The sequence below is a fragment of the Malus sylvestris genome, chromosome 15 (assembly GCF_916048215.2).
Source record: "Malus sylvestris chromosome 15, drMalSylv7.2, whole genome shotgun sequence".
NCBI lineage: Eukaryota > Viridiplantae > Streptophyta > Magnoliopsida > Rosales > Rosaceae > Malus > Malus sylvestris.
In genome coordinates, this window is record NC_062274.1 from 21,822,280 (window position 1) to 21,874,471 (window position 52,192).

The following is a 52,192-nucleotide window of genomic DNA, read 5'->3' on the forward strand; positions in this document are numbered from 1 at the left end:
AAGACAAAATAATAAAACAAAAGGAAAAATGATGGTGCATCAGGCACCATGTGGAAACCAAGGAAGAAAACAAATAAAATAAAAAAGCAAAAGTTTTTGGAATGATAACATGTGAATGAATAAGATGAAATAATAACACAAAAAGGGGACAGAAAGGTTGTTGTGACGACAACAAATTTCAAACACATCTGTAAGTAGAATTGTCAAACTCCACCAACCACAACATTACAAGCTCTTTACTGCAATTTATTTATGTGAATGGTGTTGGTTTAAAATCCTTTCACAAGTTCTATTTACTTTAAAGCAATTTATTTACCATGGACAGTTTTACCGCCTACTGCTTTAAGTTTTGATTTATGTGAATGGTGCTGAATTAAAGCTCTTGTCACAAGCTTTATTTACTTAAATGCAATTTATTTACTATGGCTGGAATTACCGCCTATTGCTTTAATTTATTTAGGGTAAATTACATATTAGCCCCTCAGGTTTGAGGTCTATTTGCAATCTTATACAACATCTTTAAAACATTTCACTTTCATACCTCAAGTACTATTGTGAACACGGAAAATTCCTGAAACGAAAGAGACAAGAACAACGTGCACAAAATAATATTTGTGTTTGATGATTTTGGGTTACAATCTCTCTCAAATTTGATCCTCTGATTCGATCTCCGTAAGGTGTTGATTTGTGGATGTTTCGTTGATCCAAGGGCCGTCGAGGCTTGATCTTGGATAAACTGTTGGAAGTTTCTTCAAGGGGCCGTGGGCTTGATCTTTGAAGGTGGATTTGAGCGGATCTTCAAGGAGCCGTTGGAGTTTGATCTTGAGGATGAGTGTTTCTTCAAGGGTCGTTAAGGCTTGATCTTGAATAACGGTGATGAACGGATCTTCAAGGGCTTTTGGGCTTGATCTTGAAGAACGGTTGGATGTGTGGATTTGTTGATGTTTGTTGATCCAAGGGCCGTCGGGGCTTGATCTTGAATTGGTGGATGGTTGATCCAAGGGCCGTCGGGGCTTGATCTTGGAAGAACGATGAACGAAGAACGAAGAACGAAGAGAGCTTTCTTGATTCTTCGAGATTTGCTTGAGAGCTTTAGAGTTTCAAAGCTTCAAGGATTTTGGATGTGTGAGGAGTAGAGAAATGTATTTGTGAATTCCTTCCTTTATTCTTTGATGGAGGAGCCTATTTATAGGCTTTGGGAACGAATCACCACCATCCATTTGTTTTGGTGGATGTTGTAGGTGAATTTTGGTGGATGTTGTAGGTGAAACTTGGTGGATGTTTGTAGGTGAAACTTGGTGGATGTTGTAGGTGAAACTTGGTGGATGTTGTAGGTGAACTTAGTGTATGATGTAGGTGAAGTGAATGAAGGTTGTAATTTTAATACAATGGTCAACATTTATTTCACCAAAATTTCAATGTTTACAAATGTAATCTTAATGCAATGGCTAACATTTATGCCACCGAAATTTCAATGTCTACAACTATTTTATTTCAATTTCATACAACCGTTACATTTTCCATCCATAGATCTGTTAAATGCTGACGTGGCTGCCACATATATGCCATGTGGCTGCCAAATGTCTACCACGTGGCAAATAAAATAATTTTTTAATTTTTTTTTTTAAAAACCTGAAATTGGAAGAAAAAAAAAAGACCGAACCCCTGCAACCTAGAAGAAGAAGAAGGAAGAAGAAGAAGAGAAGAAGAAAGAGGAGGAGGAGGAAGAAGAAGAAGAAGAAAAAAAAAAAAAAAAAAAAAAAAAAGGGACCGAACCCAGAAGAAGGAGGAAGAAGAAGAAGAGAAGAAGAAAGAGGAGGAGGAAGAAGAAGAAGAAGAAGAAAAAAAAAGAAAAAAGAAAGGGACCGAACCCAGAAGAGAAGAAGAAAGAGGAGGAGGAGGAAGAAGAAGAAAAAGAAGAAAAAGAAAAAAAAAAGGGACCGAACCCAGAAGAGAAGAAGAAAGAGGAGGTGGAGGAAGAAGAAGAAAAAGAAGAAGAAAAAAAAAAGAAGGGACCGAACTAGAAGGAGGAAGAAGAAGAAGAGAAGAAGAAAGAGGAGGAGGAGGAAGAAGAAGAAGAAAAAAAATAATAAATAAATAAATGATCGAACCCCTACAATCCAGAAGAAGAAGGAGGAAGAAGAAGAAGAGAAGAAGGAGGAGGAAGAAGAAGAAGAAGAAGAAGAAGAAGAAGAAGAAGAAAAAAAAAAAGGGACCGAACCCAGAAGAAGAAGAAGAAAGAGAGAAAAAAAAAAAAGTGGCAGACAGGTTTTTTTAAAAAAATTAAAAAATTATTTTATTTGCCACGTGGCGGACATTTGGCAGCCACATGGCATATATATGGCAGCCACGTCAGCATTTAACAGATCCATGGATGGAAAATGTAACGGTTGTATGAAATTGAAATAAAATAGTACTTGAAGTATGAAAGTGAAATGTTTTAAAGATGTTGTATAAGATTGCAATAGACCTTAAACCTGAGGAGCTTCTATGTAATTTACCCATTTATTTATTATACTTATTTTTGTTACGATAAGTACATACTAGACTTGAAGTTCCTTGATCAGATCAAAACCTACAGTTTCTTGATCCTCATCATATAAAATGATTGGACCCGAAATTCCATCACGCAAAAAGATTAGGTATGAAGTCCTTTGATCCTGAATATTAGGACATGAAATTCTTTGATGAGTACCGTAAGTTTGAAGTGCCGCAGTGCCTCAACATAATTGTAATAAAAGTCATAAGAGTCTCAATCTACAGACTATTAAATAAGGACCAGAAGTTTCTCATGCCCATACTCAAAATGGTTTAGCATAAGCATTTATTAAGCGAATGAAATTGATTAATCACGCTTTGCTCATGAAAATGAAATTGCTAGTTTTTTACATGGGGACATGTCATTTTACATGATGCATTATTAAGTTCGGTTGAGACCAGTTACCAACCATTAATAATTCTCAGTACAACTCGTGTTTGGGCACTAGCCAAACATTATATATTTACGAGTTTTTGGTTGTGTTATCTATGTGCCTGTAAGACTGCCACAACGTACTAAAATAAGGCATCAATACAAACTGGGAATTTATGTTGAATTTGATCCACCATCTATCATTCAACATTTGGAACCCTTGACTGGGGATATATTTACCGCATGATTTACGGACTATGATTTTAATAAGATAGTTTTCCCGCCATTAGGGGAGAAAATATCATCGTTCCAGAAGAACGATGAGAAAATATCATTCCAGAAGAATGATGAGAAAAGACCGTTCTAGAAGAACGAAGAGAATTTGTCTTATTTTGATTCACGAAGCAATCAACATGAAAATGAAGTAAGAATAATTGAATGATGCAACGATATATCAATCAAATGCCAAATGTATTTAATGATGCAACGAAAGTGATGAAATCACATATATTTGCCGCAAATGTGCCTATAAGAATTGATGTCCTTGTTGGACAAAAATAATGAGGCAGCAAATGATTTATCTGTTGCACGTCTGAAGCGTGGCAGACCCTCAAACTAAAAAAGATTCAGTGAAAGAAGAAGAATATGGCACTATTGAACTATTGCATTCTCGAAACATAAATGTTGCATGCCAGAAGCATGACAGTTACCGCATGGATACACGTCCCAAAAAGGACAATCCGCGGACATGGGAATATTGATGTCTCATGCATGAAGCATGATAGACGTATAGGTTCCAATGACTCAATTCCCAGAAGTGGAGATTAAAATCCAAGCTCTATAACGCTCAAGAAGAGGTTATGATCCGCATTCTCTAAATTACGACTATCCTGAAAGAGATAGTGTAATGCCCTTGAAGAGGCAATGGATATCCAAAGAAATGAAAAGCTTTTATGTATGCGCATGCACATGAGAATATGGGATCATATATTGATGATAACCAATGGTAATTTTAGTTTTTACAAGTAGCTACTAAATTCATCAATTAGCTGTGTTGATATTGAATCTCGTTCTTTTTCGTCAACAAAATTATTGGCCAAAATGAAGAAAGGTAATTTCATTACAATTTTGTAAGAACGTGGAAAAATGGACCTATATATATTTGAATATAATACAAATAGCCAAAAGATGTTGAACCAAGGAGGTTACATTAGGCATTTGTAATACAGTGAAATACACTCACATGATATGACACAAGGTTGTAAACGAGTTCATATGAATGGAGAATTATATATGAAGGGTTGTGAGTCGCCCACATCATATCTCCATAAGTAAATCCTTCAAGTATACATGGGAGCAAATTGCTCTGTATAAATTCCAAAGGAAAATGTGTCATGAAGTGTAGAAAATCCCTGAAAGATTCAAATTGCTTGAAGTAAACCCCCGAAGGGTAAAGCATAAATTATGTACTCAATACCAATGGATGGTAGAAATTGCCTTAGTGAGTACTATCATTATGATATTGTTGCAACATATTAAAATCTCTTGATATTATTAAATTAGAACTCCTGAAAAGTCAAGAAATATTATATAAGTGTTGAGAGGAATATTGTCTCGAGCTGTAGATCGAACAATATGCCAACACGAATCTTATCCATGATGTTTATGATATTAAAGAACCATATGGATTGAAGATTGTGAGTTAAATACTCAAATGATGTTGACACTAAGAATGATCATTTATCTTCGTGAAGGTAAGATAAATTGATATTTGGTCCAGAAGTACCACATTTTAGTGAAGTATATGCTTTATTGTATTTAGCACAATACATTGAATGAAATAAAGCTTATCTATTAATATCTTTGAGAAATTACAGATATGTACATACACATGAGTTAAAACAAACAAATAGGATGAAGCCTTTACAAAGGTTGCTCATGTGAAGCCTCAGTACTCGGAAGTACCCCAGAAAGGGGAGGCACTGGAGATTGATCATGTGGCACCCCAGTACTTGGCAAAACACCAGAAGGGGAAGACATCAGTTGCTTTCGGAATCTAACAACAAACCTCTGGTGATCACTTTGAATCCGACTTTCAGATTCTTGCAGTTGGTCGAGCTTTCTTTTCATGCTCGTAGAGTAATTATTTGCAAGCACGTGTAACACTCTATTCTCGTGCTTGAGCCCTTTGATCTCTTGTTTAAGACTTGCCACCTCAACTATCAATGATTCAACTTGGCGAGTTTGAGCAAGTAGGCGTTGGCCCATATTGGATACAGAGCCCGCACACTGAACACTGAGAGCCAATGAGTCTTGAACGGCCGACTCATCAGACCGTTTTGAAAGGATTTTGTTATCCTTTGGAGTAAGAAGATTCCTAGCTACCACAGTAACGGTTATGTTACTCTTCATCACAGAGTCCCCAACTGTAAGAGGACCATTAGAAGATAAGAAGGACGAATGCCATATGTTATTCTGACGCTGCTCATCTGTATTACTCCTAAGACTCAAATCTAAGCAAATGTTAGATGGGCAAGCCATGTTTAGAAATGATGAAGGAAAAAATGAGGTCAAATAAAATCTCAGAAATACAAGAAGGAGAAAATTTCTACAGACAACAACTTTCTTAGCATACTCTTGAACACAATGGATGTCTCTATAAAAGAAGAGGCAGCATAACCACTTGTTTAGAGATTGAAGAGGCATCGCTCTCCAAATTCCAAAAGCCAGATTTTCCTAAATAAAGTTCATTGGCATTTTTCAGACGCAATCTCAACTTTTTCAGATATCGCGTGCAACTTTATCAAATATCTCTGACAAAGTTAAAAACACGTAAATCTTACTGTTCTAATTACACCACAGTTGCTGACAAGAGTAAATGCACAACACCACTACCTGATATTGGGGAAATCCTTATATATGTCGACCTTCATCATCATGGCAAAGTACACATCCAAAACGCCTAACTTTCTCTCATTGATGAAAATGCATCTGCAACCATACCTCTCAACATACTCAGTTTCCTTTCTCTCCGAGAATACCTCTTCAAAACAAGTTATGCCAAAGCAAGAGTACCTTATATCATCAGGGATGAGAGTAAGAGTATCTCATATCATGTAATCTCTCTATCTTTTCATTTGTCCTTGTTCTTACCTGCCAAGACAAGGATAAAGAAAGTAATATGTAGGAACCTCCACTCAAACTCCCGGTAAGGAACCGACTGCCGGGAACCTTTCTTGATTGCTTACCTAGTATTGCTCTCGAGTAGCTATCTTCAACTATTGTTGGAGCTGGGTCTTTAGTCACCAAGAAGTTATGAACCGTCCAAATACAAGGGTTGCATTCCACTCTTGCATCAGTGGACAAATCCTAGAAGAGAAGATGCCACACATGCATAGGGGGAAAAGCAGGAAAAATACCACTTATGCAAGGGGAACAAGTAAGGCAAGTGAAAATGATATATTGAAGCATGTGGAGACAAGCGTAACAAACATGTGCTGATTCATCCCAGACAAAGCCGAAGATCACTTGCCATGTGAAGCTCATCATGGTCCAATTTCATTCAAGATGAAGCCTCGAAGTCCTTAAAGAAATCACAAGTCCGATTCAAGATCAAGTGTCCACCACCCTTGAATCAAATTCCACTCCAGATAAAAGGAGTAAATCAGACTTTTGATGCAAGTCTAGCAGAAAGCCCTCCAGCCCAGTTCAAGAAATAGCTTGTGGAAAGTTAACAACAAGTAAAACACCTTTTTTGGCAACTCTTCTTACTAAGAAACTAAAGTAGAATGATCAACGATTAGCCTAAATGATTTGAAATCAGGGGGAGATACTTATTAGAGGGAACATCCAAAAATAGATTAAGATTTTAATGAGTCAATCGAAGACTTGTGGCCATCCAAGGGGGAGTGTTGTAGAACAGTGGATGTCCACTCAAAGAATTAAATAATGGATCCTTCCACTGTATGCTGAAGCTTCCTTCATACGACTCATATTTTCTATATAAATACAAACCCTACACAAATTCAAATAAGTGAGAAGTTCACAGAAGAGGAAGAGAGAAAAGAGAGGAAGAGGAAGAGAGAAAAGAGAGGAAGGCGAGAGGAGATAATAGAGAGAGTTATCTTTGCACTCTTATTATTTCAGATTATAATGAAAGCACCACTACTGCCCCGAGGACGTACTCCAGTCACACTGACTGTAGAGGAACTTCGTAAATTTTGTGTCTTGTTTCTTTTATTCCACTGCACAAACTGTCAATTTTACAACATAATCTATATGGCCACATTGTTGTGATTAATCAATTTTATTATCAAAGTGTGGACATTACTATGCTCAATAAAGTTTCATTGGTAATAGCCTAGTGTGGATCTTATTATCAAAGGAAATAAGTTTTGGGATTTGGGGGAGAAAGAAATTTTGGAATTTAGTGAAGAAGAGGAAGAGAGGAAATGAGGAGAGAAGGGTGCGGATTTGGAATTTTAACCTGGAATCTCATGAATCCTTGCTCGACGAAGCTCTTCGTCTCCGTAAGTGCCTTCTTCGTGCCCTAATAAATTTCTACCATTATTGTCCCATCTAAGATTCTAGGGTGTTGAGCGACGAAGCCTAAAAGACATTTGTCGTCCCGTTTTTCCTAGATGACGAAACGTTTCGTTGTGCAATAAATTCATTTACCGCACAAAATTGGTGCCAAATTCTCATTTACTACGAATTTTTCTAGGTCTTGCGCAACGAACACAAACAGTCATTGAGCAACTATAGTTTGCACGACGAAACTCTTCGTCATGCAAAGGTTTTGTTTTGTTTTGTTTTTTTTTTTTTTTTTTTTTTTTTGTTTTTTTTTTTTTTTTTGTCATAGACATTTTGTGCAACAAAAAGTACTTTTGGTCGCACACATGTTTTTTGGTCGACAAAATTTTCTTCGTCGCCTAAAATTATGTCGGCCAAGTAATTTTTTTTTACTAGTGCAAACTATTTAAGTATACCAAGTTTGTGTTCGATGAATATTTCATAATTGTTGTTTACATGGTCAAACTCCAAAAATGTACAATATGCATGCATCATCAAACCACAAACCACAAAAGTAATTCCTTGTAACAGTAATTAAATAAGGATATATAGCTATATATCAATGATTCGTTTAGAGAGTTGAAATTTAAGATTCTTATTCCTAGCCTCAGTTTTGTAAGCCAAAACTTAAACAATCACAGATTCTAAGCTTTTTAGCAATGGACCTAAAATAAATATGCCACTTGCATACAAACAGGCGGCGGTCGATTGAACCAACTTGCTTGGTATATAACTAGCTAGGGAAGTGAATTCTTGGTAATCTGCCAATTGCATTTCTATCTCAAGAATATCCCAAACATTCCAAGCAGCCATAGATTTATTTGGTCCAAGAAAATGAGTCCATATCTTGTTTGGAAGAATATATAGCAAGTGGAATGGAAGAATCAAGATCATCACCAAATATATGTTTACTAGAGAAGAGAAAATTAAGATAATAAGCACAACAATACATGATGAAAAACAAAGAAAAATCATTTTTGCACTTTTTTTTCCCCTTTTTGCACACTTACGTTTTTCCGTTCATTAGTTTTTCTTTATTTGATTTGATTCAAATGCTATAAACAAGGGAATGCATGAAGAGAAAAAATGTGTGATCATTTCTGAAAGGAAATATCGGAAAGGACAGATCGTCTAAGATTCGAATGTGGTCCAAATGAATGCACATTGACATAAAATATTGAGTTGCTATCGGCATGCATTTGAGCTTAATTTTAACGTACCATGTATAGCAGCTGTTAACTACCATTTTGTACATGAACTTATCGAACAACATTGGAATCCAACAACCTAAAGGGGAAGATATGGACCCTTTATACTAACACAATCTCAAATATCCTGCCTTGCCCATTTTCAGACATGGGATGATGATGGAGAACATAAAGGTAAAAACACAGAGAGGCATGTCGCCCTAGCTTGCTGAGACCTTATCACATATATAGAGAAAACAGTTACTTAAAAGAGAAAATTAAGCCTAAACTACAAAGTAAAACATATTGTATATGGCATTCTTTCAATTTCCCAAATGTTAGTACGTCCGAACGTGTCCCTCCGGAGCTAGAAAAAGAGTAGAACCCAAGAACGAAGGACTTGAAATTTGATCAAACCTTATTTCTGAAGTTAAGTTCACCAGAAGGAAATCTTTACTTTGTCGATCGACCCTCTCAGATCATTCAAACTGGCAATGAAATCAAACATTTTTTTTTCTGCTGTGTGATTCTGTAAAGTTGACATTTTTTTTCTGCACAAGCTTCCATGTTTATAGGGACAATACCTAAAAGCATATTAGTCAGTAATTAACACTCAAATGTCAAATAAATTGATGTCCAAATGGCCATTCCTTATAACTAATTTGGAGGCAATGGTGGAATATATACATCGTACATACAGCTTTAATTTGGCACAACTAATCAATAATGCTTAGGCTACCAGCAACTTCATTAAGAAGAAGAGCCCATTTCCCTGTTAATGCTGAAATACTATATGGAATAAACAAAAATCCTCCTCTAACATATACCGACTTTTGGTTTGAGTCTTTAAAAAAATGTATAAACAAAAAAAGAAATTGAAAAAGAAACATCTATTTGCACGGAAGAAAAATTTACATATTCTATGTTGTATACCCATATCTTCCTCTCGTCACATGACGAAGATTTGATGAGAGAGAGACAGCGAGGAATATACAACAGATTGCATGGAAGTTCTCCTGTTTAGTTGTTTATGCCAGCCAAGCAAGTACTGATACATTATGTGTTTTCAATTGCTGCAAAGTTACCAGCACTGCATAATTAAGAAGAGTAACTGCAAAAAAAGTAGGTCCAACTTGGTGGGCAATCGATCAAGGAATATAGTTGTGGTAGAAGGAAAAAAAGTAAATAAATAAAGGGCCAGCCCTTTCGTACTGGATTCTCTTCTACCATTTGCATCTTCATCTTGTGGCTCTTGAGGGAACGAGTCACTTCAAATTGCGCCCTTTTGAAGATATATTCGGCCAACTGGCTTAACCCCACTACTCCATTTACCCCACCACTCCTTTTTGGTGCTTCTCCTCCTGCTTATAAGGAGCTTACTTATCTATTTCTCAAGCCATTCCTCGACCTCAGTCTTCCTTGACGGAGATAAACACCGCCCTTCCTTTCCTTTTTTAAGAAGTGTTTTTAGGTTTTGTTTTTTGAGAAGTGCTTATGATGGCATCCAACTCACTCACTTCCTCGAGAAGCTCTAGCTCCTCCTGGACTCCTAAGCAAAACAAACAGTTTGAAAAAGCCCTGGCTTTGTACGACAAGGACACCCCTGACCGCTGGCAGAAGGTTGCGAGAGCAGTCGGTGGGAAGTCTGCTGAGGAGGTGAAGAGGCACTATGAGATCCTCATTGAAGATGTCAAGCACATTGAGTCTGGCAGAGTTCCGTTTCCGGATTATAGAGGGGAATAATGTTAAGTCTTCTCTTGGGAGTTTGAATGACAAAGGTACTAATTCATAGTTCCCCTTCTACTTTTGTTCCTATTTTTCTTTAAAGCATTTTGCTTTACCAAATCATCTTCATTGGTAATTTGGTACGCAGTACTGAATTGAATTTAGATGATGTTATACTATATGAAGAGCGAATCACATAAGGAGAGAGAAAGAAAGAGCAAATACCATGACCTTTGAGATATTGTACCATGACTTTTGAATCTAATCAGAGAATGCTGGTAGTTTTCAGTTAGCATGAACAAGGTGGGCATCACCATTTTTGAGATGGGTTAGTTGTGTGTATATACTACTGCCTCCATATCATTTCATAGTCCCCCAAAAACTTCTTTTGTGGGGACAATAGAAAAATCGAGGAAAGTGAAACTGAGAAGTACTTGCGAAGTGCTAGTTCAGTGTGTGGACCATCAGTTTCTGCAACTTATATATTTATTTTAAGGATAATGTTAGTGAGATAAAATTTGCAAACTAAATGATGTGTCAACAATAGAAATGAGCATGTTTATCAATGCTTAAGTAATAAAACAATCATTAACTTCCATGTCCTTTAATTTCTAAAATTTTGTCTACAAATTTAGTCTTCTTAGCATTACCCTTATTTTATACACTCAACTAACTACTTATCATTATATAATGTAGATTTAATGCAAAAAGGAAATACGTGACCACACTGTATTCAACCTCTTATCCTGTCTCTAGGACAAAGAAATGCCAACATGTGATTTAATCCTACCCCTTTTTGGATAACATATGCCATTTCGTCCTATATGGACCTAATACTCACCACTTGAAACAAATGCAATGTGAGATACATTGGCCTCATGAGGATTCTCTACCGAACCCAACTCAATATTTTGCGATTTCCTTTGGATACGGGGTGTACGCTAACATTCTAACATGATACCAAAGCATTATTCATGTTAGGCCTAATAGTCTCACATGTGTTAAGATGAAGAGACCACATACGTGAAAAGGCATGTTGAGTGTATTCCACATTAGATATGAAAGTCTTGCATTTAAACAATACTCCATTCTTCACAGTTTTTGCAGACCGTTTAAGTTTTTCTCTGCATACTAAAACTTTCTGTTTCTCTATTCTTCCACCTGGCAGGCTCTTGAAGTTTATGATATCTATCGTTTCCATTAAGTTCAAGAAGCAAAGTTGTGAACATTAGCAGATGCAGATGTGTATGTATGTATGTATGCAAAGAAAGCAGTTGGGTTTCATGCAGTTAAATTAACCATTGATGTGGATTTCGATCAGTGTACGAAGTACCATCTATTGGGTCTATGAAATTCAATACTGCTACGTACAATTATATATGACGTTTGCAAAAAGCATATTCGTTTTATAATCTGGTTATCTATAAATGGGAAGACAGATGGGATAGTCTTATCCCTTTCCCAATCTCATCCCTTCCCCATTGTTTGTCCAGCTTGAATTCCCCATCCTTAGGTGAGAATCTACGCGGTTGTACGTCCCTTTGCTGCTATAGTTCGCAATAAATACTGTAAATGCAAATATTACACAACCAGTTACAAGACAGATACTCTCGTCCTTTAGGGAGAGAATGAGATCCGTGCTCCAAACAATATGTTTACACTGCATGGTACAAAAAACTTGAGCAATACGGCAATCAAACCATGCAAGCCGATGCGAGTTTGAAAAGGAACATGGGATATGACTATTGGCATAATTACATCATCACCATCAACATATAATGTTAATTAAAAGATAGTGATCTCTTTTAAAATATTGATGGAATAAAAAAAGTTAAAAGTTGTGAAGAATATGATGGCTGACCTGATCGATTCTGGACTAAAATATTCAATCAAGAAAGACGGCCACGAGGAGAATCTAAAAATTCTTATGAGGAGAATGCTAGGGTTGGTGGGCGCGCAGTTGAATCCATGGCCATTGATGTGTATGGACTTCGATGTGCAAACTCATATACATCTACGGTTGAGAATCTACCACACATCCACATGGGACTGACCTTAACGATCATCTTTTTTCTAATTTAATCTCTACTACTCATGATCTATGGTTGAAAATAAACCACATACTTGTAGAAGAGAGTATTCAGTATAAGAATTGTGCTCGATAGTTTGAGCGTATTGTATTAATATTTATATAGTGATTACAGATAGAGAGTTTGAGTGAAGAACAAACTCTTCAAAGCAAACCAAAGATAATTTATAGATAATACAATTAACAAATAATCATTTAACAGCCAAAGGATTGAACTGTTGAGAAGTTTTAGCTAAGCCTTCCTGTTAACTGATTCCATTGTGATCTTCAGGGAGTTTTGTGGCAGGAAGCTTGGATTTCAAACATAGTTTATCACACCCCAGTAAGCTGAGCGATCGTCGGTGAACAGGAAGCTTGGACAGAAGATAGTTGAACTAATAAGTGGACATGCCTTTTGTTAAAAAATCTCCAACTTGATCTTGGGTAGCTACGTAGCCCACTTGGGTTTCACGTCAAGTTACCTTATCTTGAATATAATGGTAGTCCACTTCAACACGGCGTGTCTGTGTATGGAAAACCGGGTTGGAAGCCATGGAGATCGCATAAATATTGTCACACCATACCTTTGGAGTAGTAAGCTGGAGATGGAGGTCATGGAATAACTTTCAAAACCATGAAATTGTGGCGGTAGTAATGGCAAGTTGATGATACTCGGACTCAGTGCTAGAACGAGAAACGCCTCTTTGTTTCTTGGAATTCCAGGACACAAGATTAGAACCAAGAAAATGCAATATCCTCCTATTGATATGCGATCATCGGGGTCTCCAGCATAATCAGAATCATCAAAGGCAGTAAAAGTGAGAGGGCAAAGTTTATACACAAGATCGTGATCAGGTGTGGATTTTAAATAACGTAGAATTCGCTTGACGACAATCCAGTGTGTAGTGGTAGGTTTGTGCATGAATTGGAAAACCTGGTTAACAGAGAATGCAATATCTTGACATGTGAATGTGAGATATTGAGGAGCACCTACCATGCTTCAGAATTCATTGATGTCAGACTATGGTTCGCCATCGTAAAGACTTACCTGTTTGCCACTGATTTCAGGTGTGGAAACGGGCTTGCAATCAATCATATTTGTCCATTTCAGTTCATGATGTATTTGGACTATGATAAATGAACCCCATTGTTGGAACGGTGAACCTCCATGCCCAAAAAATAATTCAAATGACCAAGATCCTTCATGAAGAAAGTTGTGCCCATGTCCTTGATCAAAGTGTTACTTGATGTTATTGCCTATGATAAGGATGTCGTCAACATAGATTAGTAAATAAATTCGAACTAACCATGACAGTAAACAAAGAGTGATGAATCTGCCTGAGAAGCCATAAAACCGAGATGTTCCAGGTGGTTGGAAAAACATTGAAACCATGCCCTTGGAGCTTGTTTGAGACCGTAGATAGAACGTTTCAATTGACAAACATGTGTTGGAAATTGAGGATCAACAAAGCATGTGGGTTGTTTCATATACATTTCATCAGACAATGAGCCATGAAGAAAGGCATTTTGAAGATCTAGTTGCCGTATGAGCTAAGAAAAATGAACTGCAAGTGCAATGATCATTCAAATGGTGGAATGAGTAACCATGGGACTAAACACTTCTCCATAATCAAGTCCAAGTTGTTGATGATATCCATTCGCAACAAGCTAAGCTTTAAATCTTTCAATAGACCTATCCGGTTTTCGTTTAAGTTTGAAAACCCATTTGTTGGGAAACACAATCATGGAAGGATTGTAGAGGACCAAAAACCAGGTGCCAGCCCACTGATGGGTGTTAAATTCATATGCCATTGCAATTCTTCATTCCTGAAATTTATGTGCCTAACTATAACAAGTAGGCTCAGATAAAACGTTAGTGGTGGATGTATGTGCATACTTAGGATTTGTCTTGTGAATACTATCTTTTGCACGGGTTACCATGGGATGCATGAGGGTGGATACTAAAGGCCGTAGGTTATGGTTGGGAAGGGTTAGAGGTGAACTAGTGGGTGGCGTGTAGGGTAGGAGATGTGAGGGAGGAGATAACGGTGCTGGAAAAAGAGGAATTTGAGTCAGAGATAGTGTTTGAGTGCAGATGGGAAATGGTGGATGGAAAGGGTTGATTGTGGGGTTGGATATGGACCAGTTTTGGTGGGGATGGTGAGGGGAAGAGTAATTCAGGAGTCCCAATTGCAATGGGAGTACTATCATGCAGGGATGAGGTGTGAAAAGTAGCACTGGACTATTCATTACATGGAAAACAAGTTTCATAAAAAATGACATGCTTAGACATGAAAACACGAAGAATAACCTAAAAATATGCATTTCTTGGAACGAAATTGTAATTTAGTAGGTGTGTATGGACGTAAATAGGGAAAGCAGGCACACCTAAAGACTTTGAAAAATTCATATGATGGTTCCCGTTGAAATAATTTTGTATATGGAGAAATTAAGTTTAAAACTTTGGTTGGCAGTCGGTTTATTAGAAAATTAGTTGTATGAAGAGCCTCAGCCCAATAATTTTGAGACAGACATGGATGCATGAGCAAGAAGAGTGAGTATGATTTCCACCAAATGACGGTGTTTTCGTTCTTCTATACTGTTTTGTTAAGGATGGTGTGCATATCGATGGTGAATTCCATGTTTTTCCAAGTAGGTTTTGAAAATTTTGTTGATGTATTCACGTCGCCATCCGTTTGAAAGGTTTGAATTTTCCTTTGAAATTTATTCTCCATTTCAGTTTGAAATTTAATAAAAGTAGGAAACACATCGGATTTTAATTTTAATGGATATAGCCAAGTATATATATCGCGAATAATCATCAATGAAAAGCACATAATTACGAAATCCGAAAATTGACAAAGTTGGGGATGTCCAATGTCCATACGTCTGAATGAATATGTTGTAAAGGAAAATGCGAAATTGAATTTGATTTAGGAAATGACAATTTCTTGCTTTTGCCTAGATGGCATGAATGACATACAAAATTCAAATTGTGCCTAGTAAGAGGTACTTTACTAGTAGAAACTAAATGCTTCAAAATAAGTGATGATGGATGACCAAGTCTGGAGTGCCAAACACGATCATCGACTCTAACTCCCATGCACTAAAAAAATCCATGGCTTTTATTTGAATTGAAACTTGCATATGGATATAGCCCAATGTTACTCCGCCCTGATAAAAGGATCATTCCCCGAGTGGATATCCTGAACACGAAAGAAATTTAGGTAAAGTACAAAGAAGTAGTCATTATCGTAAGAAAATTGATTGATAGAAAGGATATTTTGAGAAGCATTTGGACAATATAAGGTATTAGAGAGGGTATAAGATTTAGTGGGAGAGTGTATGTAGGATGTTCCTATGTGAGAGATTTGCAAACCTTGGCTACCATTAATGCCATTAACATTATCTATGCCTGTGTACTCTTGTGTATTGATGAGTTGACCAGGATCGTTAGTGATGTGAGCATTGGCTCTAGAATCCAGAAGCCAACTTGTTGGAGTAGTGGGTGCTTGACCTACATGGTGGGACTGAGCAGTAAGAGTTGTGAGGCGAGCACTAGGAACACGACCTTCGGAAGAAATGTTCATGTGATTGTAGCAGTCAATCGTAGAATGCCCATTTCGGCGGCATATTTGACACTTGAGTGGTGGACGGTCAGCAAAGGAGGGACCTGCATCGAAAACACCTACAACATTTCCATTAGGGCAATGAGGACCTACAGCGTTGCCATTAGGGTGAGGAATAAAACCACCACAATGAGGGGCACCAACACGTTCTGCGCCGTGTGCAAAACCAACAAGTGCATGAACCTTGTGGCCTCGGTTAGTAGCCATGGCAATCATGGCAAGAATAGGAGTATCTCCAAACAAAGTGAAAGTGAGATGTCGAGTTTCAGCACTAAGGAGCAGTGCTTCCAAAGCTGCATAAGAAATAGGGGTTTCTCGAGCTTGTATGGATGCCACGATATTTTCATACAATAGTCTGACATTGTTCATGATCGTAGAAATCAAATCAGCATCAGACATAGGAGAGCCAGATAACGCTAATTGATTAGCCAAAGTATTAATTTTATCAAAAAATCAGCAATGCTAAGATCATCACAACAAAGATTGAGAAATTCACCACGGAGTTGAATAACTCGATTGTGAGAAGAAGGTGCATACCGTTCCTGCAAAGCTTTCCAAGCCTCGGCAACACTAACACACTTGACAACAACATGCATGAAGGGAGGAGAGAGGGAACTGATGAGCCACAAGAGCATCATCTGGTCTTGCTGAATCCAGAGCTCAAAAAGAGGATTGGTGTTGTCAATAAGATGACCTTCATCATCTAGCAGAAAAGCAAGCAGACACTTGGACATTTCGTCAACAAAAGGCATTAGACTTCGACTTCGAAGCAATGGAACAAACTGTGCTCGCCGCAAAGAGTGGTTGTGATGATCCAGTTTCAAAGGAAGGAGGGCAGAAACATTGGTGAAGGGAGTGGTAGCGGAATAGGCCATTGTGTTTGAGGAAGAAATGGTGTCGTTAGACTAGGAAGAAGGTTGATACCATATAAGAATTGTGCTTGTGCTTGATAGTTTGAGTGTATTGTATTAATGTTTATATAGTGATTACAGATAGAGAGTTTGAGTGAAGAACAAACTCTTCAAAACAAGCCAAAGATAATTTATAGATAATACAATTAACAAATAATCTATTTGAATTTAAAATCATTCAACAACCAAAGGATTGGACTGTTGAGAAGTTTTAGCTAAGCCAAAGGATTGTGCCACTAAACCAAATACGTGGTCTGGATGCCTACACAAAAGCTTTTTCGTGTCCAAAATCATAACATCTATCTTTTTTGGAACATAACCACCAACACAACCAAATTTTTCATAACAAGGTAAGAGAGGGATCACGAACATGAGATAAATAATAGATGTTCTCAACCAACTAAATCACATGTCACAACTTATGGATTATTTTTCTTACACTCATTTCATGTTAATGAATCGTATTTGGTAGACCTCAATTTAACTGAATTAACTAAAGCGGTGTGCATTATAAATTTTATTAAAGTTCGCAAGTCCCTTTCTATAATTTAGATGAATTTATTGTAATTTATATTTTTTATTATTATTTAAATTTACCCTCATATGCCTTAATTGAGAAAAATTGGGCCTAGAAGTCTCAACTTTGTTTTCCACATCATATTTCCCCAAATTGGGCCCTCTCTGGAAATCATTTTGGACCAAATCCAGCCCACAATGTATAATGGAGCAAACCATGGGACCCACATATACGTTCCAGTTGGTTAATCGGTTTACTTTCCACGCCAAACCTCCAGGAAGCGAGGAGCGAGCCTCCCTCTCAATGTTCCCGTTTAAAGTTAAACCCTAGAATTTTCAGGGTTTAAGCTCCCACAGAAAATCTGAGAATTTTCAGTTTTTACACGCCCATGATTTCTCGACCTTGAAAGAAAATCCGACCAAATCTCCAAACTTTAACCATGGTTGCTGCCTCGAAGCTGTCTTCGTGCATAGCAATGGCGGTCGCGGCGGCCTCCATGCCCGCGCTCTCCAACCGCACCTACGCCGATTCTCCCTTCCGATTCAATCCGTTCTCGTATTCTTCTCCTTCTCCTCCTCCTCCGCCTTCCGCCGCTCCGGCGGACGAGATCCCCAATGCGAAATCGGAACCGCAAGCTGAAGAGCCCAGAGGGTCGGGGTTCGATCCCGAGGCTCTCGAACGAGGTGCCAAAGCTCTCCGCGAAATCAATTCCTCTAAGTTATCCAAGCAGGTCGCTTTTCTGCTCCTGAATTTGATATTTTTTTTTGTTGGTGTTTTTTTTTTCCGTAGAGAAAGGTTGGAAAATTGTAGAAAAAATCAATTTTCTTTTCTTTTTAGTTTTAAGGATCTATTGCATCTTAAGGTTGGAAATGAGGGACTAAATCCGAATGCTGTAGTCTCGATTTTGCCTTTCCTTTTGTTCCGATACTTTCGTTTTGAATGTTTTTATTATTCGTTTGAATAGAAATTTAATAGGACATTGAGTTTATTTCTATGTGCTTCAATGATTACCATGCCCGTGATTTTATTCCCTGCCCCTGTTTAAGCTTAAGTACCGACCTTTGTTATTGTGGGAACCGAAGCTGCTTGAAGCATATTAATTGAAATGTGTTTTGTCTTTTATTATGCTGAGGTTTCAATCCAACTGAATCAATGGTGTTAATTTGGTCAACTGGTCTTGTTTTCCAGGTTTTTAGTCTGATGAGGAGCCAAGAAAAAAGTCGTCTCACCGAGTTGGATGCAGAGAAGGCTCATTTTGAAGCAATACAAGCTCAAAATGATCTTGTAAGTTACAGACGTACAATCCATGTTAAAACTGCAGTTGACTGTAAAATGTGGTTTTCGGCAGTCTATTCGTCAAACATTTCAAACAGCTCATCTCAATCGTTTGGCTACAATTTATCTTTTCCATGTACCGCATATATATTTTTTTTATAACTGCCTTGTCACAATATTTTCTTCTAATAAGGTTCAGGTGGTATTCTCACTGTATAGATTTTCACTGAAAAGGCTTTGCGTATATGAGGAATTTTCTTTGAATGTGCAATAACTTCGTTTGATTTTGGTTCATGGTCCTTTTTCTTTTTTGTGACATGGGTTAGGTCTTTTATGTCATTAGTGAAACAGATAATGTTCTAGGTTTGTGCCATTTGGGTTTAGCAAATTGCAAATTTGTTTTCTTCTCTTTTATCTGCCTCAGTGCATTTAAACTTATACTTTGAAATCTTTTGATGACAGGAAAGGAGTAAGAACATGGCTGAGGAACAATTAAATATACTGCAACAAGAAGCACAGGCAAAGGCTCAAATGCTTCGTATGGAAGATGAACACGCTAGGAATAGAATGAAGGTGCAAGCAGTCGAATAAATTATGTCTTCTTTTTTCTAAAAATTATGCGCCTGTTTGATATTCTTCTAGGATCCAATTTCTTGTTTTTAAAAACAAAAATTTGGATCCATGAAGGGTACCAAACAACCTCTATGCTATATAGGAAAAAGAGCTTGTATGTTCCTCAAGTTTTACTTGCACTCTAAATACTGGATTGGTGAAACCTTGGTCAAGTCTAGTGTTTTAAAAAATGCGCCTTGAGGTGCTCCCAGGCGGCTTTGGATGCTGGGCGGTGATAACACCTCTGCCCAGCGGGAATAGGCTTAAACTCGCCTCGACAAGTTCAAGGCATGCCTAGGCGGCTAAGGCACGCCTGAGGTGTTTGAATGGGCGTTCCAGGATCCATCAGTGATCCGAAATCCTTGCTTGAAATTTTCTGGGGACCCCTCGAAGTTGAAGGCTGGGCCTCTGAGGCTCTGCCCTCTGGCTTATAATCGTCACAGTGGCGGCGGCGTCTTCGCGAAGAAGACAATCGCAAAGAAGAATTTTTTTTAAAGACTTGTCCTAGAATGACGTCATTTTGGCCAAGTCTTTAATTTTTTTAAATGACTTGGCGCAAAAACGATGTTGTTTTGGCCAAGTCTTTTTTTTTTAATAACCCACAGCATACCCCAATTATTTTGGTCCCGTAAGGCGTCGCCTCATGCCTTAAGGCTTTCGCCTAGGTGGGTCCTATCCATGAAACGCCTCGCCTTCGCCTTCTCCTTTTAAAACATTGGTCAAGTCTAACATTTTATTGTCTTCTTGAGTGCAGATGGATCATGAAAAGCAGAGGCAGAATAATGCTGAAATGCTTAGGATGCAAGAGGAGTCAAATATCCGAAAAGAGAAAGCAAGACTGGCTACTGAGGCACAGAACCAAGAGCAGCAGCGCCAAACTGAAAGAGAGAAACATGAATTAGAACTAAAAAACATAAAAGCGGAGGCCATTGCAAAGGCTAAAGGTCGGGCCCATGAAGAAAAACTGAATGCGGAACTTAACAGGAATATGCTTATAGATCAGATGGATGGTGAAAAAGAAAAATGGCTTGCTGCAATCAATACAACTTTTGGTCACATTGAAGGTATGCAAAACTGAGTAGAATTATTGATAATCATAGTACATACATGAATAAGCAACTTTTGCATAAGACAGATTCTCCTGGTTTCTTTTCTGTCCAATCAGATTCCTGTTATTAATTTTGTTTTTTGTGTACTGTCCCAGAATGGTGCAATTGTCACTTGTCAAAGTGATTCCCAATATCCCAATTATTATCCTCTAATAAAAGTGCTGTAAGGAGAAGTTTTAAATTAAAAAAATAAGTAAACCAAGTAGAGTTGACATCCAGTTAATGACCACCTTTGCTGGGTTACTACCCCTGGTCATGTAGGGTTAGGGTTACTGGATTAAGGGTATTTTAAAATGTGGGTGGTTAAGGGGTGAGTAAAATGTTGTCTTTTAATTTCTCTGGTGCATGGCAATAGTGCCAATTTTAGCTTTAGGTCAATGGAACAGAATATTTGTTTGATCTCCTTATTCTGATTTTTGTGAAATGCCGATGATGATATAATTGTTTCTCATCTGCGAACTGCAGGGGGCATTAGAACTTTGCTGACTGATAGGAATAAGTTGGTTATGACCGTTGGAGGTGCTACAGCAGTGGCTGCAGGGGTTTATTCAACTAGGTTTGTATGCTCTTCCTTTCGTTTCATTTCACCTATTTCAAGTTTTTTAAACAAGTATTCAGGTTGCAATTCCCTATGCATGCGATATTAATTTATTGCCCTATATATTCTTCTTGTGAAATTTTAACTTTATTAGGATGAAAATGAGTTTAATATTGTAGGAACAGAGTGTATAAGTCAATACGCTACTTTTATAACCTCCCCACTTAAACTGAGAAGGGAAAAAAGTGGATAGCCTGGAAAGTGCTACCCTTTTACTTGGTGTACTGAAGACCTAGTCTACACAGAGAAGGAGCCCTTTTTCATGCCATGAAACTCATTTAACCTTGTTAAAGACTAGATTTGATCCCACACCTCTTGTGGTACGCTTCTAACTAAACGGGTGGTACCTTCCGGACTTGTTACTGTATTTCTACTTCTGTAGTCTGCGGCTGAAGCTTTGCGTGGGGAAATCGACAATATCGTTTTTCCTTTAGACCCTTTTGAATGATTTGACTATAAGCAGAGTATTCATTACATAGGTTGATAGATAATAAGTTTTAATCTCTCTTAATTATGATGTCAAGTTTGTCATAATGCCTTTTTCTTTATTGATCTGATGGGCTTTTAATGGAATTATGGTATTGAGTTCTTCTTCCAATTTTAGTGATGATTGTATTGTTTAGTAGTGATGTGCCAACTAATTGCCTTTTAACTTTCTTTTTACAGAGAAGGTTCTAGAGTTATATGGGGATATGTCAACCGGCTGCTAGGGCAGCCATCTCTGATTCGAGAATCATCCATTGCAAGATTTCCAGGTTCAGAGATGATTTCTCTAGCAAAGAATAAAGTTTTAAATTACAGTACTGGATCTTCGCAAGGCAAGAATGGTCTTGCAAATATCATTCTCCATCCTTCGTTGCGGAGCAGAATAGAGCACCTTGCTCGAGCTACAGCAAACACTAAGGCTCACCAAGCCCCCTTTCGCAACATGATGTTTTATGGCCCCCCTGGCACTGGTAAAACCATGGTTGCAAGAGAAATAGCTCGAAAATCGGTATCACACTGATTCATAGCCGTAATAATTTGTTACCATTGATGCTCATTTATCTGTCTTACTCAACCTTTTATATGGTCTACCACCTAGCTGGTACTGCACCTGTGTCTTAGTGACTAGTTGTCGTGACCTTTGGTTTTTTGATGGGGAGATCTTTATAGGTCAAATGAATGGAACTTGTTTGAACAATTTGGAGATTCAGTTTGTTATCTGTTAAAATGGGATGTTTATTCTCATCAATTTTTGTTTTTGTTTTAGAAGTTGAATTACCTTGATACTAGGATCCAAGGTCCGATTACAAATTACCGTATGTTTGCACCCATATATGTGTTTGTGTGTGTGTGTGTGTGTGTGTGAGTTATTCTGGGAAAAAAACTGTAAATTCTCAATATGAGTTTTTGATCCCTTTGAATACAGGGTTTGGATTATGCTATGATGACTGGAGGAGATGTTGCACCCTTGGGTGCACAGGCTGTTACTAAGATTCATCAGATATTTGATTGGGCTAAAAAATCAAACAAAGGTCTACTGCTTTTTATTGACGAGGCAGATGCTTTCCTATGCGAGTAAGTTCAGTTTTTTCCTTCAGTGGTTTATGGTTATATTTGTGTTGTACTTATTATTGTTATCAGAGCATCTGTTCATCTAAAACTTTTCTTTGACAAAATTTGGGAGTTAACGTCCATTAGTTTATATTTTTGGAGTCTACAACCGAGATGTTCATCGTCTCCACTCATATATATATAAGCTCAGCCTCTTGTGAATTGTTTGATCCCTTGGCAGGCGAAACAGTACACACATGAGTGAAGCTCAACGTAGTGCTTTAAATGCATTGCTCTTCCGAACTGGAGACCAGTCAAGAGACATAGTTCTAGTACTTGCCACAAACAGGCCAGGAGATCTTGACGGCGCTATCACTGACCGGATGGATGAAGTGATTGAGTTCCCAATTCCTGGGGAGGAGGAACGATTCAAACTTTTGAAGCTCTATTTGAACAAATATCTTGGTGATGAAGGCGAAGGCTCCAAGTCAGGCATTTTCCTGAAGAAGAAACCACAAAAGATTGTGATAAAGGATGTGTCTGATGATCTGATTCGAGAGGCTGCACGTAAGACAGAAGGGTTCTCTGGCCGTGAGATAGCAAAACTCATGGCCAGCGTCCAAGCAGCTGTGTATGGACGCGAAGACTGTGTACTGGATTCGCAATTGTTGGAGGAAATTGTAGATTACAAAGTTACAGAACACCACCAAAGAATGAAACTAGCCGCTGAAGGTGGTCATCCGGCTTAGCTATAGATATGGAATTTTTTACCCCGGCTCAGTTGATAGAGAAGTAGGAATCCGGCATCTATTAAAATCCCATGCGGTAGAGATTTTTGACATGTGAACTTATTTTTTTGCATTCGCTGTATTGAAATATGTCATTTTAGTCACTAGTCTTTTAATTAGTTGAAGCATGTTTCCCAACAGAGTTAAACAGTACTCACTCTCTCATTTTCCTTCAAATCGATATAATTCATCCCCCAATAAGAAAAAGATAAATAACATTATGTTTAGACGAGGAAATTTTAAAATTTTAAGAAATTTTAAAATGATGGAATTTAAAATTATGAAAATTATTATAGGCCTAATTTATTGAACAATATAAAGGAGAGAGGGGGCCGGCAGCACAAAGAGTGAGGTGCTGCAACAACAAATTATTTGTTTAAATTTTTGATTTTTTTTGGTTTGGCTAATCTAAAAGAATAACAAAATTTAAATTCAAAATTTAATGTGTATCTAGAGTCATTAATATATATGTGAGAGACAGTGGCGGAGCCAGAATTTTGTAATAATGGGGTCATGATAAATAAACTTTTCAAAAGAAAAAAAACTTAATGAATTAACCTACTTATAAGTATAAATACATGTGTCACTTAATACTACTGTCTAGTGCTATTCATTTTCACTTCTAAGTGAGAATTCTTAGGTTCTAATCTCATGAATAATGAGTTGACAACCAATTCATTCCCCCACCCTTTCGTATAAATATTTCGTTGTATTAAAAAGATTACAAAATATATGTAACCGGTTGCCTTGAGTCTTAGAATAATGTCATAAGGCTCACATTGTATGTCTTATGTTACAAATGCTCAATTATTAGATCAATTTAATCCACTGAAAAGAAAACTAATACTCCATCATTCATACTGGTATGACAATGTAATCAAATTCAAGACTTAATAGAAGATAGTTGCTGAAACAATTAATGAGAGACGTAACTAAGTGAATTCTGTAATATTCTAATTGGCAAGCGAAAGATGAACATATGTAGTGCACAAACTAGTCAAACAAAGACCAACCCACATGAATAGGAAGTAAACTTTGTATCTCCAATCCAATGGATGAAGCCAAATTCCAAATGGATGATATGCAAAATATCTAGCACTGCTCCACCTACACCATCAAATTTGGTCTTCTTTGAACAAATTATATGGTCAAGACAACAAAATACAAGGAAGAGCATTGGGTTATTGGGGTTGTGAGCATACATTGCCCCTAGTGTAGCTCCGCTATTGGTGAGAGGTGACAATTAGGATATGTACTAGTGGAGGTGGTGCCAACGGTGACAGCGATGGTGATAATATGTGGTGGTGGTGGCGGCAGTAGTATGTCAACAACGATTATGATGGTAAATGGTGGTGGAGGCAATGGTGATGTTGGTGGAGGTGGCAACAACGATGGTGATGATGGCGGTTAGAGGTGGCAGCGGTAGCGGTGCTGATGGTGATGATAAGTGGTAATGGCGGCGATGGTGATGATGGTGGGTGATAGTGGCAATGACAGTGTCAGGGCCGGTGATGATGAGATAAGATGGTGGTGGCAGCGACATCGATGATAATGATATTTGGTGGTGGTGGCGTTAGTATGACAACAACGTTTATGATGGTAAGTGGTGGTGGTGGCAACAATGATGTTAGTGGAGGTGGCGGCAATGACGTTGATGATGGTGGTGGTGATGATAGGTGGTAATGGCAGCAATGGTGGGTGGTGGTTGCAGTGACAATGTCGAGGCTGGTAATGATGGTATGTGGTGGTGGTGGTGGTGGCAAGGTGATGGCTAGTAGCGGCTACATTATGGTGGTGGGTGGTGGCGAAGGTGATGATTGTATGTGGTGACGGTCTCGGCGATGATGATGGTGAGTGGCGGTGACGACGTCAATGATGATTGTGGGTGGTGGTGATGGTGGCAGTGATGATGGGAAGTGATAGTTATGGCTGGTGGTGGTGGGAGTGACAATGATAACTATTTACATGGAAGTTAAACTAAGAAATTGGAGTTCCCAAATTCTAAGTTTTTTGTCCATGTGGAAATTATAAAATTTTATGAATTCAAACAAGGGCATTGATGCATTTTCATTTATAAATTCTAACTTTTGTCCAAATTTCAAGTTTATTCCTCTTGTCCAGATAAAAGAATGGGTATACTGTCATACTAAAAGGTTCGAGGCCTGCGTTTGATATGGAATTTTCCATGTCTTTTCGTAGGGGAAGTGAAATGCAAAATTTATTTTCCATGTTTGGTAACATTAGGAGAGTAAGTAGGAAAACATTAGGAGAGTAAGTAGGAAATATAACCATTTTGTAGGATAAATGGGCATTTTCAATTTTCATTGGGAACATGTTTTTCATAAAAGATACCAATTAATGTTTTCATTGTAACTTAACATTCATACTTTATTACCACTCAGTACTACTATGGTTTGATGATATTCTTTTTCACTTGAAAGTGAGAGGTTTTGGGTTCGAATCTCGTAAATGGCGAATTCGATACCAAATTAGGTTTCATATTGTGTGGTTTAGCCAAACTCTCTATCTCCTTAGTGTAAAAATATCGATGTACTAAAAAAAACATTCATACTTTATTTATCTATTTTTTTTTGTCAAATATCATTCATACTTTATTGGCAATGCTATTTGCATAAGAAAAAGTGACGGAAAAAAATTAGTGTTCAGTCTTTAGTTGTCACATCCCGGCCCGGGCCCCACCACATCCCGGGCTCGACTCCACCGTAGCACGATATTGTCCGCTTTGGCCCCCGACCATGCCCTTATGGTTGGTACCGTTTGGTACGTGGGACGGGACGGAACAAAGTGAGACAAGGCGTTTCGTCCCACGTTTGGTGCGCCTAAAACGGGTGGAACGTGTTGTTCCACGGGATGAATTTTGGGTGAATTTTCGTTCCACATCCGTGGAACACAAAATTATAACCTCTTCGTCTCTTTCTTTTTCCTCCTTGTTTCCATCCGAGGGCATCTTTTCTCCCTCTCCGTTCCGTCCCATCCTGTCCCGTCTCGTTCCGTCCCATTCTGTCCCATTCCGTTCCGTCCCGTCTCGTCTGTATACCAAACTATACCGTTTTGTTTTTGGGAACTCACACAAGAACTTCCCAATGGGTCACCCATCATGGGATTGTTCTCGCGCGAACTCGCTTAACTTCGGAATTCTGATGGAATCTGAAGCCAGTGAGCTCCCAAAAAGGCCTCATGCTAGGTAGAGATGGAAGTATACATATAAGGCTTACATGATTCACTCCCCTAGACGATGTGGGATGTTACATTAGTTCCTAATGTTCATTGACTGAGACTTTAATTTTTTTTATTTTAACAAATGTTATCTACACAAAAAGTTAGGGGGTAGACTTAGCCTTACAATGAACTAGTAATAATGTGGTTCAATTTCGCCTTTGGTGAGAATCGATCCTAAGTCATCTCACTTAATTATAAGTGACGACCGAGACCTTATTAGTTTTTAGATTTTGATTGAAGTCCTTAACATTAATATTGTCAGTTATATAATTTTTTTAAATAAAAATTAGTAATTGATTTAAGGTTTTAATACTCACACTTTTATTAAACTCCTAATTAATTTACAAATCAAAACATTTTCAAAATAAAAAATTAAAATTAAAATGAGCTTGTACTCATTAATTTTTTTTTTATAAAAAGATTTCAAATTTTTAATCTTAACTGTACCAATTCATATAATTTTTCATTTTTTTTATTCTTAAATGTTTCCATTCTTAAATATACCACTTTAATATATAAAATGTACCATTTTAAAAAAAAATACAAAATGCACCCTGTTGATGCACAAAATCAGTGAGGACTTTGGTACAACAGAAAGTGTTAAGTTTGTGACATTCGCTAGATTGCTCCGGTCACTAGTGTGGATAAGTATGTAAATGGATAGAGATATGGAAGCAAACACAAGATGTACGTGGTTCACCCAGATTGGCTACGTCCACGGAGTAAAGAAGTTCTCATTAATTGTGAAGGGTTTATACAAGTACATAGGTTCAAGCTCTCCTTTAGTGAGTACTAGTGAATGATTTAGTACAAATGACATTAGGAAATATTGTGAGAGAATGATCTCTATTTATAGAAGAGAGTTTCTAGTTTCATTCTGACATTGACACGTGTCGTGTTGTGATTGGCTTCTGATGTTGACACGTGTCGCGCTATGATTGGCATCTGATGTTGACACGTGTCGTGCTATGATTGGCCTCTTGATTGTAGGGAAACTCTTTTGGGTCCTTGACGGTATAACGTTGACCGGTGCTCAGTAGTTTCGGGATTGGTCAAATATGGTACAAACACACCCATTTTTTTTTATATATAAAATCCATTCAATTTTTTTTTAATCCATATCTAGTCTTATATGGGTACACTCTTTTTCATTGATTTGAGAATGTATCCATGTCAAATTTAATAGAAGAAATTTGCCAATATTATTAAGCTTAATATCTATTATATTTTCTTGTGTGTGGTTTTGAAGAATGTACCCATGTTTATATATATGACAATATATTGGAGAGTATAATTTGTCTTTTAATATTATTCAATCAATCATGAGTTTTATTTCAAATATCATTAATATAAAAACTACAGTTTCAATTTTTAATTTAAAAAATATAATAACCTACATAGAAATATACTATTTAAATTACCTATTAATAGAACTATCTTTCTCAACTAGAATAGGGTAAAAAGATTATTTAGTTTTCTATCACAAAAAGAAAATGATGGCCAATAATGTAATTTTACGAAACCAAATTTTGTTGTTTTTTATTGAAGTCTCATATACGTGTGATTTTACCATATATCTAATATCTAAAAATAAAAAATGTTTTCACACACAAAGTGTGTAGGCATATGCTAGTTACATTAATGTTGGGTACTTCGATAAAAAACTGAAAATCAACAAGGTTTCGATCAAAGAACATTGATAGTCAGGAGTCGCACCAAAGTCTCCCAAAAGTGAAACACTAGTTGACACTCTAATATACAAGTGGGTCACATATATAATGGTAGGGTCTATTTATGCCATTTAAATAGTATGTGTTCACTACCGCTATGACATCATGTGTTCAATGATACAACATCATAGATTCGTGTTCACTGTCGCTATGACATCAAGTGTTCAATGATAAAACATCATGGATATTTTATCATTAACCACGGAACGTCATGGTAACTTACCTTGTATTCATACCATGCAAATTACTCTCCTCAAAAACACCTATATGTTCTGACAATGTGACAGTTTCTTATTGAGTGATTACACAAACTTTACCACATGGCGCCCCCAAGAAGACATTTTTTCAAGTATACACAAGTCGATACTTCGCGTGTATACAAGTCAATACGAGTGAAGACGGGATATACTTTTCCATGTCCTCCATTTGTATTCCATTTTCCAAACCAATTGAAGTAAGACTCGTGGACAACGAGTCGTCAATTCTCTTATCTATATAAAAAAAACAAAGGTCATTCACAAATGTGACACAGTCTCATATTTTCTTGTCACAAATACTGAAAATCCAGTCACTTTTGACCCTTAAGCCCTTGGTCTTTTGTAGTCACACCTGCTTTTGCGGCCATCCTCTTCTCAGACTGCAAATTAAGACAATGCGAGAAGGATGCGGCGACGCGCGGCGTATGGTAAAACCAATAGGTGAGGGAAGGCAGCAAATTCCATACGTTCGCGCCCTTTTCTATCGGTATGAATACCTGCCAGTATGACCCGATTATATCGTATTCAGACAGACATTTCATCATACATTTCGTGGTGCCAAAAATAAAACTGTGTTTTCGAGACAGAGAGGGAAACAGAAACTGAAAGATGAGGAAGAAAGCGGCGTTGCTGCTGGTGCTATGGCTGGCTATGTCGATGGGGTCTTGGGGCCAAGATAAACTGAAAGGGTAAATTTCATATCTTTCTTTAGAAAACTTCTTCCTTTTTTGAATCACCTGCTCCTTTAATTTCTTGAAAAATTAATCCAACATGCATTTTCATTTATGTGAAATATTGTTCAGTAACGAAGAATACCAATCTACAGAGTTTGGTACATTGTCAAATTTTTGACCCTGAGAAACAGAAACCTGGCTCTCATACCATATTGAGAAATAAACTTTTCAGTGATTTGGAATAAAGTTACAACCTATATATATACAAGTATTACAACCAATGAGAGTAGCACTACTACATTCTAACTAACAAAACAAACTATCCAATATCTAAGTAGGATCTTTTACATCTGCATTTACATTTGTACCCACAATAGATGTGGTATGAATCGGTTGCTTTTGTACTATAACTTTTACCTATTTGAAGTGAAGCTTAGACTTTTAGATATATTGAATCAAAACTAGCCCGCATTTTCGATGTGAACGATGTACTAAGTATTGTAGATTGGTACGTAAGGAACCACTTTTGTTTGTTCATAGGAAATCTTCTATGAAAACAACGAATACCAATATATAGAATCCGGTGCAATGTTGATGTTAATTATGTGAATTCTGTGTTTGTGTGGTAGCATCAACGAAATATCGACAATGTACTAGTATTGTAGTTTGGTACACGTTGCGTATTTATTTGTGTATTTTTGTGCCCTCTATGTGTTTGATTTCTTTCATTGTTTATACTTACTTCGTAGTGTTACACATCCTACGACACTAATAGTCTAATAGTTGAAGATCTGCTATTTTTAACCACTTAACTTTGCTTTCCAATTCACTATATCTTAGAATTTATAGCTTATGAAAATATTGGTTGTTTTATTTTGTTCTTTTATATGTTGTGTTCGTGTAGATATGTGTGTTTGCAAATGCGAATAATTGTATGATTATTTACGTCGTGCGAGGTTCTCTTTAGGGGACTTGGACTCAAAGGTGGGGGTGCAGCCTCTAAGCCTACGGAAAGAGCAAAAAAAGTAGCCTTGGTTCAAAAGTTTGTGGACGGGGCTTTATACTCTCGCAAAACATCAAATAACCAAAGCTGAAGAGTTGATGAAAGGAGCTATGGAGTACCTTTATAATGATAACACAATAAAAGATAAAGCACCCAAACTTGAAGAGTTCATGAAAGAAGCTATCAAGTTTCTTGAACAAGATATGATTGAAAAATCTGTAGAGATGATCAAAGGAGCTACGCTGTATCTTGAAAGCGATGACGAAGCCAAAGATGAAAAGAGCGGGAAAAGAGTGAAGTATCTTGAAAACGATAAAGTAGCAGCAGGAGTAAATAAAGTACGCCTGGTTGATGACTTTCTAAAAGAAGCTTTGCAATATCTTGATGCAGAACAAGAAGTCAAAGCTAAAGAGATCATTCAAGGAATTCGATTGTATGTTTCTCAATGTGACGAAATAGAAGATAAAGCAGCCTCAGTTGAGGAGATGATCCAAGCAGCTTACATTTATTGAACAAGACAATTTAGACGAAGCTGAAGATGTGATCTATGGAGCAATGACGTATCTTGACAACGACGATGATGTGAAACAATTATCAAAAGCGGGTCATGCCAAAGAAGTGAAGTAAGTATCTTGAACAAGTTAAAGCAGAAAGAGGAATAGAAAAAGCACTTTTTGTTGATGAGGTTTTGAAAGGAGCTCTGAGTTATATTGACAAGAAACAGGTAGAGCAAGCTAAAGAGATTGTTCAAGCAACCGTAATGTACGTTGCTCAAGATGACACAATGAAAGACAAAGCGGCCACATCTATGGAGATAATGGATGGAGCTTTGACGTTTCTTCAACAAGACCAAATGGACAAAGCTAAAGAGATGATCCAAGGTGCTATGGCATATCTTGAAGGCGATGAAGATGTCAAAGAAGCAGATTAGCTACTCATAGGCATGGATGTCAAAGAGCAAGATAAGTTAGTCAAAGACGTGAAAGATAAGGCTAAAACGAAAACGAAAAGAGTGAAGTATCTTGAAAATAATAAAGTAGCAGCAGGAGTAAATAAGGGGCGCTTGGTTGATGACTTTCTGGAAGAAGCTTTGACGTATCTTGATTCAGATCAAGCAGCCAAAGCTAAAGAGATCATTCAAGGAATTCGACTGTATGTTTCTCAGTGTGACGAAATAAAAGATAAGGCAGCCGCAGTTGAGGAGATGATCCAAGGAGCTTTGGCATTTATTGAACAAGACAGTTTAGACGAAGCTGAAGAGGTGATCCATGGAGCAATGACATATCTTGACAACGATGATGATGTGAAACAATTATCGAAAGCGGATCATGCCAAAGGAGTAAAGTATCTTGAACAAGATAAAGCAGAAAGAGGTATAGAAAAAGCACTTTTTGTTCATGAGGTTTTGAAAGCTCTGAGTTATATTGACAAGAAACAAGTAGAGCAAGCTAAAGAGATTGTTCAAGCAGTCGTAATGTACGTTGTTCAAGATGACACAATGAAAGACAAAGCGACCACATCTATGGACATGATGGATGGAGCTTTGACGTTTCTTCAACAAGACCAAATGGACAAAGCTAAAGAGATGATCCAAGGTGCTATGACATATCTTAAAGGCGATGAATATGTCAAAGAAGCAGATAAGCTACTCAGAGGCATGGATGTCAAAGAACAAGATAAGCTAGTCAAAGGCGTGAAAGAGAAGGCAGAAGCGAAAGCGAAGAGTCAAATTTCTTGAAAATGAGATATAAGAGCAGTAGTTAGATTTACCTACTTTAGCATTTTGCCATGTTTTTGTCTTTCTTGGATATTAAGTTTTGTGCGATTCATAACGTGAATAAAGTGTTCTAGTTAATTTGTTTTGGGCTAATAACATTTTATTCCATCCATAATTAGTATATATTTCAAGTTTTTGAAGTCATTTTATTTAGGGAAATACCAAAAAATAGGACAATTTTTCAATCTTGGGATAGAAATAGGACATTTCGAATATGCACACGCCAAACACAACAATCAGACAGAAATATGATTTTTCTTACATCTTGAAATGACTTAATTGCCCTTTATATAAATACGTTATTTCCTCCAATTTTCTAATTTCTCTCTCTCTACACTCTCTCTCTCCCTCCTCTCTCTTCTTTCACTTTCTCCCTCACTCACTCTCTCTCCCCTTCTTACTGTGCACACATGGTGCATTGTCATCCCGACCAACACCTTCCAAATCGAAGCCACCACCAATTTCATCTCGTCTTCATGAGTCCAAAACACCTAGCCTTGTCATGAATCTCATCCTGATCATTGGGATCAAAACTCAAGCAGACCGCGAGTTTTCTGGTCATTTTCCAACAACACGGCAAACAACCGAGGCTCTAGACCACCACCACTGGACTCGCATCGAGGTGGGAACAAAGCCCAGCCATTAAATTCTGGTGTTTTGTTGGATAATTTTTTCAAGATTTGCTCACTGTAGGTACACAACATGAACATGATATGCTCACATATTTGAGCCAACCCAAAAATCCAGAGCTAACAACTCTCTTTTCGAAATCAGAAAAATGACGTCATCACCTGTGACGTCACCACCATATACATTATAGGCACACCACATGCACATCATATGTACAGTACATGCACATAATATGTACATAGCTGGAGATTGAGCAACGAGCTACTTTTCACATTAATAAGAAATTTTAACGGCAACCTATTGGTATAGTGGATACAATTAAAACATAACTGTTACGTATATAAGGTTACATTAGCAGTTTGAAAAGTCTTGTTACGTATATCAATCACCGCTTAACCGTGCACGTGGAAAACATGATACTTGTTGTCGTTATTTCATGGACACGCATGATCCTTAACGTCCTCTAAGTTTTTTCTTAATTTTGTTTTTCGTCGAGGCCAACTAGGTTGTGGTCATACTTGCTAAATTCTGGGGCATAACATACGTGCATCATAACTAGTGAACATTCTCGCTTCTCATATTAAGATGTAGCCATGCACACCATATGCACACCACATGCATATTATGAAAAAAATTTCACAAATTTTTGCAATTGGACACTTGAACCAGAAATTGTTCCATCCCAGTTTTGTAGCACGTCAAAACTTGAAATTTATTCCACAATCCATAGGCCCCAACATGAAACACAAACCCTAAGTTAACTTCTAAGTATTAATTCATCTAATTTCGAAGAGAGTGAAGTCCAAAGATTGAGAAGAATGAGCTGGGTTTTGGCTTGACCTTATACATCTGATTTCAAACAAAGGGATGCGAGAGAGAGGTGAGAAGAAAGTTGTTGTACCATATTGTTTGTTTTGGTCGGAAAATTCTATTTTTTTCCTGCGACTGAAGTTTCGACAGGCATAGTAAGGTAGGGTGTTTAGTTCCAAGTTCCTTCATCAATGATTTATGGAATAAATGAGTTGTTTATAAGATGAATTAATACTTAGAAGTTAAATTAGGGATTGTGTTTCATGTTGGGGCCTATGGATTGTGGCATAAATTTCAAGTTTTGACATGCTACAAAACTGGGATGGAATAATTTATGGTTTAGGTGTGTAAACATTTTTTCATAATGTGCATGTGGTGTGTATATGGTGTGTATGGCTATATCTTACTATGAAAAGTGGGAATGTTCACTAGTTATGATGCACGTATGTTGTGCCTTGGAATTTAACGAGTATGACCACAACCTAGTTGGCTTGGGCAAAATAAATAAAGCTTAAAGGACGTTAAGGATCCTGTGTGTCCATGAAATAATGACAACAAGTATCGTGTTTTCCACGTGCACGGTTAAGTGGTGATTGATATACGTAACAAGACTTTTCAAACTGCCACTATAACCTTATATACGTAACAATTATGTTTTAATTGTATCCCCTATACTAATAGGTTGTTGTTAAAGTTTTTTATTAATGCGAAAAGCAGTTCGTTGCTTGATCTCCAGTTTTGTGCATATCATGTGCATGTAATGTACATATGATGTGCATGTGATGTGCCTATAGTGTATATGGTGGTGACGTCACAGGAGATGACGTCATTTTTTTCTGATTTCGAAAAAAGAGCTGTGAGCTTTGGGTTTTTGGGTTGGCTCAGATCTTTGAGCATATCATGTGCATGTCGTGTACATACATTGAGCAAATCCTGAAAAATTCATCCAACAAAACACTAGCATTTAATGACTGGGCTTTGTTCCCACCCTCGATGCAAGTTCAGTGGTGGTGGTCTCGAGCCCTGGTTGTTTGCCATGTTGCTGGAAAAGTCGTGGCCTGCTTGAGATTTGATCCCAACAGTCGAGGATGAGATTCATGACAAGGCTATGTGTTTTGGACTTGTGAGGACGAGATGAAATTAATGGTGGCTTCAATTTGGACGATGTTGGTCGGGATGATAGTGCATCGTGTGTGCACAGTGAGAAGGGAAGAGAGAGAATGCGTGAGGGAGAAAGTGAGAGAAGAGAGAGAGGAAGGGAGAGGGAGAGTAGAGAGAGAAACATGTATGGCCGTTTTGTCATATTTTTGTCCCAAAATTAGGAAATTGTCCCATTTTGGAGTATTTCCTTTTTATTTATGTCTTTTGTCTATTTGATCGTTTAATCATCCTTTAAACGAATGCCTTAATGGACTTGGAGAGACCAGTATTCAAGTTGCGTATAAACCATATATACTTGCACAATTATGACTAAATTATGTATCTAGTTGTCGTTCTGAGATATGTAACATCGACTAAGGAGAAGTCAAAACTTGATTAAGACTATTTTTAGTCTATGTGGTGCCATTGTCTTTCAAGTTAACCCAACAATGAGTCCTACATCCCATGAGTGTTGAGTCACCGAATTAACGACAGACTAGAAGTTCAAACAGTTAAAAGGCATAAATTAGAAGAGAATGCTTTTGTTTTTGGTTTGAGTTATGATATATTCTTCTCAATAAGAGGAACTCATAAGTGTACAACCCTAACATAAAAGGAAAGAAAACTAATTACAAGTGATTACATGGGATTACATATCAATTAGGGATCCTACCTAAAATACAAAAGTCAACACTCCCCCTCAATTTGGTGCATATATGTCGCTCATGCCCAACTTGTGTAAGAAACTTGAAAACTTGTGACTCGAAACAGCTTTTGTGAGGATATCTGCCAACTGATCTTCTGTTATTATCGCCGGTACTGCAATTATTTTCTCTTCCAATTTTTCTTTGATGAAGAACCGATCAACTTCAACATGCTTTGTTCTATCATGTTGTACCGGATTATGTGCAATGTCACGAACAACTTTATTATCACAAAATAATTTCATAGGCTGATCATGTTGTATACCCAAATCGCTTAACAGAAGCTTAAGCCACAAAATTTCACAAATCCCCAAAGCCATACCTCTGTATTCTGCTTCTGCACTGGAACGGGCAACCACATTCTGTTTCTTACTTCTCCATGTAACCAAGTTACCCCCAACAAACGTAAAGTAACCTGATGTTGAGCGTCTATCATCAATGGAACCTACCCAGTCTGCATCAGTATAACCTTCAACACTAAAGTGATTATTCTTCTTAAACAAAATTCCTTTGCCCGGACTTCCCTTCAAATATCGTAATATTCTCATCACAGCATTCATATGTTGTTCTCCAGGATCATGCATGTATTGACTCACTACACTCAAGGCATAAGCAAGGTCCGGTCTTGTGTGTGCCAAATACATCAAATGGCCTACTAACCTTTGGTATCTTCCTTTGTCATCTGGTACTTGATTAGGATCAACACTAAGCTTCAATCCTTCTTCTAATGGTGTAGCTACTGGCTGACAAGCTGACATGCCAGTTTCGTGCAACAAATCAATAATATACTTCCTCTGAGACAAGAAAATTCCATAACTGCTTCTCGACACCTCAATCCCTAAAAAATATTTCAGGGATCCAAGGTCTTTCATTTCAAATTCTGTAGACAGGTATCTTTGCAAGGCCGCACGTTCTTCCGGATCATTACCTGTTACCACCATATCGTCTACATACACAATAAGTGCAGTAAGCTTCCTATTCTGTCTTTTCAGGAACAAAGTATGATCAGAGTTACTTTGTCTGTAACCAAATGCTCTCATAGATTTTGTGAATCTTCCGAACCATGCTCGAGGGGACTGCTTCAAGCCATACAAGGATTTCTTCAACCTGCACACTTTTCTTTTGTATTTATCTGGAGCATTACATCCCGGTGGAAGATCCATATAAATCTCTTCTGTCAAGTCTCCATGCAAGAAGGCGTTCTTCACATCGAACTGTTGTAAGGGCCAATTAAGATTTGCAGCCAAGGACAACAAAACACGAACTGTGTTGATCTTGGCTACAGGTGTAAATGTATCTGTGTAGTCGATTCCATATTTTTGAGTGTATCCTTTTGCTACCAGTCTTGCCTTGAAACGATCCACCATCCCATCTGCTTTGTATTTCACAGTATAGACCCATTTGCATCCCACAGGTTTCTTGCCAGCTGGCAAATCTGTGATCTCCCAGGTAGCATTCTTCTTCAAATACTTCAACTCTTCACTCATTGCTACTTGCCAATGTGGATCAGTTAAAGCCTCATGCACACTGTTAGGAATAGATAAGTAGATAATTGATGCACAAACGACTTATTTGATTCTGACAGGTGACTGGTAGACACATAATTACTTAACGGGTATAACACATTAGACTCAGGGTTGAGCTTACTCACCGGATACCTAGTTTTGCATTTAGGGTCGGCTTTATAAGTAAGTTTAGGAATACCTCGGTTGACGCGATCAGGTAGACAATGTGGTGGTGGTGCATCCGAGATCGAAGACGATTGATTATGGTTATTGAGACTCAAGATCAACTGTAAGGTAGCTGGCGACACAGGGCTGTCCGATGGTGAGGAAACTGGCAGTGAGCTATCAGGCAGTGAGTTATCTCGCGATGTCGACTCGTCCCTTTCAAGATTTTCAACATTGTTTCCATGTGAATGATCACCACTTGTCTCCAAGACATTACCACTTAATTCCAATTCATTCACATCATTATTTTCATGGGAATGATCACCACTTATTTCCAAGACATCACCACTTAAATCCAAATCATTCACTCTATCTATATCTGGAATAGTATAATCAAGAGTTTGAACTTCTTTCTGATTCTCCCCCTGAAGTGAAGACTCAGGATTGGCAAAGTACATATCATTCTCATGAAACGCAACATCCATAGTGACAAACAACTTATTCGTCAGTGGGTGATAACAACGGTATCCTTTCTGCCTTGATGCATAGCCCACAAACACACATCATAAGGCTCAAGGTTCAAGCTTACTTTGCAGTTGTTTATGAAGATGAACGAAGGCCATATAACCAAACACATGAGGTGGAAGATTAGGGACTGCAGAAGCATCAACATGTGAAGAAAGTGCCTGAAGGGGTGTCTGAAAAACAACCGATCGGGATGGAACACGATTAATAAGATACGCAGCTGAGGTGAGAGCTTCTCCCCAATAGGATAACGGGAGACGAGCCTCGAGTAAAGAAGCACGAACAACCTCCAGAAGCTGACAGTTCTTGCGTTCGACAACCCCATTTTGTTGTGGAGTATATGGACATGTAATTTGATGAACAATCCCATGATGATCAACAAAGGCACGAGGTTCAGAGTTTACATATTCGCCACCATTATCACTCCTGAGAACCTGTATTTGTGACTTATATTGTACTTGTACCATTTTGTAAAACTGTTGAAACAAAGAAGTAACTTCACCTTTGGATTTCATCAAACAAACCCAAGTCATACGTGTGCAGTCATCAATAAAAGTAACGAACCAATGAGCACCACCAAATGTAGTAGTTTTAGATGGACCGCAAACATCAGAATGAATTATCATAAATGGAACAAAACTTTTATTCAAATTGGATGGAAACGAAGCACGATGACTTTTAGCTAGTTCACAAACACCACATTTAAAGCTAGAAACATCATGCTTAACAAATAGGCTAGGAAACAACCTCCGTAGATAGCCGAAAGAAGCATGTCCAAGTCGACGATGCCACAACCAAACCTCCAAAGCTTTATTCCTATCCCCCGGATTTTCGTCCACTGTAAGAGCGTGAGTCAACATTCGAGAACTGTTTGATGTCAGCTCCAAGTAGTATAGCTTCCCTTTCCTAATACCATAACCAATCATCTTGCGAGTCCGAATGTCCTTAAAAACACAAAAAGAAGGCCAAAAAATCACAAGACAATGCAGGACGACAGTTATTTGAGCAACAGATAATAAATTATAGTCAAGAGAAGGCACAACAAGTACGGTATCAAGTCTAAGGGTATCTGAAAGGGAGACGGTTCCTTCCCCGATAACAGGGGCAGGATTACCATTGGCGACACTGACGACAGTTTTGGTGGATGGTTTTAGGGTTTCTACCTGTCTAGAATCACAAGTCATATGTTCAGTAGCACCAGAATCAATTATCCATGTATTATTCGTAGCAGAGGTAGAAACCTTTAAAGCCTTACCATTGTTACCTGTATTAGCAGAATCACAAGTCTAGACTGCCATTCCCAAGCAACTTCAATCAATACGTCACTCGGTGATTGATAAAGACCAAATTTCCAAGCAAACCAAGCCCAAGAAGTGTCAATTTGCACGAGCCACCAAGAAAGAAGCCCAACAACCACAAAGAACCAATTAGTGGTAATAAACCGAAAAAAAAACAATCAATAATGTCGTGCCCGTGTGGGCCAAAAAATCAAAAAATTTGTTTTCCTTTTCCCTTTTTTTTCTTTCTTCCGGTTTTTTCTTTCTTTTTTTTTTATTTTTTATTTATTTTTAAACCTTTTCTTTCCCCTTTTCCTATTCTGACAAACAATTGCAGAACTTTTTGTAGAACTTTCGCACAGAACCACTTCAACGCAAAGAAAAACTGCAGAAGCTCATTGAACGACTAAACGAAAAACAACAATTGGCGAGTGCGGATATGTAGCAGAGCGTGGCTGGCTATCGGGTCTGGGACTTTGAAGAAGCAGTCGTGGTAGGCAGACAGTGTGAGTTGCAAACGGCGGGTACGGTTCAGGTGCGGCGCGGCACGGTGGTACGATGGCAAGAGTGCAGATGTGACTGTTGCAGCAGCAACCTGTAAGTTTTTTGTGGACTATTCGATCTTGGGCAGCCGGATGGCCCAACTGATTCTGGTAGGTGGATGCAGAGATCGGTGAGGTAGACTCGGGTCCAGCAACGACGGCGTCGCTCGCTGGTCGGACGGCGCTGCACCACTGGTTGCTCGGCTGATTTTTTTTTTTTTTTTTTTTCTAACCTAGGCTCTGGTGCCAAGAAGAGAATGCTTTTGTTTTTTGTTTGAGTTATGATATATTCTTCTCAATAAGAGGAACTTATAGGTGTACAACCCTAACATAAAAGGAAAGAAAACTAATTACAAGTGATTACATGGGATTACATATCAATTAGGGATCCTACCTAAAATACAAAAGTCAACAAAATTGATATGGTTTCTAAAGATTATTGTACAATTTGGAAAAATTAAAATCAAATAATCCATTTTCAAATCAATTATTTCATATGCAAACATGGGTTAAAAATTTGAATTTTGACAAGTTGTTTTTCCATCAATCAAAAGTTCATCCCCACTAATGAGTTCAATTTCTCAAAAACCGTTGATTTTTTTTATATTGTATATATGCGCCCCGACTTGTATTTTCATTCTGATATGGTTGTAAATGCAAAACTAAAATCAAAATCCGACTTATTAAATTGTCCCTAGATAATAAACTTGTGTTAATTCAATCTAGAAAAGGTTGTCTTAAAAAAACGTTACTTGACACTTTAAAAGTCAAATCGCGTCTCACTTGACCATGTTAGAGGTTTCAACCTTTCCTTATTGTATATCAGCTCAGGTCATCTGCCTTACAATTTCATGTGAATCTTGTGGTAGTACTTTGGAGTCTGGAGGCCACTATTTGAAAAAGCGGTATGGACAGCTGCGTAGGTGAGACTTTAGGCCTGGTTTGGTATTGCTGTGCTTTGAAAAAAAGCTGCTGTGAGAATAAGCGGCTGTGCTGTGAGAATAAGCGGCTGTGAAAAAAATCAGCAGAGTGTTTGGTAAACTTTTTTGTAAAAGTGCTTTTGAAAAAAAAAAGCAGTCTGATAATGAGTCTTTTCATTAAAGGAGCACTGTAGCTCTGTGTGCTTTGAAAAAAAACCATTTTTCCAAAGCTACAAATAGCAGCTTCAGCTTTTTCCTTTGATTTCAGCTTATTCTCACAGCAGCTTCCAAAATAAGCCCTTTTTTTCAGTTTACCAAACACCTAAAACCCTCACAGTTTTTTTTCATGGGTGCTTTTTTTTTAAGCACCTCACTCCCAAACCACCCATTAAGCTCTAGGCAAAGGCCGGACGCTTTGATTAGGGTCTGGGCGTTTAGAAAATCGATAAAGTCTTTAGGCTGTCCTAGGCAGCTTTAGGCGGCTTTAGGAGGTTTTTTTTTTTATTATTTCATTTTACCTGTTTTTAGCTTAAAGGATTGGAAATTTTGTAAAATTACTTTGGACTTTCAGTCGTACTACTTTATTATTTATATATCCTTCTATGTTGCATTTATATTTCCAATTACAATTTTATAATATATAAATATATTTTATATATTTAAGTAATTGTATAAGTAATCACTTATTTATGTTTTATTATTATGTTATAAGTTTAATATAAAAAAAACTGCCTAGGTTCCTGCCCTAATTTTTTTTGAACAAAAATATTATATGCATTAAGTGGGGGAGTAAGATAAGCTTCACAATGAGCTGACAATAATATGGTTTAAATTCATCTTTGACGAGAGTTGAATCTAGAATATCTCACTTACAAGTGAAGATAAATATCACTAGACCGTAGTACTAATGCTTTTTAGAGCATTCAATTTTATTTTTGGGTGAATGAGTAATTAAATCTTTCAAAATGTGGGAATCACATACTCTAAACTTACAAGTAATCTTTTTTCAGCCGTTAAAGAAAATCATGGAGAATTTATCACTAATAGTCAAAATATAATAATTCATAAATGTCAATTTTTGTTAAATATTTCAAATATGACCTAAAATTGATGTCAATTGACCAAAGTACCCTCAAAGTTATAAACCAGCACCACATCAGATGTGGTTTTATTTTCCCGTTCTTTCTTGCTTTCTTGTTCCGTTTATTTTTTAGGGTTTTGATTTTTCCATATCTCATTCCGAGAAAGCAGAAAGAAAGAAAAGAGATTTGATACAACAAATTGTCTAATTCAAATATTAATTGTCGAAAACTTACACCCGAGATTATGATGAAAATTTCACAAAACTAATTTCTGTATAGCCATGTGTGATAATCAATTGGTATTTTTTACTGCAACTTCTGCATTTTTTTTCTAAATAGTATTATTCCAGTATTCGTTTGGATGGAAATTGACAATACGAACTCATGACATTCGGCAGATGTGATCCGAATTTAGAGTGCACGCATATTTGGATCAGTTTAATGGTTTTTCCATGACTCCCCAGCAATTAATAATTAATAATGTATTAATTTATTCTTCAACTTTCATACTTAAGAATATTTGCAATGGGCAGTTAAGATATATTCATGGTGCTCGGCTTGTTCGACAATAAATTTTTCAATGTGATCGGTACACGGGATGGTATATCACGTGTCACTGTACAAATTGTGAGATATGTGTGCTAAAAAGTTAATAATTCCAGTTTGCAATGATTCTCGTTTGCAGCTTTTTGTCTCTTGCCTCCTTGACGCGATGCATAAGATTCAAAAAGGTGTTGGCTTGTAGTTGTAATTAGATATTATTTTCTAGGGCAATTGGGTCTATTTAAGTGTCTTTTTAACCGTCATTCAGTACTACGGTCTGGTGGTATTCCTCTTCGCTTAAAAGTGATAAATCTTAGGTTCGAATCTTGTAGATAACGAATTCGATACCAAATTAGGCCGTCTATTGTGTGACTTAACCGAACTTTCAAATATCATTGTACTAAAAAAAAGTATCTTTTTGGCCACATTTGAAATTTTTTTATAAAAATTGACATTTATAAATACATGCGTTACATTTTGACCATAAACAGTAGAGCACATCACTTGTTAACTTGAAATCGTAATATCAATGTCATCTCTAACTACTCAAAACTTTTGAGACCTATCCAACTCAAACTAATGATTTTTAGGTCTCAGTTTGAGACCCCACAAATTTATATTGTTTAGAAGTTAGTTGGTAAACTGGATTGAAAAGTTCTGTAATTTTACTGTTTAGAAGGTACTAAACTAGGAAGGGGCTCTTTGCATTTTTATTTGAGTCCTTAATTAATTTTACTGTTTATAAGGTACTAAACTAGGAAGGGGCTCTTTGCATTTTTATATGAGTCCTTAATTAATTGTACTGTTTATAAGGTACTATATTAGGAAGGGCTCTTTGCATTTTTATCTCAGTCCTTAATTTGTATTTGGATGACTATGAATAAAGATAAAGGCCGCTAGTACTATGCCAAGACCCGCAAAGACTAACGATCGACAAAAATGATAATACGGACAAAATGAAATGTCACTAGCATGAGTAGAGTCTACAAAATCTGGAATCGTAGACCACCAGTAATAAGCATAACTATTTGTCCAAATGAAGCTAAAACATCTGCAACCTGAATTGCTTCTCTATAAATATGTGTACACAATCACATTTGATGAAGTAGCCAGAGACAATTCTTCCAATCCACCATAAAAACCCACGAGACAGCATTAAGAGTCTTATAAGGATAGTGAATAAAAAAATGGAGTCTGCTTCAACTGATAAATGTTTCAAATCTCTAACCCCAAGTTATAAGCACAACCTCAATGGAAGCAAGAATTTATGAAACCACTGAACTTGCAAATTTTGCATTTGATTCAAAGTACCAAGTGCCCCACCTCCAATAAGCAAAAAATTCCCCCAAACTTAGCACGTTCGTTGGCACAAGACACAATCAATGTTAACCTTGAGCCACCAACCATTGACAACTTCTAGACGACTGGAATAAAGGATGGAGCCACAATAGAAAACGGCAAGATATCCAATAAAAAGGGTTGAGACTGAGCCATTGGCATAAAGGATGACCTCCAATAGAAAGGGTTGAAACCCAGCCACATCGAGGATTTTTTATAAGGGAAAAAGGAACCAATCCTCTAAGCGAGAAGTGAGCACACATGAAGATAGCCACTAGAGTGGAAGAGAAGTGACTAATTTTTCATAAATGATAACCTCCAATAGAAAGAGTGACTACTTATATAGTTATACTTAATACACACACACACACTTGTATTTGGAACTATAAATGCAAAATAGAAGGATTTAACACACACACACACACACACTTGTATTTGGAACTATAAATGCAAAATAGAAGGATTTAACACACACACACACACACACACACTTGTATTTGGAACTATAAATGCAAAATAGAAGGATTTATAAATTAGAAAGTAGTACAATTGATGGAAGAGAAGTGACTATTTTTTCATAAATGATAACCTCCAATAGAAAGAGTGACTACTTATATAGTTATACTTAATACACACACACACACACTTGTATTTGGAACCATAAATGCAAAATAGAAGGATTTATAAATTAGAAAGTAGTACAATTGATTGAATACATTAAATAAAATATGTATCCAGAGTTATTTTACAAGAAAATTATCTTTGAATTCTTAATCTTAAAAAAAAATTAAAAAGGAATTGTCTAGCCACTTAACGACTTCGCTGATTTTCTAAACCTGTAAACCCTAATCGTGGCAACTAGCCTGCGCCTAGGCCATTTTTTCGAATAGTGCTCCAGCCTGACTTAGGGTTGAACATCATACATCATGTTTTCAAATTCACAAATCTTGCATTTTAGGCCTTCAACCTACTGATAAGCTGGGTCTCAACCTAACCCTAACCACCAATACAAGCCATCCTAGGATTCTATCTCTATTGAAATTGTAGTAATCAATTAGGTACTACAGTTTAGTGACATTTCTATTTACTTGTAAATGATAGAATTCAATTTTATAATTGTGCTGAGTTTGATACTCAATAACTAGTTGGTTGTTTTGCTTAACCAAATTCCTGTCTCTGTAATAAAATAGGGGTTTTTGAACTTTAATCCTCGAAAAAGATTAAAATTCAATAAAAACCTTGTGTTAGATTGGATATTGATTTTAGTCCTCTAATGTGTACTTAATTAAAATTTATGTTATATTTTTGTTTACTATTTAATAAATATCACTTTAAAATTAAAATTTATTATTATACACATTTTAATTCATTAATTTTATTTTACTGCCTCTAATTATTGTACCAAAACGTCGGTATTATAATATATTTTACTAAATTAGTGTACCGAAATGTCCATACCTAAATATATTGTAGTGAATTAGTGGCACATAAGAAAATATGCAAAAATATAAGTGTACCAAAAATATTTGTACCTAAATATATGTTACTAAACTAGTGTACCGAAATGTCGGTGCCTAAATATATTATAATACACAGTGTACCAAAATGACCGTACCTAAACATATTATACTAACCTAGTGTACCGAAATGTTCGTACTTAAATATATTGTAATGAATTAGTGGCACATAAGAAAATATGCAAAAACATAAGTGTACTTAAAATCTCTACAAAAATATTTTCTTACAAAAAGATACTTACCATAATGAGAATTAAAATTTATAATATTTTCATACAATTTGTTGTAGCCTATTTTATCTGACAAGGGGAAGGGAGCCGGTGGCAAGGAGAAGAGAGAAGAGAGATTTGAGAGAGATGATTTGTAGAATTGTAGGGGAATGTGTGTGTTATCCTTCCTACATAGTGCCTTTATTTATAGTAGTAAAGGAGAGAAGAAATTCCTTCATCCCCAAGGAATACAAGTTGTAATAGGAAATGATAACTAAAATAAAATCTAATCTAGGATTTACACAATCATACTTAAACTAGGAAAGTTTACTACACTCCCCTTTGAGTGTGTAAATACTCAAGGTAGATTTAGCATAATGCAGAAGTTGAGGAAGTCGACTCGTCGGCATTGATTCTTAAGGAATAACGCTTATTCTCAAAAAGGTAGGAACTTGCATAAGTAAGTGAGTCTCACTACAAAACCCTAAGTTTATGGCAAAAACCCCGATGAGGGACAAAATCCATAGTCTAAGGAAAAATGTGTGAGAAATGCAAAGTCAAAAGAAACGTCTATAAGACGTCTTCAGGGATATAACCAGCCCAAGATGGGTGCCTCGTTAAAATCTAGTTAGGTAGCAAAACCCCAATTGGAAAAATGCTCATAATCGTAGGGAAAAAGAATACATTAAGATCAAGCAAGTATCTTCAGGATACTCCCCCTGAGTTTGACACAATTCCAAAGAGAAATACAATTGTTACAACTCAGAAAGTTTACACATACCAATTCCATGAACAAGCTTCTGATACGTCTTCTTTGGCAGTGATTTGGTGAAGAGATCGGCCAGATTGTCTTGTGAACGGATTTGCATGACTTCAATCTTCTAATGCTCTTGTTGTTGATGTGAAAATAACTTCGACGCAATGTGCTTGGTGTTGTCTCCTTTGATGTAACCCTGCTTGAGTTGTTCGATGCATGCTACGTTGTCTTCAAAGATCGTCTTCGGGATATCAACGGTAGGGTAAAGATTGCATGAGCTTCGAATATGGCCCACAACTGCTCTTAACCAAAAGCATTCTCGAGTTGCTTCATGTAAGGGGAGAATTTCAGCATGGCTAGACGAAGTGGCAACTAAGGGCTGTTTAGTTGACCTCCAAGAAATTGTGATGCCTCCAACGGTAAAGACATAACTCGTTTGAGAACGCACCTTGTGCGGATCAGATAAGTATCATGCATCCGCATAACCAACGAGGCGAGGATTGACTCGAGACTAGAGGTGCAACATCACTCGAGGATCTATCGGGATAGAACAAGCCTAAATTCGTAGTACCCTTAAGGTAACGAAAGATTTCTTTCACGCCAATCCAATGTTTGCGTGAAGGTGCATTACTGTATCTTACCAAAAGATTAACAACGAAGGAGATGTCAGGTCTAGTGCATTGACCTAAGTACAATAAACCGCATATCGCACTTAGATAAGGAACTTCAGGCTCCAAAATCTCTCCATCATCCTCTTTCGGAAGGAAGGGATCTCGTTTTGCATCTAACAATTAAACGACCATAGGAGTACTTGAAGGTTTCGCTTTATCTTCATTAAAGTGGCGCAACACCTTTTGGGTGTAGTTCAATTAATGTACTAGAATTCCATCTGAACAGTGCTCTATCTCGAGACCAAGACAGTATCGAGTCTTACCTAGACCTTTCATCTCAAATTCCGACTTCAGGTGCACGACAGTTCTCACGAGCTCTTTAGGAGTTATGATGAGATTCATGCCATCGACATATACTACAACAATCGTAAATCCAGAATGTGACTTCTTAATGAACACATAAGGGCATAGTTCGTTGTTTACATATATCTGACTAGTCAAATACTCACTCAGACGGTTATACCACATTCTTCCGGATTATTTCAAACCGTAGAGTAAAAGCCTTAGCAGAAATTTAGAGCGTGTTCCAAGGTTTGAAAATATTTGAACCAATCAATGTAATTCCTTCAGGAACTTTCATATAAATTTCTGTATCAAGATCCCCATAGAGATACGCAGTTACTACGTCCATCAGCTACATACTTAGTTTTTCAGAAACTACCAAACTGATAAGGTAGCGAAAAGTAATCACATCTATAACGGGTGAATAAGTTTCGTCATAGTCAATCTCGAGACGTTGTGAGAAGCCTTGTGTAACAAGACAAGCTTTGTAACACATAATTTCGTTCTTCTCATTACGCTTCCGAATGAAAACCCACTTGCAGCCAACGGGCTTCACATGTGGAGGAGTAGGAGCTACAGGTCCAAACACCTTACGTTTCGCAAGCGAATCAAACTCGACTTGGATTGCTTGTTTCTAATTTGACCATTCAGTTCTACATGAACATTCATCAATGGAACACGGTTCAATGTCATCGCTCAACATGATCTCAGTAGCTACTGTAAATGTTAATACATCGTCGACAATCATATCATTTCTATGCCACACATCATCTAAGCTAGTATAATATACCGAAATTTCACGATTCTCGGCAGAAGGATTCGTCTCTTCAAAGACGCTTCCATAATCTAGAATTTCCTCATGAGTTGGATAGAATGAGAAAACGATAGTCGGATTCATGGTAGGCTCTTCGGGACCTTGTGTCGTGGGTTTCCTTTTCCGTGGGTGTGAATCCTTTGAATCAAGAGGTCTGCCACGCTTTTGTGTATGGGCAGATGATTGGTTAGCCGCTAATGTACATGGATTACCAAGATTGGCGCCCCGGGCCTTCAAGAGGGAAGTATGTCATACATTTGGTACATCCATCTTTGCAGGCGTATTTGCAACTGGTATATGTGATTTTGTCACTCGCGCTAGATCGGTAAAAGCATCTAGCATGCTCTGAGTTATACTTTGGAGATGTAATATACGATGCACTTCAGTTTCAGACTGAGCGGTGTAGGGATCTAAATGAGACAAAGTGGGGGTCGTCCACGATAATTCACGTCGTTCTTTAGGAACGTTGACGTTCTTATCTCCCCCTAATGACGAGAAGACTGTCTCATAGAAGTGACAATGAGCGGTAAACAGATCGTCTGTCAATGGTCCTAAGTAACGAATAATCGAAGGAGAATCATATCTGACATAGATTCCCATCCTTTGTTAAAGCCCCATTTTTTTACATAAGGGTGGCGAAATCGGCACATAGATCGCACAACCAAAAACACGCAGATGCCATATGTCGGGTTCATATCCGGTAACCAATTGAAGGGCACTAAATGGTTATGTTGCAACAAGCCTCAAGCAGACTAACTTTGCTGCATGCAATATTGCATGGCCCCAAGTAGCGATCGGGAGCTTGGTACGTATGACCAACGATTGAGCAATCATTTGTAAGTGCTTAATGAAAGCCTTTACCAGGCTGTTCTGGGTGTGAACATAGGGTATGTGATGTTCAACCTCAACTGATATGCAATAGTCATCAAAAGTTTTAGATGTGAATTCTCCAGATTATCCAATCGAATAGATTTGATCAGATAATCAAGGTGGTGAGTCATGAGCTTGATAACCTGAGCCAACAGTTTAGAGAATGCAGCATTCCTTGTGGACAACAAGCACACGTGTGACCAACATGTGGAAGCGTCAACCAAAACCATAAAGTATATAAATGGTCCGGAGGGAGGGGTGAATCGGTCCACAAATGTCCCATGAATCCATTGTAAAAAATAGGAGGATTCGAACGAATCTTGTCATAAGAAGGCTTAGTGATAAGGTTTCCCATAAAACATGTTTGACATGCAATTCCTTAGATCGAACCTAAACTTTGGGTTAGTGGATGCCCGTGTGATGATTTGAGGATACAGTGCATCACTATTCGTCTAAGATGTCCCAAATGATCATGCCAAAATGTAATTTCATGTGTGGTCCTAATAGTAGGGCCGGCCACATAGTGGCACTTTGATGCAAGGCGTAGCGGATAGAAACGAAATAAAATGACAGATAGGAATGATAGGTATGATCCACTATCTCCTTATGCGAGGAAAGGCCTAAAAACCCTATAAACTTTGGTTATAGTACCAACCTACAATGTAGACACTAGAAAGAATAAAGCAACATACTCTTAAACAAGAGAAAGGCACATAAAAATGAGTTTACAATTCATATATCAATATGATAATTCAAACAACTTCTCCCTTTTCTTTACAAATACATGAATTTATGGATGCTTAAACACCCTCTTAATAATTACTGATACATGCATCATAATTCATGCATCATTACTAGAGTTATTGAACTCATTAATATTAACCCCACTTAACCTACCCCACTAACTTATATTTATTACATTAAATAAAGATTGATTAATATTGTAACATATGAGATACTAAATAACCAAAATAATTGTTTTTAATCTAGCCCACTGAATATAATTATTACATAAAATTCATGACTTCAGAACCCTTGTAATCCCTGTATATCAGCTGAATTTCAAAAGCCAAATGTATTGAATTTTTTGATGATCATATTTCATGCCCTGTATCATTCTCATAAGGTTGGAGGATAAGCTTCATCTTCTCTAGAATACGCTTCACCATTTTCTACGTGGGTTTTAGCATGGTAATTGTTATCTCTAATGTCCTTAAAACTTAACAACGTTCTTCTAGAACGTGGAGAATAGAGTGCCTCAACAATGGTCAAGATTGTACCATTAGACAACATTATACGTGCCTTACCGTATCCTTCTATCAGGTTGGATAGGCCTGGGAGAGTTGTCAAATGTGCATTCTTAGGTATGAAGTTAGTGAAATAGATGTGTTCACGTAAAACAGTGTGTGTGGTTGCACTATCTACCAAACAACAAACTTCCCCACTAGTCATACCTAGAATGAAAAATTAATTTGAATTGGTCACATGCATAAAAGTTCTAAAAACAAATATCAATTCAAAATAATTTCATTTATTCAAAGATGGTGATTAATTAAAACTTAATATCCAAAAACAAATCACCAACAAATAATCCAAACATAAAGGAGAATTGTTCAAAAATCAACCAAAAACAAAGGGGGGTTCAGCCATTAGGTGGAATTCGGCCCCATTGTGCAATTTTAACTAGCTAAAATTGTTTATGTCTAATATTCTAATCTTCTATAGGGGTGGTATCCTCTTGAAAGTCATAAACCTCCATCTTTGTAGTCTCCGATTCGTCCACTTGCACGAAGTTTGATTCAAACTTCTTACAACGAGAATGATATTTAGCTACAACTTTCTGGGGAGTTCGGCAAACAGTAGACCAATGGTCTTTTGAACCACAGTGATAACACATATGCGTATGCATGGTTTCAAGTGCTTTGCCCTTATTCTTGAAGTTCGGGGCCTTGGGAGTGAGGTTTGGGTGATTCTAGGCTTTGTTTCCTCCCTTGGATGGGCCTTGACTCTGTTGACCTTCACAGGGTAGCTTCTGGCCGTCCCTACCACGCCTCTTTGGCATTTTCGACATTGATTTGTGCTATAATGTGCTTCAGGCACACCAGTCACCCCAATAGGTCAACCTTGATGATTTTTCATCAACAACTGATTTTGCTTTTCAGCGAGAAGTAAAACAGATCAAATCTGAGAACTTAGTGAACTTCTGAGCTCTATATTGTTGTTGCAGGACAATATTAGATGCAGAGAAGGTCGAATAGGTCTTTTCCAGAAGATCTTCTTCAGTCAAAGTTTCATTACAAAACTTGAGAAATGATTGGATTCGACAAACTTCAGAATTATATTCATTCACAGACTTTAAAGTCTTTAAAGCATAAATGCTGTCAGTCATGTCTTGCTTCAGGTAAGAATGTGTCTTTTTTGGTAATCAAAACGATTAGCCAAAGCGACCCATAATGCACATGGATCCTCCTCAACAAGATATTCAGTTTGCAAGGCGTTATGGATATGCCTTCGAATGGCTTTCTCAGCTTCACCAACAAGGTTGTCCATCTCTTCTTCAATGGTGGGACACAAGTTCTTTGCAGTGAGGTGGAGCTTCACATCTTGGACCCACTTAAGTTAGTTCCTTCAAGAGACCTCCAAAATGGTGAAGTCGAGTTTGTTCAAATTCGACATGTTCCTATCAGAAAATAGATGGACAAGATGTGGTTAGTGTAATGGAGAAAAATCAATCCATTCACATAGGAGTAGAACATACAGGTTCTAATAGACATGTATTGGTTTAATTTTGCATGAAAAAACTTCGGATTTTCATGGGTGATGTTTTAAATGAAAACTTCAGGTTTTCAAACAAGGCATGGTTTAAAGAAACTTCAGGTTTCAAAATAATTATGAACTTAAGGTTCATACGTTCCTACAGGCAAACACAAATTTATACACAGAAATATGCAACAAGAAAATATGCAAATAGAACTTTAGGTCTATAATTATAATTGAATTAATTATTTGGACTTCGGGCCAAAAGTGTGGGTGAAAAAATAAGCTCGGTGCCCAAAAGTATAGGCCAAAGCCCACAGGTGGGCTGAGCAATTTCGATTTGTGTGACTCAGGCCCAAAAAATAGGGTTAGGGTGTCTTGGGTGCAGGTTGCAGGCCCACAGGGAGAGGGAGAAAAACAGCAGGCTACAGAAGGCGAGCCTAAAAAATTCACACAGGCTGTTTCAGGCAAGCCCAAAAACATTTTTTTTTTCACGAGCCAAAGGAAACGACTTTGGGCCAATACAGGGAGCCCAAAAAGGAAATACGAAACAGGTCGAGAAAATGAGCTCAATAGGGCTCGAGTTGGGTCCAAAAACACCCTAGCCGTAGCTGGGTGCGTTCGCCAGGGAAGAAAGCGGGTGCCACCGCTTCAGGCGGCCGTGCTTTGGGACAATGGTGCTCAGGGCGAGTCCATGGGTCGACGGAGACCTCAAAGATGAGCGGAGATTGAAAAAAAGTTCAATCGTTCTAACAAAACCCTAGAAATTCGAATCGGGTTTTTAGAAAAATTCCGATGAATCTCGGTCCAATTCCGGTGTGGGACGACTTCTGGTTGTTAGCGACGTGAACGAAACGTTCAGGGTGGTGGTTGCAGGCCATGCCCATGGTTGATATGGACAAGGACACCGCCAATGGTGTCGGGTTTTCTGGTTTCCACCTGGAGCTTTCTGCTCCAGCATGGCTCAACCACAAGCTGTAGGCTTCGGTGAGCGCTCGAGGTCATAGGTTCGAAG

General features: G+C 37.5%; 2 protein-coding genes and 1 pseudogene across 2 annotated transcripts; all 3 read left to right on the forward strand.

Annotated features, from left to right (window-relative positions):
- The first annotated feature begins 10,041 nt into the window (after nucleotides 1–10,041).
- Nucleotides 10,042–11,807, forward strand: LOC126604806 (protein RADIALIS-like 4). Its single transcript, XM_050272120.1, has 2 exons — nucleotides 10,042–10,448; nucleotides 11,564–11,807. The coding sequence occupies exon 1, from the start codon at nucleotides 10,165–10,167 to the stop codon at nucleotides 10,411–10,413; it is 249 nt and encodes an 82-aa protein (XP_050128077.1). The 5' UTR covers nucleotides 10,042–10,164; the 3' UTR covers nucleotides 10,414–10,448; nucleotides 11,564–11,807.
- A 5,983-nt stretch (nucleotides 11,808–17,790) lies between these two features.
- LOC126604807 (uncharacterized) lies at nucleotides 17,791–23,591 on the forward strand. The gene is made up of 8 exons (XM_050272121.1): nucleotides 17,791–18,250; nucleotides 18,709–18,804; nucleotides 19,258–19,368; nucleotides 20,162–20,471; nucleotides 20,982–21,072; nucleotides 21,781–22,108; nucleotides 22,526–22,674; nucleotides 22,892–23,591. The coding sequence occupies exons 1-8, from the start codon at nucleotides 17,960–17,962 to the stop codon at nucleotides 23,397–23,399; spliced, it is 1,884 nt and encodes a 627-aa protein (XP_050128078.1). The 5' UTR covers nucleotides 17,791–17,959; the 3' UTR covers nucleotides 23,400–23,591.
- Nucleotides 23,592–29,147: 5,556 nt separating this feature from the next.
- On the forward strand, nucleotides 29,148–32,209 carry LOC126604808 (uncharacterized; annotated as a pseudogene).
- Nucleotides 32,210–52,192: the final 19,983 nt, after the last annotated feature.

What these genes read in the sequence shown, in the direction of transcription:
- LOC126604806 (XM_050272120.1), top strand. Translation starts at nt 10,165, where the DNA reads ATGATGGCATCCAACTCACTCACTTCCTCGAGAAGCTCTAGCTCCTCC.
- LOC126604807 (XM_050272121.1), top strand. Translation starts at nt 17,960, where the DNA reads ATGGTTGCTGCCTCGAAGCTGTCTTCGTGCATAGCAATGGCGGTCGCG. An exon ending in ACGCTAGGAATAGAATGAAG is followed by an intron (nt 19,369 to 20,161) that starts GTGCAAGCAGTC and finishes TCTTGAGTGCAG; the next exon opens with ATGGATCATGAAAAGCAGAG. An exon ending in AACTTTTGGTCACATTGAAG is followed by an intron (nt 20,472 to 20,981) that starts GTATGCAAAACT and finishes TGCGAACTGCAG; the next exon opens with GGGGCATTAGAACTTTGCTG.